The 69,898-nt window shown below is 42.9% G+C and overlaps 4 protein-coding genes across 4 annotated transcripts in view; 2 read left to right on the plus strand and 2 right to left on the minus strand.

Annotated features, from left to right (window-relative positions):
• Nucleotides 1–10,857, plus strand: part of LOC311501261 (homeobox protein Meis1-like) — a gene marked incomplete at both ends in the record, with an annotated part of 12,877 nt that extends 2,020 nt beyond the window's left edge. Inside the window, 8 exons of the mRNA XM_084562982.1 lie at nucleotides 1,009–1,059; nucleotides 1,234–1,380; nucleotides 1,844–1,955; nucleotides 3,267–3,412; nucleotides 6,010–6,086; nucleotides 8,124–8,182; nucleotides 10,487–10,576; nucleotides 10,805–10,857. Coding sequence (XP_084419108.1) covers nucleotides 1,009–1,059; nucleotides 1,234–1,380; nucleotides 1,844–1,955; nucleotides 3,267–3,412; nucleotides 6,010–6,086; nucleotides 8,124–8,182; nucleotides 10,487–10,576; nucleotides 10,805–10,857 — 735 coding nt within the window. The remainder of the gene's footprint in view (nucleotides 1–1,008; nucleotides 1,060–1,233; nucleotides 1,381–1,843; nucleotides 1,956–3,266; nucleotides 3,413–6,009; nucleotides 6,087–8,123; nucleotides 8,183–10,486; nucleotides 10,577–10,804) is intronic.
• Nucleotides 10,858–21,327: 10,470 nt separating this feature from the next.
• On the plus strand, nucleotides 21,328–25,098 carry LOC311506393 (uncharacterized protein). Its single transcript, XM_084570342.1, has 7 exons — nucleotides 21,328–21,554; nucleotides 22,138–22,272; nucleotides 22,357–22,427; nucleotides 22,508–22,620; nucleotides 23,021–23,105; nucleotides 23,163–24,291; nucleotides 24,819–25,098. Exons 1-7 carry the CDS (start codon nucleotides 21,401–21,403, stop codon nucleotides 24,989–24,991), a joined length of 1,860 nt encoding a protein of 619 aa, XP_084426468.1. The 5' UTR covers nucleotides 21,328–21,400; the 3' UTR covers nucleotides 24,992–25,098.
• A 2,731-nt stretch (nucleotides 25,099–27,829) lies between these two features.
• LOC311506403 (uncharacterized protein) lies at nucleotides 27,830–39,049 on the minus strand (the record flags this gene model as incomplete). The annotated part of the gene is made up of 2 exons (XM_084570353.1): nucleotides 27,830–29,476; nucleotides 37,418–39,049. 2 exons carry the CDS (start codon nucleotides 39,047–39,049, stop codon nucleotides 27,830–27,832), a joined length of 3,279 nt encoding a protein of 1,092 aa, XP_084426479.1.
• Nucleotides 39,050–47,007: 7,958 nt separating this feature from the next.
• LOC311506414 (uncharacterized protein) lies at nucleotides 47,008–57,578 on the minus strand (the record flags this gene model as incomplete). Its single annotated transcript, XM_084570363.1, has 3 exons — nucleotides 47,008–48,663; nucleotides 49,328–49,474; nucleotides 55,941–57,578. The coding sequence occupies 3 exons, from the start codon at nucleotides 57,576–57,578 to the stop codon at nucleotides 47,008–47,010; spliced, it is 3,441 nt and encodes a 1,146-aa protein (XP_084426489.1).
• Between the last annotated feature and the right edge of the window lie 12,320 nt (nucleotides 57,579–69,898).

A 69,898-nucleotide genomic window follows, 5' to 3' on the forward strand; every position in this document is an offset into this window, starting at 1 on the left:
TACAAAATAACAATGCTCTGAAAAATATATAGAGAAAAAAACTAGAAATATAAAGACATTCTGTATGTACAGTTTGCCAACGTTGGAATAAAACTCTACAAATAAATAATTGCTTAAACTATGAGATGGTGAGGTAGTGGTTTTGTGCAAACAGGCGGTGCAAAAGAGCGGATTTATTTGTGCAAAAAGTTCTTATTTACTCAGGCTGGTGTTGTACAGCCTGATGGCAGTTGGGATGAATGACCTGTGGTAGCATTCCTTCTTGCAGCGTGGATGCAGCAGTCTGCTGCTGAAGGAGCTGCTCAGGTCTGAAACAGTCTGATGCAGTGGGTGAGAGGGGTTGTCCATGATTGATGTCAGCTTGGCAAACATTCTCCTCTCTCCCACCTCCTGGATGGAGTCCACAGAGCAGTCCAGGACAGAGCCGGCCCGTCTGACCAGTTTGTTCAGTCTCTTCCTGTCCCTCTCTGAGCTCCCACTGCTCCAGCAGACCACTGCATAGAGGATGGCAGAAGCCACCACAGAGTCATAATAATCAACATTTTGACTAGAACTGGACCATGTGTTTATAGAAATACCACAAAGCAAACATATTCTACAAAGGTTTTAAATAAACAGAACCAGGCCGACTGTCCATTTGAACATTTGGATAAAACCAAAGTACCCAAAGTGTGCCACATTGGGTTTTTGGGTTTTCTCTTGACAGAGGATCTGGCTACAAAATACGACTGATTCCCACTACAGGAGGCAATGTATGCACAATTCAACCATTGGATATTTTATTTAGCGTGTACATCATCAAATTCTACGATTGTGCACATTATAGAATCCATAAAAATATCAATATTTCCTCCATATGGCTGTTGTTTACACACGTAACTCAAAGCTTCCTAGCCTCCCAGCTAACAGTAGTCCTTCCAGTTTGCCTCCATCATATGCTAAGTGGGATGATATTATTTAATACCAAACATTAACGTGCTAATGAATGTTAACGAATTTCCTCTACAGATGATTCAAGCGATACAGGTGCTGCGTTTCCACCTGCTGGAGCTGGAGAAGGTCAGAGAAACACCATCAGAATATCTGATTATTTTTTTATTTGTCAGACTTAAATCTACGAACATCTGCTATTTAAGATAAAAGACCAGGATCAGTTCTGTGCTAAACCACACGTGATGTGTTTATAGTTCTCTATGACTGTTAGATTCCTGTAATGATTAATTTTATCTCCAGGTTCACGAGCTCTGTGATAATTTCTGCCATCGATACATCAGCTGTCTGAAAGGGAAAATGCCGCTTGATCTGGTTATAGACGACAAAGACGAAAACAGGTTGGACAGCGAGGACTTTGTGAGGTTGTCAGAGAACAATGTGGACCAGGTGAGCTGTGATTTTAGCTGCGTCCTCTTAATGTCGATACTTGAGGAAATGTCAAAAAGACTCCGGACATCGCCAAAGAACAGCATACCTATGGTGAAGCATGGTGGTAGCAGCATCATTCTTTGGGGTTGCTGGTGTATGGATGGAGCTAGCTCTTCTTCTATTGGAAAAGAAAATAGTGGATCCCATTGGCTGAGATTAGTCAAACTTGGATTGGTACCGTCTACTTCAAGTCTCCAAAGATTTTTTTCTCCTATCCTCACAACAACTCTCTGAGTTTCATCAACATTCATGGTCTCTTGTTGATACATCACTGATCATCTCCTCCTGAGTGGCCGAACCTTGAGGATAAAAAAACCAAATAACCCAGAAACCGTTTGATTTAATTAAAACATGAAAAATAAATCCCACTTTGTTTCTGGGAGTGAACAAATCATGTGTTCTTTTTCTTCATTCTTCACAGATTTCGTGGAGCAGAGATCACGATGACTCGGCGTCGATCAGGTCGGCCGGGACGCCAGGACCGTCCAGCTTAGGACACACATCTCACAGCGGAGATAACAGCAGTGAACAAGGTACATGTAAACATTTTACATCAAAAGACACATTTGTATTGGCCCTTAGAGCAGCTCTGAATCAGAGTGCAATGCCGCAGACTGCCACTAGGCTGCTTCTAAAAACTTTCATTGTAAATGTCAGTTTTTATAAATGTTATTGTTGAAGATTAAATAATAAACACTCGTCCCACAGACGTCCTGACCGAAAGGTTAAAAAACAGGTGTCCTGAAAAGATTTTATAATTTTTTTGTTGGGTTATTTGTTTTGCAATACCACAGCTGGCCACCAGGACAGTGGGGCAGCAAGGCTGAGTGGTGGTGGCACTGTGTTTTCTTATGTCCAGATCAGGAAGTGATGCCGCACTTCTGTAGTTTTGTTTTTGCATATTCTTCTGTGCTGAAGGAAGATTGAGCAGGCTTTCTGTATACCTTTATACCTCACTACGTCCATTTTTTCTTTCTTTCATTCACTTTGTAGAAGGATGGAAACCAAATATAGAGCAGCACCCAAGTAGCAAGCATTACAACTACATTTTATTAACAAACTCTGGCTCAGGCCTCCACTAGCAAGAGAGAAATGGTCTGTAGTGGAAATGTGGTGGGAAATAAAGTTTCTTGCCTTCGATGACTCTCCTCCCGCAGACCAGGGACAATGAAATGTTTTAGAAGCAGTTCTTAGAAAACGAGGAGGCGGTGGGCGATAACAAATCCACATTCTGATTCTGTTTGGAGGTCGTTACGAGGCCAAGTTGTCACAAACCATTAGCAGGTTGTGTTGGACCTCTTTTTCTTCAGGAGGAGCGTGTTGGAGGCGGTGGAGGTGTTTTGAGGTGTGGTGTAAATCATCCTTGAGGAGCTGGCGGTTCGTCCTAATGAGGCTTAGAGCTTGTTTATGGAGTTTCGCATAATTTTTATGACTATTTCCACGTCGCCACAGACTTGCCCCGGTCATCGTCCTCAGCCTCACCTCGGCCTGGCACCAATAAAAACACTGAGGAGAAAATAAGCCTCATTAAACTGGCACAGAGAGAGCATTGAGAGCAGCTGTTTAGAGGCGGCACGTGACTTAAAGGCCACTGGTTTGAACCCTGTTAGATGTTTTATAAAAATGTTTTACTCTGGTTTTTAGTGACATTGCATTAGTTGTCATGTTTAATCTACAAACACTTTTTGATTTATCTTTGTTTGTCACAAAGACATGTTGTTATTATATATGGGGGATTAATCTGGTGTTTAAATACTGTCTATCTGCTCAAGTCTATCATATCTTAAGGCTGCTTTAGTTACATTGGCATCTTTGTGGTGTTGTAACCCTCTTGTGTCGACCAGGTGATTGTCTGGATAATGACGCAGCGTCTCTGAGCACTGGCGACGACGACGACCCTGAAAGGGACAAACTAGCCAACAAGAAGAGAGGCATCTTCCCCAAAGTGGCCACCAACATCCTGAGAGCCTGGCTGTTCCAGCACCTGACGGTAAGAATAACAGAAGAAGAAGAGCGGCGGTTCTGGTGGTAAAGTTTCCTCAGTGCTGGAATCAGTCCTTTCTCTCTGAGCATATTTGCTCCAGGTGGGGTAAACATCAGGTGAGGAAATACCAGGAGGGACAGAAACATGGAGGTAGAAAAACAAGATGAACCAAGATGGTATCCATGTGGGCAGCAAAGTTGGACATCTTGGCCGTCTTCTGCTCTAGACATTCAGGACTGGACACAAAAATGACTCTGACACAAAAGCTTCTCAACAAACAAAAGTTTTATTTTTTTTTTCCTACATTTTTTTCAGCTCTGCTCTTGTTTGATCTTCTTCCATCCGTCCATTTTAACATCACATAGACCTACTTGTCCGCCTTCCACCCTGGGGTTGTTATCAATATATCAATACGGGGCAATGACCTCTGCTGTTGTCCAGGTATTTCACATCTGGTCTATTCACAGATCAGAAGAAGACGGTAGCTAACAAATACGACTGGTGACCGCATGCCTCACTTCTGATCCAAGCAGAACTAATTTGGACCAATGGGAGCAACTGATCCAGTTGATTGACTCAAACACAGAGTTCCCCAAATGTTTACCTGAAGGAAACACTGTCCACCTCTTTGGTTCCTACCATCAGATCCACCATGATGATAGAGGCAAGAAGAATGAAGATGAAGGTTTCTATGGCAACCAGAGCCTGGGACGTCCAAATGAGAAGTCTTTAGAACTACACTACAATGCTCAAAACTACAGTGAACGCTGACCTGGAAACCAGACAATCATCTCTACCTACTGTGGAGGAACGTCAACAGGAACGTCTCTGCTGGGAACTGATTCTACTCCAGGCCAATCAGATCGTCTGGACGGGGCTTAATGTGGTGATAGACAGAAGAGTAACAGTAGTCGTACACGTCATCTGAGTTAGTTTGAATGCCTCTGATTGGTTGGAGGACTATCCAGTTTATGCAGAGATACTTTTCTCTCCATATATGTGGACTGTAAGTTTCTCTTAGGGTCATGATCTACTTGAGGTAACATATCTGTAAACTGACTGAATTTAACGTCTGATGTTGCATTCTAAATGTTACTGTTAATAGACTCAGTCAATATCTGAATATTTAAAATAGAATGAGACGACTTGATGAAGAGGAGATTGTTTCCAGGTGAATTATTATATACCTTTGCTTATTTTTAATTTTTTTGGTGTCAGAAAGATCAGAACAAAGTCAGCTCTATATTCTTATTCTTGATCTTATCATCACTCAGTTTTTAGTTTAACATGACTTTCGAGGGTGATTCACGTGTTTCGGCTGAGGCCTGTAGAACCACCTGCCCTCCCCACCGGCCTTCAATCACGGACTGGCTAAACTGGCTCCAGCTCTTTGCTCTATTTATTTATAGGTTGATGTTAGCTGGTTTAGGTTAATGCTACCTCCAGATCCATCATGCCTTGGAGCATCATGGGTGACTCCAGATGGAGTTGATGCCGTTGGCAGTATTTTCTTTTGGATTATAAGAAGAGCTACCTCCGTCCATAAATATAGACATATTTTTAAGTTCTGAGCCTGGGACGTCCACTAGAGAACAACTGTCGGAGAATCACTGTACATGAGGACTTTGCTGTTGTTCTCTCCAGGTTCACACAGATGTAGCAGAGTATTTACCTGGATTTCATCCTCAAAAGACCAGTTCAGGGTTGTGGTTCCTGACCTCTTTCAATGAAAAATTATTTCCTGATTCAGCTACAACACTTTTACCACTTTGAGGTTAAAAAAAAAAAAAAAGCCACCTGATTTAAAACATTACAGGAAGTCTGCAGTCGCTCTAATCAGCCCTGATGCTCTCCATCTCCTGCCTGGTTCTGAGTTAAAGCCTACGTGATCAGACGGTGGAGGAAGGCTGTGCTCTGGCTCCCTCATCCCGCAGAAAAAACATCATCCATTACCTCTGTGACAGGACCCCTGAGGGCCTGGGTCGCCTTTAATGAACTCTCACCCCACCCCTTCAACCCCACATCCACCCACATGTACTCAGAATGAGTCGCTCCGAAAATGAAGCAAAGAGGCAATGGACGGATAGAAAGAGATTTTCTAACTACCACACACTTTAAATTAGTTTATTGGGACGCTGAACAACATTTCCCCGACTTCACAGTTTCACATCTGAAAACTATGAGTGGTTAAAGGTGTCTCGCACCTCCGCTGCCTCCAGTTTTATTCTCTTTATAAAGTTATCATTCAAGATTTGAGAGCTTCAGGCTGTTTATGAATATGGAACATTTGTCTCTGATAAAATCTTTAGTGAACAGCTAAAGTGCCTCCCTAAAGAAGGCTGCAACTCCAAGGCTCAAAACCGCTTTATTAAAATACAGTTGATAACAGTGAGACATCAGAGCAGAGTCCAGATTAACAAATATTACAAGTCTGAACTCACTCAGAGGACGAGACTCTCACAACTTGCCTTCCTTCTCTAATTGGCTTTCCACTTTGTTAACAGTGATTAGTCGCACTTTTAACTCAGCAACAACAACAACAACAGGAGAAACAAACTGCTGGTGCTGTTTTACAGACATCTCTGTGTTTTGTCCCACTGCAGCACCCGTACCCATCGGAGGATCAGAAGAAGCAGCTGGCTCAGGACACCGGCCTCACCATCCTGCAGGTCAACAACTGGTGAGTGTCGATGGCATCGGCGTCGGCCCCCTCAGGCCCCGAGGTTAATTAACTTGAATGATTAATTCCTGTGGGTTTTCTCCAAACACAGTCACCGAGGGCAGGAGGCTCTTAATTGGGGAGTTAATTGGGAGTTAGAGACCTGAAGGATGTTTACAGAAACACAACCCTTAACGAGCGAGTTTTATCGTTGGGATCACATCGTTAACTAATGCTCTAATGGGATTAGAGACCTGGGGCGTCTGGAGGCCAAATATTAGTCATGTTGTGGTAGTTTCAGTAGGAATAGAATAACAACAAAATCAATCAAAGTGAGGTTTGGAGTTCCTCAAGGATCAATTCAGGATCCTCTTTTCTTCTAAGTTTTCATGTCTGTTCTTGTTCGACGTTTTGATAAGTACTTTAACCACCCCCAAATCTATTTCTACCCGCAATAGAAAAGTTCAAACCCATCCAATCTGGAGCTATGCTGATGATGCATGTTAAAAACATAAACACACAAAACAGAGTCTTTTAAGGCAATTAAGACAATGCGGGGAAAATAGAAGTTTAAGCGGCACTTTCTCAGCTGTCGTGATTTGTCGACACGTAAAATCACTCGAGATGACACGTTAAACTGCTGTCAGGTCTTCAGGACGTCTTTACACAGTCAAGTGTGGGTGGTTGGAGGTGTGGTTTCATGGCAGCAACAGCTGGACTGGTTTATTCAAACGCACCCAGTTTGGTGGTGGTGGAGGTGGTTGTTGAGGGGGGCAGGTTGCTGACCTCAGAATGACTCGCTTGGTGGGCGGAGCTTAGTGTCAGTTTTACTGGGTATGAGTCTATGTGTGAGTTTGGTGATTGCGTAGTTCTTTGTGTGAAACATCGTACCTGGTCAACGTAAATACTGTAAGTAGCTGGAAATGGGTTGCTGTGGAGACGAAGCTAACATATGTGAACTTCCTGTTGAAAAGCAAATTATTAAGGCATTAAATTCAAGGGCTGAGTCAACATGATGTTATTAGGCTACTGTCACAGTAACAGCTTTGCAGATGAAGATGAACTTAAGGTTGGAGATGATGATGAGGAGGAGGAGGAAGAGAAGGAGGAGGAGGAGGAGGAGGAGGGCGAATCGGAGGAATATATGTAACAACCCATGTTTATTTCTAAACTTAAATAATGGTAAAAATAAGTAAGGTAATACTTTGGTAATATAAGGTAATACGCTGTTCTGTGTCCTGCTGAATCTTCTCCCGATAACTTGCGTCAGTCCTGTATTAGCCCTCCTCCCCAAACCTTTTTCACTAACTTAAAGGTCTGCTGTGGCTTTTGTTTTTCTGAAAAGGAATCTTTTTTTTTTCCTTTACCCCCTCTCCGTTCCTCATGTTGAACTGGAACTGTCCCACTCAGGGGTGAGGAGGTGGGGTGAGGGAGCAAGAGGACATAAATCAAGTGGGAAACCACCGAGCTTTCACTCGGGGGTGGGTCAGGAGGGGTCGGCAGTGGATTCTGAGGCCTTCAAGCTGAGGAACACCAGTCCTCTGCCGAGGGGAGGCGGTGAGGCCAAGAGTGGGTACGGGAGGAGTTTTTGGGGTCATAGGTCATGCATACCAGGATGATGGCTTTGAAGACTATATTTCGAAGCAGGCATGTATGACTGCATCCCCCTGAAGATCCAACTCCTTCTACAAAGTCCTCCTCCTTCAGTTAGCATCTGCAGCTAACACTTGGTTTGTATTAACCTTCATCACCTGTGAAAAGAAAATTCAAACACAAAACGAGCTTCAGCGTTACAGAAATATGACTAAACTGCTTGTTGCCTAGCTCCTTTAATTTGTAATTAAACCCTAACCCTAACCCTTGAATCCAAGTTCCTAAACTGAGGGATTATCTTAACTCAGCTTCACTGCTTTAACAGCTAAACTAACTTTTTACGATGGTTTTAGTGATTACAGTGCTTTTGTCGCTGCTACTGTGGATTCAGTCGTTTCTCTGGCTTCTTGCTCCACAGTACCCAATCACAATCTGCCTCTTCCCATCTCCTCTCTTGTGTTTCAGGTTCATCAATGCGAGGCGGCGAATTGTTCAGCCGATGATTGACCAGTCCAACAGAGCAGGTAGGGTTTCTTTTAGATGTTTGAGTTGTATGCAGGAACAAATAGCTTTAATGTTATTGTTCTGTCGTGTACAACAACATCTTAGTGGTTTTATTCCTTCCTGCTGCAGCTGCCATGTCTTGCTGTGATTAGTATGTCGAGTTACTCTGTAACACAAGTTCATGAGGAGGTTCTGCAACAGCTTCACTAAAATGTAAACATTTGTGTCCTCTGGAATTTAAATCTAGAGAATAGCTCCTTGCACATCTGAAGGGATTATCTGGTCGCCCATGTCTTTGTAGCACAGTTACAGTTGGTCTCTAGTGGGTGTCTCCGGTTGCCTAGGTAACCATCTTGTGTATTTCCCAGTTAATAGTGTGCCCTGCTCTATCTCCACCATTTACAAAGATATGATGGATTGTAGACTGCACCTTTTTAAATTTATCTCCATTATGGATTCAGACGCTAACTATGCTAATGATTTGCTAACTACTGATTGATGACTTTTTCCCCCACAGAGCTAACACGCTAGCTAGTTAATGACATTACTTCACTGACAATCTCACTAATCTGTGGTCTAACTTCAGAAACTCCAGAGATCCCTCAGATCCTTTAGATTCAGTTAACAGCCCAACTAATCATTTAGTAGCTTCCAAACAGTAAAACGCTTATTTAGATGTTTTTATGGAACCGTGCCATGGAATGGTTGTCATTGGCAACTGTCAATGATGTCACATCCTGATTTTTATAGTGTCAGTAACATCAGCATCATATTAACTAGTTAAAGTGACTAAAACCATCTTTGAAAAAATCCATTGACAGGCAGCCACTAGGAGGAGCTCCACATGCTTTGGCTTCATTTTAGAGAGAGGCTGTCATTGGAACCAAAGTGGTGGAAAATGTTTGGAAGTCAACTGCATCAAATTAGTTCCACTTGGTACCGCCCATCAACATTACATCAACATTCAATGTCTCTGGTCGACACATAGCTGATGGTCTCTTCCCGTGTGGACGAACCTTCATACGTAATTCTCAAGTTTTTAATTTAATCAAATGCAAAATCAAAGAATTGGCAGAATTACCGACAAAATACCGACAAAAAAGGGTGTTTTTTTCTATAATTTGATGTATGTGGAAAACCTTCTTGGCAGTTTGTGATTCTTCCACCTGGCATATTAATTCCAGACAGCTTTTTGAAATTAGGAACAGACGTCAATTAAGTCAATGAAGAAGTGGACTGACTTGGCAGCAGCTAAACATGCTGCCTATTTGGTCTTCTGGTCTCCGGGCTCCTCGATGTGTTAAAGCCAATAGATAGGCTTAAACTCCAGGACTGAATGGCCTCTAAACCCCAGCAGGATTATCTCCAGCCAGACAAAGATGCTAATAGCCTTGAATGACCAGCACCATTCAGCATTTTAACCGGGGATTAAAACCAGTTGGAGCCCCGGTTGAAGTGGGGCTTAAGCGACGTTAGCCTTTTGACCCCTCAGCTTTGTCAGCATTAACCCGAGGCCTGACTTCCACACAAAGGCTCGAATATGCAGCTGAATGACAGCGATTAGAAACTGTTTAAGACTTGCGGAAAACTTCCTTCGCATCTTCTGAAGATGAAATGTCATTAAGCCACTTTCCCCGCTAGGACGTTTCATTTTATGTGTTCTCATCATTGATTAATGACGCCTCCCTAGAGATTAAATGCATCATAAACAAGTGCAGAGAAAAACATGAGGAAGTCTGAACATAAGTGACACGATTACTGCAGTATTTTCTGCAGTCGTTTCTAAATCCACTTTGCTTTGGAACAAGCTGCAAAGTCTCTCTCTTGCGGAAAGCACAGATTCACACACGGTCTACTGATATTGAATGGTTGAAATGAGGTTCTAGTTTAGATTTCCTTCTTCTTTAGTTAGTTAGCAGCTCCAAGGTTAGAATCTTTTAAAAGGCTCTCAATTTCAATTACCAGTGGACAGACGTAATTTATTCATGTGATTATTTCTACTAGTGGTTGAATGAATAGGTTAAACTCCTCTTCCACAGATCAGCCCTGTTGAGTAGGTGGTCTTTAATGCGACCCAGGACTCATTGTGTGTTCACACTACCAAAGGAAGGAGGTCACATGTGTCCCAGACCACCTCCTTTTCTTTTATAAATTATTTTTGTAGCGTTAATTCTAACTCCTGCTCTGTCAACTCAGTTTACCTTAGCTCAGAAATAGTCCCATCGTATTCACACTGAAAACCAAAAACACACTCAGTAGGACGACGTGGAGGCAGCGTCTTCCACCTCAGTGTTGATAATTAAAAAGAGTCCGTCTGTCCACAGGGAGCCAGGCGGGACCGTACGGCCCAGATGGTCAGCCAATGGGAGGCTTCGTCATGGATGGACAGACACACATGGGAATCAGACCAACGGGTAAGCACACAACACAAAGAAGCCAAACCTTTATCCTTTAAACCTGCATGCAGCATTTAAATTTGTAAATTTTGTTTTTCAGAAAAAATCCGCAGAACTTGATTTTTATTTTTTTCTTGGCAACATTATGTCCTCGTCTCGTCTCCTGCAGTTTGTGTCCACTGATGCTTCCATATCATTTCAGCCGAATAGTTGGTTTGCGACACCGATTCTGTGTGTGTTCCACAGGCCCACTGGGCGGTGTCGGGGTGGGGATGGAGGGACAGTGGCAATACTTGTAGCACCGCCCCCTCCACCCTGCAGCCAGAGGAGCTGCCCGGCGTCCCAAGAAAACACAGTGAGTAGCTCAATTCAGAAAACAGCTCAGACAGGTCGTTTATATGCCTCGTTAATCCCATATTTAAAAATATTCACAACATAATTCTATGTTAGTGAGGATGCATAGAAAGTCTTATTTCATTCATCGTCAAGGATGCGTCGAGGGTCATGGATCAGTGGAAAGTTGGACTGGAGTATCTCTGTTGGGAACTCATTATACTCTGGGCCAATCAAATAATTAGAATTACGTCTGGCTATGACAAGCTAACCGATTAATTTTGTGTTCCTTCTGTTAAATTCTAAGCGAAGAAGTGCTGGGTAGAGTCAGGTGACGGTACTTCCTATATGGCTCCAACGTGGACATAATCCACACATATAAATATAAGAACACAAAATTCACACGCCAGCAAAAATCTCCATTATCCAGAGTGATTTAATTCTCAGGCTGACGATCTAAACCTCAGACAGCATCCTCTCTGCTCCTCCTCACTAATTAAAGCCAGCTCCCTCTGACTTAAAGGTCAATTAATCCTCTGAGATCCTCTAACGAACTGATCATTAGTGAGAGACGCTCTCATCTCCTTATTTGATTACACAGAGTCCAATTACTCCCTAAGCAGTTTTTATTATTAAGCAGCAGCAGGAAGAAGAGGAGGAGGAGGGCAGCGAACGCACCATGGGGAGAGATTAGGTCGACATTTGTGAGTAGAAGCGAAGTGTGAAGGAGGATGGAGTGTTTACAACCAGAACACACAGACAAGTCTTTGTGGGTGAACATGAATCTAACGTTAACCCTAAAACACAAATCATTCGAACAGAACTTTCTACGAAACTCAAACTGGGGACTAGACAATACGTTAAAACATCACGGCAGACCATATTAGACGTACGCTGACTGGCCTGAGCTGTTGATTCAACTGCGTTTTCATTGTAGTGGCTGTGGTTCGTAGAACTATTGAATCGTGGCTTGTTCCAAAATGTGTATCAACTCCCCAAGTCAGTCCAGTTTAACAGCACCGCAAACTACATCCTCCAAAATGACCATCCAGTTGGATCACCACCTTTCTGGTGCTGTTTCTTCTCTAAGCAACTCAACTTAGATTAGAATGACTTCACTGGTGTACCTAATGAACTGGACAGAGAGTGTAAAGGTTTCTCTGTCCCGGTTACCAATGATAACAAATGTTCCTCTGGTTCATGGTGAGATTGACTGCTAGGCTCAGTGTCCATGTCCATTCATTGTCACTTCAAACTGCTCATTAGCATTAGCAGCGAGGTGGCGATTCCCTCTGTTGTTTCCTGTTTCCTGTCTGGTTGCCATGGAGAACACAAACACACTGAGGGCATGTTCATACCCTGCATTAAGATCTGGGCGTAAAAGACAGGTGTGCAAACCTCCGAGATGCGCCGAGATCACATTTGGAGGTGGTCTTGGTGTCATGTGTCAACATTTGACCTCATCCCTTTGCTAGTGTGAACTCAACGAGTCCTGAGTCACATTAAAGACTGCCTATACTCAGCGGGGGTGCTCCTGCATCAGCGGAGTTTTGATTCATTCATCAGAAAAAACTAAACAAAACACAACCTCTATTATAAATGATCACCTGAAAAGGACAAAGCACTCTAAGTGATGAGAGCCTTTTAAAATATTCTCTCCTTGTAGCTGTTAACAAACTACAAGTAAATAAGTCTAAGTAAGAATTAACAAATTAAAGTGTTCTAATGCGCCTCAGATGATTTTGGGATTTGCATACAGAGCATGAAACTGAGACTAGATCTGGAGACGCATGTTAATGCCAGGCCTGAACACATGTACCTAAAGCTGGTCACTTATGATCGGATCGCCCAGATAGGATCTTAATACAAGGTCTGAACAGGCCCTGATTAACTGACTCGTTCCTTTTGACGTCAGAAGATCTCAGACCGAAAGGAATGTTTTATCCACTTTAGCTGATAATGCTATGTTAGCTTAGCTTGTTAGTTTCTACTGGTTGTAATTTGTGAATGAGTTTATTTCTTAAAAAAAAAAAAAAGTAAAGCCTTGCGTTACATTTCTAGTTGTAGTGTTTCCCTGGTGTTTCCTCTGCAGGACTCTGATCAGCAGGTCTGCAGACCTCCCTGGTTGACGTGGAGAAGGTCCATCCCCTCAGCTCCTTACCTGTCTTGGCGTCTTCCTCGCCTGATGAGGGAACATGTGAGGACACCGTCTCACTCAGCATGAACTAAGAAACAAAGAGAAGGCGAGGACTTGGAGAACGTGGAGGACAATACAGTAGTCCTGAGTGTACGTTTTGATAGACTCTGAGTGACGTGAAGCAGCAACGAGCCTAGACAAGAGCTCTGCTGCTGCTTTTTGCTTTACAAACTGTTTCAATGGAAAAAGACTGTTTCTCTTTTCACAATGCGTTTGGCTTTTTTGTAGACTTCTATTGTCCCTCGAGCCTCACAGATCAGAGACAACACTCCTCCTCTTGATTCAGGAGTGGTTTATTGACAGCTGCTGCTTTCAGATGTTCAGAATTACTGTTGGATAAAATATGAAGTTCTGTTCTTGACGTAGTTCTACTGCCTTTCAGGTGCCTTCAGGTCAACATTTGACAATGTTTGACAAAACTGTGATGTTTTATTCTTCAAAGCAGAAGTTTTTTTTGTATGTAATTTGTTCAAATAAACCGCCACCCAGTTTGTTAAGACCCAAAGTTAAAGTAAAAAGCTCCATCTAGTGGTTGTGGTAATTATGACAGGATCAAAACAGGAGGTCAGGAGGCATAAAGTCAGTGTAGTGAGGAGGCTGGGGTGAATGGACGAGTCAACACTCAAACAAAATGACTGTTTTTCATATGAATTATAAAGAGATTCATAATTTCAGTCAGTTTTCATCCAGATGAATTAAGATTTGTTGCTTTACCAACTGAATATTTGGAGGACAGCATGGCAGATCTTTTCTATAAAGATTTTAAACAGAGCGGCCGTAAAAACACATTGATGCTGTGTTACCCCTGACCTCTCTTTGATTATTGCTGGAGAAGCTGTGCTACTGGTCTCATCAACCTGCCCAGTCTTTATGGCCTCTTATAGTCAATCATTAATTAATATTCATATTTATTCAGCTGAATTCATAGTAAATAATGAAGACATTAATATTTAAAAAATACTTAATTTGTGTTTTATTTATGCATTATCAATGGAATATCAAATGCACAAATGATAAACGGACCCTTAAAGGCCTTGCTCCACCTTATCTTAAAGACCTTTTAACATCATATCACCCAAATAAAACTCTTCACTTTCTTCTCTGTATACTGTATACCATGTTATTAACTGTGTGTCCCTCTCTCTCTTTTTCTGTCTCAAGCACTCTTTCATCCTGAAAGAGTGCTGAAAAATTGTATAAGAAACTGAGGAGTCAGCTTGAACATCCAGTAAATTGTTAATTGCATTTTTTTCTGCTTTTCAATTATACTAAAATTAAGATCTGAAAAAAATGATTTAAAGTAAAGAGATGATCTGCTGGCTGCAGAACTTGATGTTGCGGACACATCTTGCCTTTGGTTATGTTCTGTCTCATCTAAACCTAATGGCAGTGAGTGGTGTCTAGAATTCTCCAGAAAAGATCCTTAAAGCTATGTTTACATAATTAAATACATATAGACTTGTAGATTTGAATAATAACACTGAACACTGAACGGAAGGTGATCTACAAGTGTTTAAAAAGAGTACTGCAGTTACCCATAAACTAGGGTTTATAAAGAGGGTCCTAGGATGAGAGTCATTATTATTATTATTATTATTATTATTAAAACTATATTTTTCATTTCTATTTTTAAAAATGTACATGCCTGATGTCAAAGGCTGGAGGGAAGCAGCAAACACAATGAAGGCTTATCTTCAGGACGTGGGCTCATAATTTAATCTCTTTCTCCTGAAACCACATCTGGAATCCACTCTTTATGTGTTAAGGCAACTAGACGCACCTTCTGGACTGTCCTTGAGCTCCACTCAATGGAACAGAATAAAAACACAGAGTGAATGCATCAATACGTACATGGAATTCATACTGTAGGTCACAAATCAGTCATTTTTATTCATTTAATGTGATAATGTTCAAATTGTGTTTGTTTGATGCATTGAATAATATCCCTTGTTTGATAACACTGAAGAACACAGACTGAAGAATCTGTGATTTCTTTAGTCAGTTCAGAAAGCTTTTAGATTTATTCATAATGAAACATGATGGATATAACATCTTATTTTATCAGCCCCTGTGGAACCAGGTCCCAGTTTGAGTTCAGGAGGCAAACACACTCTCTACTTTGAAGGTTTCTGGCTCAGGTGACCATGAATCCACCCTTTTGTTCTACTTTTTATTTGTTGTTCTTCTTAATGTTCTATGAAAAACAGAAGTTATGAATGAGTCAAAGATGTTTGATATGCTGGAGAAATTTTATTTAAGCAGAGAATCAACAGAATAAAGTGATACAGAGTCATTCAAGAACACATTAAACTGTTTGATTCATTTGACTAATTGTAGGATCTATGATCCACGATAGTTTCACATGTTTGTAGATTAAAACCTCTCAGAAATCTCACTGATTAAAATCACCACTAAAATAATTAAACAGGAATATGTTTGATTCTTTTGCTCCTCAGTGAGCATGCTCAGCTCTGTTACCATGACAACTCTCAGCCATAATAACACAGGTATATGTCATAGTTGCTGCAGTTTCCTGAATTGAGGCTTTTTTCGATGACATCGACCCCGGCCCTCTTGAATGGCTCAATGAAACTGCTGCCAACGATCAGAGTGATATCTTTGATGGGGTTGCCACACTTGGGATCTTTCTTGTACCACAGGAACACTGGGTTTCCTCTGGTACCCTGGTTTAGATTCATGTTCACTGGTTGATAGCCCTGATGTTGAAACCTATCATACTCTTTATCATTGATGGAGATTTTCAGATCTGTGATGGCCCTCTGACTGTCAATGGTCTGACGGTACCAGATGAAGATGTTGGCTCCTCCTGCTGCACCTCTGTTGGTGTCTTCATCCACTCGGATGTACCCGTTCTTGAAGTAGTCTTCATCTCCTTCATAACCCTCAGTGGCATCAACATCACAGATGTACGTTTGTTTCTCTCTCTTCATCCACAGGTAGATCATATTTCCTCCAGCATCACGGTTCAGATCACAGGCCAGTCTCTCCCAACCGAATTTAAACTTCTGGGCTTGATCTTCTGTAGAGACATCAATGTGCACGATGGGAATATCATACTCTGTGGTACCTTTGTAGAACCACAGGTAGATGTAGTCTCCACATGCTCCAGCATTGAGATCTTTGTTGATCTTGGTGTAACCGTTGTCATTCAGACCCTTAGCCATTGCCTCATTGAATGAAAACTGAATCCTGGTGACTGGGCCACAGCTTCCTGTTTTGTACCAAAGGTAGATTTTGTTTCCTTCAACTCCTTTGTTCAGATCAACATCAATTCTCTTGAAGCCTTGTGCACGGAGCTGACTCTCGTCAGTTTCATTCAGAGACACACCAAGATCAGTGATGTACTTGGCCATTTTGGTTTCCTGCATCAAATTAAGTGAAAAGATTCATGAGTGAACACACAGTGATGTAAACGGCTTCTTCAGAGTGAAATCATGAAATAACAAACTAGACATGATTAGATTAAAACAGAAACACTGATATTTACTGGTACAGAGAAAATAAATCACTTATTCAAGATGGAACAATAATCACATAAATTCAAACAAATCCACACCACCTTTAAATACTGAGAAGAAAATATCAAAAATACATTTAGTAAAACCTGGAAGCTGTTGGTGTCGACATGAAGCTTTAGGTCAATAACCACATCTTTACTAGTTTGATTCTGGAATGTGAAAATAACTTGATTCAGATCCTGAAAATGTTGATGAAAACGTAAAAAGACGAGAGCCTTGAAATGATTCTGAATCACATTCAGACAGCTGTAGATCTGCAGTCTAACTGGATGAAGACATGTTAAACCTGAACAAGATGAAGAGACACTAAAGATGATCAGAAAGTAGTTGAACACTTACGTGTCTGCAGACAGTGATTGGCTGTTTGAATCAGTTGCTCGGCTCAACGCTGCTGTTTAGAACCACAGAATCAGATCAGGTCTTTATATAGAGAACACAATGAATGTTGGGAAAACACCTCCACATAATCATTTAGCTGCATTTTTAGTTCCTGCTCAGATAAATTGGTGTACATTGTGATTATGGAGGTAAGGTCATGAAATCAAAGTCGTAGAGGACTTATTGTTATTAGTAATCTTTAGTCAATCTGCAGTATCATCTGGTGTTGTTAGGAACACCTGCGTATTCATGCACATATCCAATAAGTCAGTCTTGTGGCACCAGTTTCATACTTTCCTCTTCTTGCCACCTTCGCCTTCGTGCTTGCTCTAGGATTGTCAGGCAGGGTTTTGAAATGCGTCTGGAGACTATTTGTATTGTTATTGATGATATATAAATAAAATTGAATTCAAAAATTGATTTGAATACATAAAACCTACAGTAGTTTGGATATTTGCATGGAAAAAGTGGCCTGGTCTTCATCGGTATTTAATAATTAAATAATAATAAAAAGTACAATAAAATAAAATAGTATAAGCAAAAAAAAAAAAAACTAAATTAGCATATGAACAAATGTACAAGCAATAGAAACAGAAGTAAATATATATTATATACATAGGAAGGATTAATAAGGTGTAATAATGTGCATTAACATGACATATACTGTTGTTGTCCATGTGCTGACAAAGAATAAAATAAGAAGAGGGGAATGTGGCAAACACAGGCTTTGTTCGAAAATGTTGCTCCATGAGGCTTTCTATTCAGGTGCTGCTAGTTGTTGAATCCTAGGGAGATCAGTACATGAGCTCCTGTTAGTGTTCATTTCTGTTGTAAAGTTAGACACTGCGGATGTAAAGTCTTCCTCTAATTCATGAATTAATCTAGCTTTTTAATGTCCAAAAGATGCCACTGAGTTTTTTGTCTTTGCAGAACATCCACATGAACCTCCATTATTGTTATTGTCAGGTTGTCCAAACAGCTCTCTAAAAAGTCTCCAATTAATCCAAAATACTACAGCGACAGAGCTCATATCACAGTTTTAGCTTCTCTTCATTGGCTCCAGAATACAATTTAAAATCCTCCTCCTCACATGCAAGGCCCTTAAAGGCCTACCTCCGTCATATCTTAAAGACCTCATTGTACCAGATCATCCAAATAGATCACTTCCATCTCAAAGGTCAGGTTTACATGTGGTTCCTAGAATTTCAAAAAGTAGTATGGGAGGTAGAGCCTTCAGCTATCAGGCTCCTCTCCTGTGGAACCAGCTCCCAGTTTTAAGGTTTCTGATAAAGCTTATAGTCAGGGCTGGCTGAGGTGACACTCAACCATCCCTTAGTTATGCTGGTATATGTCTGTGAGGGTTCTCAGTCATCCAGGTCATGGTATATCCAAGAATGTTCAAAAAAGGCAGCTGGACTTGAGTTTTTTGAGAAGACGTTTCTGAGGTTTAAACCTCAGACTTCCAATCAGTCCTCTAGAACTGAAAAAGCTACTCTTCAGGTGGTGAAACGTCTTCTCAAAAAACTCTACAAGTCCAGTTGCCTTTTTTGAACCTTTTTGGATATGCTGGTATAGGCTTATCCTGCTGGGGAACAAGTTTTATGCCCCCTGTGCTCTTGTTTATCCCCATAACGGTAACTTTATGAGCACTCTGAAAAATCAGAATACAGAGTCATTCAGGAACACGTCAAAGTGTTTTATTAATTTGATGAATAGCAGCATTAATGAACCACGATTGTTTTGTATGGGAATTTGTAATGAAGATAAACAACTTCCTTCAGGTGATATGTTGCTGATAGAGCTGTGGAATCAGTAGTGAAAAGATTATGTATTGTAACGCTGCCGCAAGATTGACTTATCGGTGCATAAATACGCATGTGTTCTTAACAACCAAGCTAAACGATACTGCAGATTAATTAAAGATCACTGATAAAAAATAAGTCCTCTACGTCTTAATAAACAACTCCATAATCTCATTGTACACCAGTTTATCTGAGCAGGAAATAAAAATGCAGATAAATGGTTCTGTGGAGTCCAGGAGGGGATTTCCCAACATTCAGTCTGTTCTCTATGTAAAGACCTGATCTGATTCTGTGGTTCTAAACAGCAGCATTGAGCCGAACGATGATGATTCAAACAGCCAATCACTGTATGCAGACACGTTCAACTACTTTCTGATCATCTCATCATTTTGGTTTAACATGTCTTCATCCAGTTAGACTGCAGATCTACAGCTGTCTGGATATGATTCAGAATCATTTCAAGGCTCGTCTTTTTACGTCTTCATCAATATTTTCAGCATCTGAATCATGTTGTTTCAAAATACAGGTGAATACTAGGAATGCTATGAGCAGTGACCTAAAGCCTTGTGTCAACAGCTGCTAGTGTTTCTAGACTGTATTTTGGGAATTTTATCTGTAGGATTTTCATTTAAATGTATTCAATGAACAAATAAGCGGGCTGAAATGAGCTGAGGAGATAATTATAGTCGAACCATGTAAAGTGAGAAGCTCAGTGTAGTACAGGGGTGTCCAAATCACGGCCTGTGATGCAATTTAATTGTCCCATAGCAAAATCTAAACCTGTAATGGTGCATTGTCCCCACATGGAACTTGTGTTTGACTGTAATGTACTATTTAGTTTTAACAGTGGGTGGCGTTAGCATCACAAAACAAGACTATTGGCACAGGTGACAGTAAAATGGTAGAAATAAGAAATCCAAGACAGCAAAGCAAAGAAATTAGTTCCTCCTCGTACTCCAGCCGGTCGCATCATTGGATCTGCTCCTCCAGGCCTCAGGGGCCTCGTTTCCAAGCCAGCGACCACAAAAGAGATCATTTATCCTCCTCTGGAAGTCACTCCTTCATTCGGAGGAGCTGCAGGAGGCTTCAGATGAGCTCAAACGGTCCCAGTGACACGAAGCAAACATTCACTGTGAACTGACTGACAGGCGGCGGCTTCAAATCCCGCGTCTCACTGCCCTCTTTAGGGGATTCAAGAAAACTGCCTTCATCTCTGCTTTTAAAGGGACGAGTCAACGGCTGCTGAGAGTCCGAGGGGATCACATGCGCTTGATTAAAAATGCAAAAAAAAGAGCAAAGAGGAGAGTCTCTGGTGACAATATTCATCACATGTAGTTGTGTATTGGTGTAAATTCCCACAGATCAACCAAGCAGTGAATGCAGCATGTTCAGTTTTATTTTTTTATTTATAACTTTGTAAGGCTCCCCTCAAGTTTCATTTCCACCAGAAATTATTATTGATTATTATTAAAGTCCTTTGGAGAAGTTGAAGGAAAGGAACTCTCTTTGTGGTTGTAAAAGAACGAATCAAGTTTGTGACCTAATTATCGAGTGAAGACACGACGTCTCTAAAAGTCTTTGTCTTGTCCAGAATATAGACTCATCTACTGACTATTAACTGAACGTCTTTGTCTTCATTTAACTGTTGTTTCCAACATATTTGCACTTTGGTTATAAATACGAGACTTCTGGAGGACAGAGTCGTCCATCAGAACCACGTTTACTCTTAATGAGGAAGATGTTTGACGATGTAAACACGGGTGACGCACTAATCCGTCTTTTAGTGGAACTGAGGAGGAGGAGGATGAAGAAGAGTGTCTGAATAAACTGAGAACGGTTCAGCTGTGGTAGAACAGTGGTGTAAATGATCATCAGCAACAGTTTATCCCAGAAACATACAAACTTTTATCCAGAAAACCTCTAAGATCATCTCAGCTCTTATTTTGAAACTAGAGGTCAAAGTTCATGTGGAGCTCTTTTTTTTCACTTTTTGTTTGTGTGTAAAATAAAAGTAAAAGTTCTGAAACATGTTTACAGATTCTACATTAACTCTAACTAACTAGCTTGAAGTTATATTATTTATTCATTGCTGCTGCTGTTGCTGTTATTTTCTTAAGGTTTTAATTTGAAGGTCCTGGGTAATAAGAAAACTCAGCTTATGTGTTTTTATTTTGTGTGTTTTATATTCGTAAATCCTGGCTGGAGCAAAATTTTAATTCATTGGCATTTTACACGTCACAGTTATAAATAAAATACCTAATATTTATTCAGTTATTTATATTTAATTTAGTATTTGTATATTTTTAATTGTTGTTTTTTTCACATTATGTTTAAAATAAAGAAAACTTTGATGGATTTTGTCGTTTCTTTTAAAAAAAAATATATATATAATCAGGAAATAAAATGGCGGCTGCGCATTGCGCCGCAGCTTTGTCGCTCTTAAACGAGCCGCCGAACGGAATCCTGGGAAGGAAACGAGTGCGGGACGTTCAAACAGCTCGGCGGATTGTTTTGGTTGTATTTACAGCCGAATACCGAGCGGATAATAAAGTCCAGTTCAGCGACACTAAGTGAGGGCTGTCCGCCGGTGGCCATGGACGGAGCCCGGTGGAAGGGCGACCCTCCGGCCGCTCTCGGGGGCTCCCCGCTGGAGCGACGGACGGACAGACCGAGGACGAACCGCTTGAGCCGGAGCTTCAGGCAGAAGCAGGCGGTGGAGAGTGAGTCTCCGAAGAGCCAGCAGTCCGGTCAGCATCTGCCTTTCTGTTCTCTTTTCTTTAATTTTAATTTTTCTTTTTTTTTTTAAGCTGTTTTCTGTTTGCTGTGACTGAGCCGAGCCTGGTTCCGTCCCCTCCGTCCTTGTGTACGAGGCCGTACGCCAGATCACATTCAAATATCCGCCGATTTTAGGTTTTCTTGTTTTTCCCTCAGATAATCGTCTTCTTATGACCCGACCTGACATGTCTTTAGAAGCAGCAGGGTTCGCACTTAAGTTCGGCATAAAACAAATTTAGCAAACTGCAGCTATGTGTCTGAATTTTAAACGGTTTTAGCTAAACTGTCCGACTGAAGTTCCGTCGCCAGATCACATTCAAATATCCGCCGATTTTAGGTTTTCTTGTTTTCCCCACAGATGATCGGCTTCTGATCACCCGACCTAACATTTCTTTAGAATCAGCAGGGTTCACAATTATATTCGGCATAAAACAAATTTATCAAACTACAACTATGTGTCTGAAATTTAAACGGTTTCAGCTAAACTGTCCTACTGAAGTGTCATTGAGCAAGAACTGAAGGCTTGGTGTTTGTTGCTGGTTTCCTCTTATCCAGATTTTAAGACTCCGACCAGAATCCTCAGGTCCAGACCCACAGGAGGCAGCTTCAGCGGAGAGTCTCCACACAACGACTCGGACGTCCAGCTGGACATCATCTGGGACGCCACGTCCCCGTCTCCCCGCAGACCAGGTGAGCTCATCCCACCTACCAACTCTGTTTTGATAGTTTTATGTCGTTGTGGTGTTCTGGTTTGACCTGTCGTGTTGTCCTCAGGTAAACGAGGTAAAAAACACGCCGCAGGAGTCATGAACATCTCGGAGATCGTCCGTCGAATCGCTCCAAAGGTCAGAGACTAACGGACCGCTGCTCAGATGTGAAAAGACTGGATGATGAAAACTGATTGTTCTGTCTGGTCTCTGTGCAGCACGGCAGGCCGGAGGTTTCAGAGCCGACCGTGCAGCAGTGGATCCGAGACATCGCCACCATCCCCTGCACACCGGACGTCCAGGTTCCCAGGCCCAAGAAGAAATCCCAGAGGTGGGTTCAGTAAACAACCATTGGCCATTTAGATCAAGGATCCATCATTAAAATGTAACTGGCTAAATGTGGATCCAGGTCTAAAGGTTTCACGCAATTAAATATTAACTCGTGACAATTTCAACCAGAGAAAACCATCATGGGTGGCTGTAAATAAGAAGCTGCTAACACTGCCTTCAGGGCATAAACCTAAAAATATCCAGGAGACATGATGACGTCTGTTAGTATTGGAGATAGAAGTATTTCAGCCGCCTCTAAAACCAGATTCATGGTTCTTCCCTTAGCAACAAAGGCTTTCCATACCAAAATACCATAGCCCTTTGCTAGCTTAATGAAACTCAGGAACCGGATCCAAACAGAACCAACTTTCGTTAAACTAATGTGTCGTGTTTCGTTGTAGACCAAGCGGATTGGACGACCTCCTAAAACTGGCCCAACAGTTTGACCTCAACATGTTTTGTCAGGATGAAGAAGAAGAAGAGGAGGAGGTGGAGGTGGTGGAGGAGGTGGTGGAGGAGGTGGTGGAGGAGGTGGTTGAGGAGGAGCAGCAGCACCAGTTGAGCCCAGAGCTCCTGTCAGAGGATATCCTTAACTCAGAAGCACACAATGATTTCACTGGGGCGTGTCCTCCAGCTGTGAGCTCTGGGACAGATGTGCAGCTCAATCTGGATCAACACATGGACGATGATTTGGATTTCCTGTTCGATGGGCCGACCCAACGTCTAAGCGGAAGCATCAGTCAGGCGCCGTCGCAAGTAAAACCTGCCGTCACTTTAACTACCAAGGACGCTTCTGCGAAACCTCCCACTTCGTGTGTGTCCGACTTCAAACGCACTTCAGCCGCTGCCGACGAGTTCGAGGACGACTGGGAGAACGATGACTTGTTAAATGACTCCTTGTTGTTGGAGATGACGCAGAATCCTCAGAACTTTGCGGCTCCGAAGCACTGCTCGACCCAGAAACCAGCGGCTGGACTCGGCCAGTCGACGTGGACGCCAAACAAGGATAATATGAGACCAATGAGCACTTTGAAACTGGAATGTGATCCAGATTCTTCTGTGAACAGACAAACCAGGACTAACTGGGAGGTTGACTACAGCCCAAGAACCATGAAACCAGAACCACAGAAATCTCATCAAGTGACGTCTCTTGGAAGCTCACTCCCTGCAGCAAAAACGACTCAAAGCTTTCAGAAGAAGCCTGAAGTCATGGTGTCCCACCGCCAGGCGGCGCCTGACTTCATGGACGAGGACTTGGACTCTTTATTCTCATCTGAGCCGGTTTGGGACGATCCGGCCGACGACTACCTGCTCTGTGAAATGTGTGAGGACCTGGAGAACCAGATCCAGGACACGACCACACAGACTACTACGACCCGCTCTGTTGGCTCGGTGTCGACCCAGAGATCCGCCTTGCAGCCGGTCAACAGGATCCAACAACCCTTTCCCCAAAACCAAACGACGGCCGCCTCTGCTTCGGGACGACCAGCTGGCAGCTCATCAGCTGCTCTCGTACAGGTGAAGGAGTCGTTCAGAGTCACTCAGACCGTTTCAGGACCGTCGGTCGGGTCGACGTGCCTGCAGGCGAGCAGCAGGGTTCGGCAACACTCCAACAAGAACCAGTTCACCTTCAAGAAGCCAAACAAGCCGGTTTCATCTGTGACCAACTACGGTAAGAAAATAAAGCAGATCGTAGACCAAGCCAATGAAAACAAAGGGCTGTGTTCAGATTAATTCAGAACTAGTAGAGATGCGATAAAGCTTTAGCCTAAACAAGCTAATGTTAACATTTAAGCAGCCTAAGCAAAGTAATGTTGGCTATTTCGTTAGTTGGATTAATTGGATCTGGGGCAGAACAACTTGACTGGGACATCTCTAATGAACATTATTGTTAAAAATATTTCTTGTAGCTATTGGGAGCGGTCGACCAGAGCTGCGAGGCTTTTATAGTCAGTCGTATTTGTCACAAGGTTCAAAACCGAATCTTTTTATTGGATTGATGCTTTGTCTGCTGATGATTTTCTTTTGGTTTTTAAACGCTGTTGAAAACATGAAGGGCAGGTTAGGGTTAGGGCACCGCTTTTCAGCTCAGAACTTGTGTTTCAAGGTAGCTTTAGTTCATTTTAATGTAACGGATCAGGCAGAATAATGGCGATTAGTTTCACAGTTGTAGTTGAAGCTTTGCTTGTCCCTCTGCAGCTGTGGCTCAATGTTCGGCAGCAGAGATCGAGCTGAAGAAGCAGCAGGCCATCGAGAGGAGACGGCACCGACTGCAGGCCGCCCAGAACCTCCGAGTCCAACCGACCCGACCAGGAAACAACAGAACGGGTCCAAATGGCGCCAGCCTGAAGATTGAATCTCAGAGATATTGACAGTAACTGATTTTTCCCACAGCGGTTTTTAAATCTCTGAATCAGCTCGATGTGAAGACGGCGAATCAACATTCCCTGCACAGACGTGTTCTTGTAAAATTAAACTGTGATTTTGTTTGTCTTTTAAAAATGGACCCAGGAATAGCTCAGCATTTTGTGTCTGTCATGTCTTACCGCTGAAATAAAGCAAAAGGGTCATTTATGTAAGGATTTGGAGTCAGGGTGTCATTAACTTAGCTTAGCATTAATATTGAAAGCATATAGAAACTGCTTTGTATAAGGTTAAATACACCGATCCCAGGCTTTATCAAAAAAAAATCAAAAAATTCAAAAAGGGCCAAATATAAAATTAAAGACTATGTCATCAAAGTGGACTTAAATGTCATCTTGTTTGATTAATCTTTACCATCATAGGACATAGAAGGAGGCAGGGCTCCATATGTTGGCTGCTTGATTGACCCATGTCACACAGTTCAGCTTTAGAGGCTAATCCTGCTAGCATGCTAGCTGATTGACTTCCTCCTAAAGGTTTTGTCTAATATCTGGGCCCCTAAAGAGTCTGAGAATCCTCTCAGTGCCTAACTTAGCCTAAAAATACTTTGCTAGGAGTCTTAGCTTAGGAGTGACTCCAGAACATTCTCAGACAAATCTGAGCATGGAATGGACAGAAACTCTGATCTTAGTGAGGAGGTGTGGTTGATCCTGTTGCTAGGTATGAGTCAAAATTTCAAAAGGTGTGATTGTTTAATCCTAAAAACTAGATAAATACACTAAAGAAGCAGCAGGCCAACACACTAAAAATCAATAGACTTAATCATAGAATCTAACCTCTATGAAGAAGGCAAGGAACATAAATGAACTCATCTTCTGTAACTGCTTGTTCCTGTGAAGGGTTGTAGGGGGGCTGGAGCCTATCCCAGCTGTCACTGGGCAAGAGGCGGGGTCCACCCTGGACAGGTCTCCAGTCTATCACAGGGCTAACACAGAGAGACACTCACACCTACGGCCAATTTAGAATCACCAATGAACCTAACCAGCATGTCTTTGGACGGTGGGAGGAAGCTGGAGAACCTGGAGAGAACCCACGCAGACACATGCAAACTCCACACAGAAAGGAACCAGTCGGCCTGGATTAGAACCCAGAACCTTCTTGCTGTGAAGCGTGAACCACCACTGTGCCAGCCAGACAAAGAAAATGACCAAGATATTTTAAGTTGGCCCAGGGACAGAGCATGGGGCCCACATAGTCCAGGGGGTTGGCTCATAGGGAGAGCAGACTGGAGAGGTCATATTTGAAGACCATCAGGAGACTGGTCAGGAGGCTGGCAGCAGTGAGGCTACAGAACAGAGAGATTCAAATGTTGAAGCTGATTAATTTAAGTAGAGAAAGCAGCTCATTCAAACACACTTCTTCCTCAGGGATAGAGAATAAATCCTGGGGGCAAAGAAAATAACTTGATTTATTGAAGGATTCCGCGGTAAGATTAAAGTAGATATCATTTAATGTTTTTGCTGATTGCTGTATATGAACATAGAAATAAAAGTCATCTTAGTCACAACAATAGTACTTAAGCAATGAACACCAGGCATCATGGGAAGACCACCAACAAAACTATGAGAAGGTTCAGTGACAATGTGACCATGGTTCAGTTCAACAAATTATAAGCTACATCAAAAAGAACATTTATAAACTTAACCATAAACATAGAGAGGGTGTCTGCCTCCTGAACCTAAACTGGGAGCTGGTTCCACAGGAGATGGAAAGACAGTATAAAGCTGCAGCATCTGAAGTATAGCCACATGAAGGAACAATACACTGACATTCATGAGGACACTTGTAGAACTACATGTGAAATCTATGTACAAGTATTTAGATGATATCACAGCATATTGTATCATGTGTCCATATTCTATATTTTATCACATATAAACATTTGATAACTTATGTTACGTCCACTTGCTGAAACCAGCAAACAGATGAAAACACGACAATCAAGAAATTAAATGAGTCTCAGTAGCAGTGCACAAAAGTGGTTTATTTGCTTGTAAACCACAGGTCTGCAAAGTATAATGAAGGTCACAAAGGTGGGGGAGGACAGGACAAAGTGGTTGTGCCAAATAAAATGAAATTAATATAACAAAACTAGGCCTGGCTAAACTACCTCTAAAAAAGTAAAGCACAAACAAAATGCCTAACTGCTTATCTAAAACAAAGAACTTCACCAAAACAATACAACAGTGGCACAACCAATCCACCTAGTGTCTTTAACAAGTTTCAACTACGTGAATGCGTCATGTACAGGATACCACAAATTTACCTAGTCCACAAACCTCCCACCACATACCTTCAAAAACACAAGTCACACCGTTCTCAAACAACAGCAAGCAGTCAAAAAGCAAGAGAGGGAAGGCCTGACATGCTCTCTACTTAAAGAATAGCCTCCCTCATGATAGGCCGGCCAAGGATGGAGGGAACCAGTGAGCAGCAAGGCCTGCCTACACAGGTGAGGAGCAATCCTGCAGTGATCACCTGAAAAAAAACACAGGGAAAGGGGAGGAGAGAAACAAAAACACACATCTTGCTGCCTGGCACGTAACACTTAAATGATTATATATATATATATATATATAGAGAGACAGAGAGATATATATATCTATATCTATCTATATATATATATATATATATATATATATATATATCCATTGATCCATTGATATGTTTTTGTGTTCACAGCTGTACCAGTATTGTAGTATTAAAGCATATATGTACAGAGTGTGAATAAAGTGTGAAGATCAATAAGTTCATTCATTGATCTCAAAGCTTCATCATTAAATGGATCAGACAGTTTGATTGACAGGACAGATGATCAGAGGTGCAGAGTTTTTACCACCATCATTCATACAGGGACTGAAGAATGGGTAAAGTTTGTCAGTGAAGGAGCAGCCAGTAAAGGAATAGATAAGAGCTGCAGTATCTACATCATGAAAGGAGACCAGACCCTCCTCATAATCCACAAACACCCCCACCTTCTCAGGACGAGAACGAAGAGAGAGACTGACTGCAAGATCAACATTGGCTTTAAACTCAATTCCATTTCTCAACCATACAGTCCAGAAACCATTCTGAGGACTCAGTTGGATGTCTCCCTTCCTGTTAATTGTCTCTCTGGCCACTCCTAGATCCCATTTAGGCTTTCCTTTGACCTGAACCTGAAAGTAAAATCTACCTGAAGAGAAACTCTTCTTTCCTAAAACACAAGAACATTTAGAAAATCTCTCTGGGTTGTCTGGAAGATTCTTCCTCACATCACTATCATGAACTTGTTTTCCATCATCAGACAGGATGAGGTCAGGATGTGCTGTATCAGGATCAAGAGTCACATCCACTGCATACTGCTGGACCCTATTCATCTCAGCCTCAAGCAACTTCTTCATGTCTTTACTGAGTGTCTCTTCCAGCTGAGTCACAGCTCTCACCACTGTCCCCTCATATGATGGTGGACGGACGCTGACCTCTGTCCAGTCCTTGGTGGGTGGAGCAGCTTTCAGGGAGGAGAAGCTTTGGAGGAGGTGGAGGTGGTCTTCAGAGCGTGAGAGCTGCTTTATCTCAGAGCTCCTCTTCATCAGCTCAAAGACTTCCTGTTCCAGATCTTTGATGAAACCTTCAGCCTGTTTCTCTGTTGTTTTCTGTTTGTCTTCGATCTCCTTTATGAGCTGGTTCAGGCCTCTCTCAACAGACCCCTTCAGAGCAGTGAAGACCTGAACACCTTCTGCTTTCTCTCTGTCTGCAGCATCTTTACTCACCTTCACTGACTCTTTCATCTCCTCAATTTTCAGTCGTCTCTTCTGGATCATCTGCTGAATTTCATCCTCTGTCTTCCCCAGCTCTGTCTTCTTTCCTTCATATCCTTCTTTCAGAGGAACAACCTCATGTGTCTTGTGGTCTAAAACAGAGCAGAGCATGCAGACACATGTCTGGTCGGTCTTACAGAACAGCTCCAGAGGTTTATCGTGCTTCCTACACATCCTGTCTTCCAGGTTGTCCACAGGGTGGATCAGCTGATGTCTTTTCAGGCGTGACACTGTCAGATGAGGCTCCAGGTGAGAGTGACAGTAGGAGAGCAGACACACCAGGCAGGACTTCAGGGCCTTCAGTTTGGTTCCAGTGCAGACGTCACAGGGAACTTCTCCTGGTTTGGCAGCTTGTTGCTCTGAGCTGCTGCTGCTGGCTTTTTGTTGAGATTCATGTCTGAACTGAGCAACCATCTCACTGATGAAAGTGTTGATGCTCAGCTGAGGTCTAGTGTGAAACATTGCTTTACACATTGGACACTGGAATGTGTCATTTTGATCCCAGTGTTGAGTGATGCAGTGTTTGCAGAAGTTGTGTCCACATGGTATAGTGACTGGATCAGTGAACACATCCAGACAGATGGAGCACAGAAACTGATCTTCAGATCTCAGACATCTGGCAGCAGACATGTCTACACACTGACAACAAGAGAGAAAGAGAGAAAAAACACAGTTTAAGTAGAGATTTATTGATGATTGATGAGTTATTGAACTTCTAAAGAAACATGCTGATCTACAGTTTAATTTAATTTCACTTGATTTAATCTGACAGAGTCAGTATGAAGTGGAAAGAGTGGAAATTCCTGTTAGACTGAAGCTCTAAGTTTTGATGCTGGTTGTTGAAACACAGTAGATATTATCACCTGTACTCACCAGTATTTGAGTTAGATGTTGAGAAAGAACAGATGAACTCAGTTTAATTTTCTTCAGACAGAAACACAGAGATTCGTCTGGACTGCAGCTCTGCCCTCGCTCTGACAAGGTTTCACTTTAATTTCAGGAAAGTGACGTTGAATCTGGTCTTTCCAGTTTAGCTCCTCCTCTGACTCCAGCTCTGTTTGTTTCCTACTTCAACTTCAGATGTGATCAGTTTAAAATGTATTGAGATTATTACTTATTTTACTTCCTGGTGTGACTTTATTGCAGCTCATAAAAAGTCTGTAAATGTGTTTGTTTTTCAGTCCTTATCAGCTCCACCAGAGTTCAAACTCTTCTGATAGTTGTTGTTTTTTCTGACCTCTGCTGGACACAGAGAAGAACTACACCAGACTTCACTTCACTTTGATTAACAACAATTTTGTTAAGTTCTTGGTTTCCTGTTGGTGTTACTCCCGGTGTTTTTCTCTTTGTTTGATTCATTGATTTCTCCTTGTGTGCTCCACCCTGATTCGTTTCACCTGTATCTCGTCACCCCTCTGTCCCCTGTGGGTATATATAGCCCTGCCTTCCCCTTTGTTCTCTGGTCATGTTGTTCTTGTCTGATTACTTGTCACTTGTGTTTATACTTGTCTCCTTGCCATGTTCATGTCTCCTAGAAATTTGTGTCTCATCATGTTAAGCTTGCCTGCCGTGTTCATGTTAGTGATGGAGAAACTGAAGCTTTCTGAACCACTGAATCAACCTGAAGCAATTGTGTTTAAATGGTTCAGGTGTTTCAAAGCATTTGATTAAATTAAATGTGGCGACATCTGCTGATAAAAATATACATAGCATTCGCATGAAACAAAGGGTCCTGAAACAGAAAGTTGTGTTTGCTTCACAATAAATGATCTACAGTATGTGCATCTTGAAATGCTTGATTTTTTTCTTTAATAAAAAATAATAATATACTTGTATGAGTTTGCCATCATCTAATACTGTATGTTTTAGATATATATACTTTTATAAGATTCATACAAATACAAAAATATATTTACCAAATAAGTGAAATGCTTGTGCATCTATGGACGGTGGTGAAAGTAGTTGTACGAAATGCTTGTGAAACTGGGAATGGGATTTTTATTTAATAACAAGATAATTTCAGCTGAGTTAGGCTTTAGTATGTTCCTCTTCTATGTATATAAATATGTATGTAAATCAATGTATAGTGTGTGAATGCCTATGTGCTAATGTAAGTATGCAAGTTCATTCATTCATTCATCTTCTATACCCGTTTTGTCCTGTTAAGGGGTTCTGCTGGAACCTATCCCAGCTGTCATCTGGCAGGGGTACACCCTGGACAGGCCGCCAGTCCATCGCAGGGCTAACATAGAGACAGACAACCATTCACACTCACACGCACACCTACGGCCAATTTAGAATCACCAATGAACCTAACCAGCATGTCTTTGGACGGTGGGAGGAAGCCGGAGTACCCGGAGAGAACCCACGCAGACACAGGGAGAACATGCTAACTCCACACAGAAAGGCCAGCCGGCCCATGGATTCGAACCGTTGACCTTCTTGCTGTGAGGTTCTGACTGAGGTTCAGGAACAGGACCACGCCTCAAACACCCAATTACCCGCAGCTGCCTATATAGACGCACCTAACCTCTCCTCGTCTCCTTTGACTCAGTTCTCAAACGAGTGGTCGAGAGCACAGACACGATTTAAGAAAACTAGATTACCTTCACCATGTACCGCGAGTTGGTCCTCGACGCATCCGACAGCGAATGTTTCACATCCCGTCGATCATCCCCGATTCTCCTTCTTCCGTCTACTTCAATCCATTCGCCTCCAGCTAGCCACCTCTCCCGACTAGGCTCCGTTGTCCAAGTTCCTCAAAACCTCGTACATGATCCTCCATCCAGCGACTACGACCTTCATTTTACACCTCCTCCACCTCGTCCAGACAGAGGCCGCGGTACTCGGCGCCACTCACCTGAGCCACGTCACGGTTCACCTCCGGCCGGCACTCCTCCACGCCCGACTACCATTGCAGACTGGACACTGTCCAGTGGATAGTCCCTCGCCTCCAGCACGCCTCGAGAAAGAAGGGCATTCCATTCCACCGCAGCGATAACAAGGCAAACTTCGAACTGCTCCAAAACTCCATCCCCTCCACCAGATGAACAACGCGCTTCAACTCAGGTCTTCCGGCTCGACCCCGACATGTCATCACGTCCGTGCACGCTGACGTCATCACGCAGCCTGCAGCACCAGGTTGGGTCCTAGTTCCACCAGCCATATCCTGCCAGAGCCAGGTCGTATCAGTTCCACCTTCACTCCACTTGCTGAACGTGTTCTCTTCCTTTATCTCATCCCTTATCCATACATCCCACCATCCCAGCATTCTTTCCTCTTCCCATCCTTCAGCCATTTTGAACATGGTGCCTACAGTTTCAATAGCTCCCTCATTCTCAATCGAATCAGTTTCCTACCTATTCCTCTTATCCTCCCTCCCCATCCCTAACCCAACCTCCTTCCCCCAACGACCCTCCACATTTCTTTTGCCTCCCATTCCTTCTGCAGCAGCACGTTCCCCTCTTCCAACAATCAGTCTGCCGGTCACCAACTTCACCTTGGCCACCACCATTCCAGCCACTCGCCCAATTCTACCACAACGTCCGTCTCCCATCTCCACTGCTTTTCTGAAAATTCTGAAACTAGAATCTCCAAAACGATCAAGAGAACTTACACCTACAAAATTCGCTCTAGTGTTTCGCCATTTTAGAGACGTTATATGCTCGTCATTCCCAGACCACAGAGCAGAACTCGACGATTATATATCCTTATTCTAGACCTCGCATTAAGATTTGCAGGCACTGGTTTTTGTCATTACCATGTCCTTTTGCTTCCCAGGCCGCAAGCAGACTACATCAATTCAATCTGGGCACAGGCTGGAGCTATACTGTAGAGTGTTGCTTCTGGCCCTGCCATCTCTCGCCCCCTTTGCGAGCTCCATCACACCCAGCCACAGAATGCATTGTCGTCGCACCTCTCCCTCCTCCTTCAAAGCCAAACATCCAACCCCAATCGACATTTTCTCACCCTTCTCCAGCCGCTCCACCTCCTCCCATCAACCCATCCTTTTCTTACCCTTCCAGAGCAAAAACTCCACCGTTCAACCACGGCTCTATTCCCCAGGGTGTAAACAAAAGAGGAAGACCCTTACTCGATCAGGGCGGCTCGATCATTCTCGTCCCAGTTGTCCCCATAACCCCGACAAACCTGACTTATGACTATACCAGTTCTTTAAAACAACTTGTAAGGAATCGTCACCCTCAGCTCAGCCCTTAGAACCCATCCAAACCGCTCCTTCATTAATTCGCCTAGCTAACCACAGGGCCTAGTTGGCCAAACCTGATATTGCCAGCGCCTTTAAAGTCTTACCTTTACATCCTGACTTCTGGTGGAGTAGCACAGATGCCATCTAAGGCATATCACGATTCGATCGTTTACGACTCAGGGTGCTCCGATTCGATTATTCAACGATTTGCACGATCATCACGACTACCACGATTTTCGATACATCTTTTTCCCCATTCAGGATTTCTGTAGAGTTCTTTGGCATCACTCTGAACTCTGTTTCATTCCAAGCATCTCGGCCACCAGAAAGATATAAAAATAAATAAATAACTTTGCTAATTTCCATTTCCTTTTGGATCCCAGCTGTTCTAATCGGTAGCTCCTATCGCTTCCCAGCCATCTCGATCACGCCGTCAACCTTTCTTTTCGCACCTTCCGTCACTGGCCTCTGCAGCTTCTTCCCTCCTCGATTCCTTCACCCTTGATCCAACCTGCAATCACCCCATCCCTCGGTCTCACCACACCCACGTTAGGGGTGCGCCATCCAAGGCACCTCACGATTCGATTCGATTACGACTCACGGTGCTACGATTCGATCGTTCAATGACCACTGCAATTATTATGATTATCGCGAATTTCGATGCATCTTTTCCCCATCCAAGATTTCCATAGAGTTCTTTATCATCACTCTGAACTCTATTTAATTCCAAGCATCTTGCCACCAAAAAAAAAAAAACTTTTCCCGACATTCCAATTGGCAGCTTCTCTCCCTCCCCAGCCATCTTGATCTCGCTGTCCGCATCGTTCCCCTTTCTTTTAGCGCCCCAGGTCACCGGCCTCTGCTGCTCCTTCTCTCCACGATTCCTTCACCCTCGAAGCAGCCTGCAAAGTGGAACTTAAAATGTGGCATCATTTCCTGTTTTCCGGAACAGTATTTCTTTCTTTTATGACAACTTCATCTCCCAGCCCGATGACATCCAGCTTTGCACAGATGCAGTGCCCTCTGTCAGATTTGGAGGATACTACAGGAGTCTATGGTTCACTTCTCAGTGGCCACCAGAAATGTCCTCACTGTCTCTGCCCTGTACGAGTTATACCCCATCGTCATTGCGTCCCTTCTTTGGAGGCATGAGTGGCTAAAGGTTATTCCCATCCACTCTAACAACATAGCCACCACCAACATCATAAATAAAGGCCGTTCCAAATCCCTCGAAACAATACAATTCATGCGCAGACGCGCTCTAATCTCAGCCCAACACAAATTCATGATATGTGCAAGCCATGTTCCAGGTCATGTGAACACAATAGCCAATTCTGTCTCTTTTTTCTTTCCAGAAATTCAGATCCTTAGCTCCAGACTTGGATCCTCATCCAAATTCGGTCCCTCCGTTTACAGCCACCACCTTCAATTAAGACCTCAGCTCAGACCCGTCACCTCATGTCAGCGTCGCAAGAATCCATCTTAAACAACCTTTCACCTGCCACGCTTTCTTCATACTACACCGGTTAGAACTGCTTTAAAGCTTTTATGCATACCTTCATCTGCCTTTCCCCGCATTAGAAGTTGCCTTATTTACTAGTTTATGACGCACACCTATTCTATTCAAGATATCAAAATTACCATCTAAGTCTACATCAGCGGCATCAGTTTCCTCATTGAGTTCCTTGCCCTACCATTTCCATTCTCACGCCAGCATGTTAATCAAAGGCTTATGCAAGGCAGAACAGGTTACTTGTCCCCTCCTATAATTCTACTCTTGAAGTCATGTTTCGCCTAGCTTCCTTGGGTTCCTGCGATGTTCCGAATTTACAGCCTCCTCATCCTCGTATGATCGTTCGAACCCATGCAAAATATGTGAATGCCCGACTAGCCCTCTATGCTCGCCCTCTTCATCCATTATTCACCACTGAATTAGGCGAAGTAGCTACACGATTCTGGTTTCACCATCATTTTCACCAGGTTTTGGCCAGATCAGGGATTCCACATGATCGCTACTCCGACCACTCATTCTGCATCGAAGCCACATCCACCGCTTCTCCTCAAGGTATGCCCGATTGAGCTAAGTCCGTAACTGCCACAATGACATCAGAAAAGCCCATCTCCGACTCGCCTCAGCAAACTCTTTTGGGGTCCAAGGAGCCGACACCTCCAAAGATATGTCCCCACCCTGAATCTCTCTCCCTGGGTTCCTACGTCCAGTCGTCCAAGGATCATCATCAGCCGCAACTCAATTCTCTTTTCCTTCCCCTCTACCCCTCGACCCTCCCCTTTCGCTCTCCTATCTTTCCCTTCTCTTTAACCTGGTCAAACAAACTTCTTTGAATATCAAGAGGCGTGGTCTCGTTAGTGAATCTAATGTTATACTAATCTCACCTTAAACTTCACTCCCCCCTGTTCTAAATCAATGAAACTACGTAACATATGCAAAACTCTCCTTCTCTCAAAAAATCACAACCGTCTATGGGACTGCGCCTATTTATAACCATTGTGAATTTGACAATCTCGCCCTGTATTCAAAACTGGAGTGACACGTCGCTGATGGCGGCCGATATGCGTGTGACGTAATGAAGCTTCATTTGGGGAGTCTCGTCTTTTTTTTGACTGATGAAGCGAGGTAACGAAACATCTTGTCACGATACTTCTGCTTTGAAAGCTCGGCACTGTTTCGAGTGTCTGCTTCGTGCATGACATCTCTTGTTCATGTCATGTTCCTGGATTCAGGTCTCCCAGTATTTTTTGTTCTCGTTAAGTTAGGAATACCTGCCGTCTCTCCAGCGCTTTTTGTTTTGTGTCAATTCCTGTCTCAGCAAACTCTGTCCTGCATTTAGGACCTAACCCCATTATCCCAAAAACAACCACTTGACATCTATACTTCTATGTACAAGTACGAACGGACGGGCGGACGGACGGACAGACGGATTTCCTGTAAGGTTCTTTGAGGCAAAAAAGTTGTCTGAGTCTAGTTTGTGGTGGAGAGGGTGGTCAGGGTTGTCCATAATTGATAAGTTTGTTCAGAGTCCTCTTCTCCACCACTGATTCAAATGTTTCCTTTCTGAAGCCAATGATAGAGCCAGCCTTCCTGAACAGTCTGTTGGTGACACTGGCTGTAATGCTGTTCCCCCAGTAGATCACCGCAGAGAAAGGCTGCTGGCCACCACAGACTGGTAGAACATTTTGAGGGACCTCAGCCTCTTCAGGAAATAGTCTGCTGCCTTCTTGTACACAGCTGTACTGTTGGTCCTCAATGGTCACTCCCAGGTATTTGTAATCCTCCACCACCTCCACATCCCTACCAAGTATGCTGAGGGGCAGAGGAGCTGTTCCCTTCCTCCTGAAGTCAGTCACCATCTCTTTGGTCTTGTCCACGTTAAGCAGCAGGTGACTCCTTCCAGCCCACCCCACAAATCTGTCCACCAGCCCTTTACACTACTCCTCATCCCGTCCACCGCTTATACACCCTACAACTGGAGAGTCATCAGAACATTTCTGTATGTGACACGACTCTGAGTTGTGCTGGAAGTCAGTGGTGTATAAGGTGAACAGGAATGGAGAAAGCACAGTGCCCTGTGGGGCTCCCACACCACTCACCACCACATCAGACAGGACATGACCCAAACACATGAACTGTGGCCTGTCTGTCAGGTAGTCAGTGATCCAGGAGACAGTGGACGCACCAACACCCATCGACTGCAGCTTCTCAATCAGCAACAAAGGCTGGATGGTGTTGAAGGCACTGGAGAAATCAAAGAATGTGATTCTCACTGAGCCTACACTACCAATATTTAGAAAGGAATTTGTAGAGAGACTGAGACTTACTTTACATCTGTTTTTAAAATGAATTCTGATCAAAAAATGAATGAAACCATGTTAAAGGTGGTGACACCAGAAAGAAACATAGTTGACACAACCCAGTACACAGCTCTTGGCCTTTAATTGTAGTTCATTTTACAATCATCACAAATTACACACGTGTTTTTCATGATGGATCCATCACTGGGTGTTACAGGGTGAAGAGTTTCATGAATCAACAGTGAAAAAAACACTAAAACAAGTAAAAGGTAAAAGTCCAACAAACATTAAATCTATACTGATGAAATGAAGAATGAAGGAATTAACACATTAATTAAGAAAACAAGTTGATATTAACATTTTTATCATAATTCACAATAAAATCTTTTTATTCCAGAATAATCAGTTTGTACCGTATCTCTCTAATCCATTCATATCTTTGTGTTCACAGCTGTAACAGTATTGTAGTATTAAAGCAGAATGTGAATAAAGTGTGAAGATCAATAAGTTCATTCATTCATCTCAAAGCTTCATCATTAAATGGATCAGACAGTTTGATTGACAGGACAGATGATCAGAGGTGCAAAGTTTCTACCGCCATGATTCAGACCAGGATTGAAGAATGGGTAAAGTTTGTCAGTGAAGGAGCAGCCAGTAAAGGAGTAGATAAGAGCTGCAGTATCTACATCATGAAAGGAGACCACACCCTCCTCATAATCCACAAACACCCCCACCTTCTCAGGACGAGAACGAAGAGAGAGATGGACTGGAGTACCAGCGCAAGCTTTGTATTCATTTCCATTTCTCAAAATTACAGTCCAGAAACCATCTTGAGGACTCAGAGTGATGGTTCCCTTCCTGTTGATTGACTCTCTGACCACTCCTAGATCCCAGTCAGTCTTTCCTTTAACCTGAACCTGAAAGTAAAATCTACCTGAAGAGAAACTCTTCTTTCCTACAACACTAACACATGTAGAAAATCTCTCTGGGTTGTCTGAAAGATTCTTCCTCACATCACTATGATTCACTTGTTTTCCATCATCAGACAGGATAAGTTTAGGATGTGCTGTATCAGGATCAAGAGTCACATCCACTGCATACTGCTGGAGACTCTTCAGCTCAGCCTCAAGCAGCTTTTTCATGTCTTTACTGAGTGTCTCCTCCAGCTGAGTCACAGCTCTCACCACAATCCACTCATATGATGGTGGACGGACACTGACCTCTGTCCAGTCCTTGGTGGGTGGAGCAGCTTTCAGGGAGGAGAAGCTTTGGAGGAGGTGGAGGTGGTCTTCAGAGCGTGAGAGCTGCTTTATCTCAGAGCTCCTCTTCATCAGCTCAGAGACTTCCTGTTCCAGATCTTTGATGAAACCTTCAGCCTGTTTCTCTGTTGTTTTCTGTTTGTCTTCAATCTCCTTTATGAGCTGGTTCAGGCCTCTCTCAACATACTCCTTCAGAGCAGTGAAGACCTGAACACCTTCTGCTTTCTCTCTGTCTGCAGCATATTTACTCATCTTCACTGACTCTTTCATCTCCTCAATCTTCAGTCGTCTCTTCTGGATCATCTGCTGAATTTCATCCTCTGTCTTCCCCAGCTCTGCCTTCTTTCCTTCATATCCTTCTTTCAGAGGAACAGCATCATGTGTCTTGTGGTCTGAAACAGAGCAGAGCATGCAGACACATGTCTGGTCGGTCTTACAGAACAGCTCCAGAGGTTTATCATGCTTCCTACACATCCTGTCTTCCAGGTTGTCCACAGGGTGGACCAGCTGATGTCTTTTCAGGCGTGACACTGTCAGATGAGGCTCCAGGTGAGAGTCACAGTAGGAGAGCAGACACACCAGGCAGGACTTCAGGGCCTTCAGTTTGGTTCCAGTGCAGACGTCACAGGGAACTTCTCCTGGTTTGGCAGCTTGTTGCTCTGAGCTGCTGCTGCTGGTGTTCTGTTGAGCTTCATGTCTGAACTGAGCAACCATCTCATTGATGAAAGTGTTGATGCTCATCTGAGGTCTTGACTCAAACACCTTATTACACATTGGACACTTGCACAGGTCAGTAGTATCCCAGTGTTGAGTGATGCAGTGTTTGCAGAAGTTGTGTCCACATGGTGTAGAGACTGGATCAGTGAACACATCCAGACAGATGGAGCACAGAAACTGATCTTCAGATCTCAGACATCTGGAAGCAGACATGTCTACACACTGACAACAAGAGAGAAGGAGAGAAAAAACACACTTTAAGTTGAGATTTATTGATTATTGATGAGTTATTGAATTTCTAAAGAAACATTATGTTTCTTCCACAGTCACTGCTTCAGACAAGTGGCTTGTAACCACCCCTCACTCCACCACCACCATTTCTTCAGCTCAGGTGAGCAGACAACTAAGGAGGCTCCATCCAAGAAAACCAGCCGGCACGGACGTAGTGTCTCCATGATTACTCAGGGCCTGGGCTTCTGAGCTGGTGGAGCCCCTTCAGCATGCATTTAACCTAAGCCTACACCTTAGGAGGGTCCCCTGCAGTGAAAGACATCCTGCATCATCCCTGTCCCTAAGAAGTCGCACCTGAGGGAGTTGAATGACGACAGATCAGTCACCCTGACATCCAGCATCATAAAGACCATGGAGAGGCTGCTGCTCCATCACATCCGGCCCCAGGTCCGTCATGCTCTAGACCCACTGCAGTTTGTATACCAGGAGAAGGTGGAGGTGGAGGACGGCATCGTCTATCTGCTCCATCACACTCTGTCACACTCAACACCATCAGGTCATTCAACACCATCCAGCCCCTGTTACTAAGGAACAAGCTAACAGAGAGGGTGGGAGTGGACTCACAACTGACTTCCTGGATAGTGGACTTTCTCACTGGGAGACAGCAGTATGTCAGATTGGGGAACTGCACGTCCAGGACTATCGTTAGCAGCACTGGAGCACCACAGGGGTCTCTGCTCTCCCCTGTCCTATTCACCTTGTACACCTCGGAGTTCAACTACAACACAGAGTCATGTCACCTGCAGAAGTTCTCAAATGACACTGCAATTGTGGGGTGTATCAGGGATGGACAAGAGCAGGAGTACAAGAATCTGGTGAACAACTTCATCACATGGTTCGGAGAGAACCATCTTCTGATCAATACAGCTAAAACCAAAGAGATGGTAGTGGATTTCTGGAGGTCCATTCCCCACCTGCAGCCTGTAACCATCAACTGGGTCTCCATCTGGGCCAGAAACTGGGCTGGTCGGCTAACATAGACTCAGTATGGAAAAAAGGTCAGTGCTGTCTCTATTTCCTCAGGAGGCTAAAGTCGTTTAATATCTGCCAGAAGCTGCTGGACATGTTCTACCAGACTATCGTTGCCAGTGTCCTCTTCTATGCTGTGGTGTGCTGGGGAGGCAGCACAAAGAAGAAGGACACCTCATGGCTGGACAAGCTGATACTGAAGGAGGACTCTGTGGTAGGGACAGAGCTGGAGTCCCTGACATCAGTGGTAGATGAAAGGACCTTGAACAAACTCTGGTCCATCATGAACAATGTCCACCACCCTCTACAGGACACCATCGTCAGACAGAGAAGCTCATTCAGTGACAGGCTGCTGTCTCTCTCCTGCTCCATGGACAGGTTGAGGAGGTTGTTTGTCCCTCAGGACATAAGACTCTACAACGTCTCCCTGTGAGGAACCAACTGGACTGTGGTTATATATATAGTTATATTATTATTCCATATCTGTTTCTATGTGATGAAGCTACTGGACAAGCTACTTTCCACTTCATACTGACAGAGTCAGTATGAAGTGGAAAGAGTGGAACTTCCTGTTGGACTGAAGCTCTAAGTTTTGATGCTGGTTGTTGAAACACAGTAAATATTATCAGCTGTACTCACCAGGATTTGAGTCAGATGAAAGAACAGATGAACTCGGTTGAATTTTCTTCAGACAGAAACACTGAGATTCGTCTGGACTGCAGCTCTGCCGTCGCTCTGACAAACTTTGACTTTCATTTCAGGAAAGTGACGTTGAATCTGGTCTTTTCAGTTTTACTTCTCCTCTGACTGCAGCTCTGTTTGTCACAGTTTGTTTCCTGCTTCATGTTCAAATATGATCAGTTCAAATGTATTGAGATTATTACTTAGATTATTTCCTCATATGACTTTATTGCTGCTCATAAAAAGTCTGTAAATATGTTTGTTTTTCAATCCTTATCAGCTCCACCAGAGTTCAAACTCTTCTGATGGTTGTTGTTTTTACTGACCTCTGCTGGACACAGAGAAGAACTACACCAGACTTCACTTTGATTAACAACAACAAACTCTAAAAGTGTTTCTGAACATATTGACTCTGTTGTAAACTCACATTCAGTTTGGATCATTGCTTCCATCTAGTGACTGAACTGTTGGAAGATCAAATCTGTACTTCAGACCAGGTCATGTTTTGTCTGTTATGTGATAGATAGAGAGCCAGGGAGACATTTATTTTATTTGATAACTTACTAGCAAACTTTAAAATCCAGAGTTCATCTTCAACCTTTACGGAGATCTTGACAATGTCCACATGAAATTTAGAGAGACGTGTCTACAGTCATGTTCAATATATCCATGCAAAGACTTCATTCATTCATTCATTTTCAGGTCGCTGGACAGGTCGCCAGTCCATCGCAGGGCTAACACAGAGACAGACAACCATTCACACTCACGAGAGGTCATATTTGAAGACCATCAGGAGGCTGGTCAGGAGGCTGGCAGCAGTGAGGATACAGAACAGAGAGAGTCAAAATGTTGAAGCTGATTCATTTAAGTAAAGAAAGCAGCTCATTCAAACACACCTCTTCTTAATTCAGGGATAGAGAATAAGTCCTGGGAGCAAAGAAAACAACTTGATTTATTGAAGGATTCAGAAGTAACATTAAAGTAGATATCATTTAATGTTTTGGCTGATTGCTGTATATGAACATAGAAATAAAAGTCATCTTAGTCATAACAATACTACTTAAGCAATGAACACCAGGCATCATGGGAAGACCACCAGCAAAACTACGAGAAGGTTCAGTGACGATGTGACCATGGTTCAGTTCAACAAATTATAAGCTACATCAAAAAGAACATTTATAAACTTAACCATAAACATGGAGAGGGTGTCTGCCTCCTGAACCCAAACTGGGAGCTGGTTCCACAGGAGATGGAAAGACTGTATAAAGCTGCAGCATCTGAAGTATAGCCACATTCAATTCAATTCAATTTTATTTATATAGTGTCAATAACAATACAAATCGTCTCAAGACGCTTTACAAAAACCCGGCCTGAAACCCCCAGAGCAAGCCTGAAGGCAACGGTGGCAAGGAAAAACTCCCTTTTAACAGGAAGAAACTTCGAGCAGAACCCAGCTCATATGGAGGGACCCATCTGCCTAAGGCCAGCCGGGTACAGACAGAAGAAAGAGAGAAGAGAACAGCAAAGAGAGAAGAGAAGAGAACAGCAAGATAAACATACATCTGTCATAGATACACATATCTGACTAAAGTGTACATGTGGAATCTTGTGATACAAACTGATGATGTTACATGACAGTTTGAAAATGTAAGAGGAATCATAGGCAGGTTGGAGAATTGTTCATTCAGGTAGGAGTGGATAACTGCAGGATTCCATGAAGACTGGGGAGGCTGATGAGACCACGACAACAGATGTAGTATAGAGCTCCACAGGAAACACACCACTCCAGGCCAGAGATACTCACAAGAAGAGGGGGGAAGGGGGGGGGAAGGGGGGTGGGACTCACACAAGAGTAAATATTCTACATAGTAATAGCACAGAATTGTATGACTAGTAGTATATAGGAAATTAGAGGGCAAGAGCTCTGTGCAAGAGAAAAGAAAGTGAAGGATGCGAGAGAGGAGAGAGAAGAAAGAAGGAGGACATGTGTTTGATGCATCGTCCCCCAGCAGCCTAGGCCTATAGCAGCATAACTAAGGGATGGTTTAGTCCAGCCCTAACTATAAGCCTGATCAAAAAGGAAACTCTTAAGCCTGACCTTAAAAATAGAGAGAGTGTCTGCCTCCCGAACCCAAACTGGGAGCTGGTTCCACAGGAGAGGAGCCTGATAGCTGAAAGCTCTACCTCCCATTCTACTTTTTGAAATTCTAGGAACCACAAGTAGGCCTGCACTTTCAGACCGAAGTGATCTGCTGGGATGATATGGTACAATAAGGTCTTTAAGATACGATGGAGCTAGGCCTTTAAGGGCCTTGTACGTAAGGAGGAGGATTTTAAATTCTATTCTAGACTTTAAAGGGAGCCAGTGAAGAGAAGCTAAAACTGGAGTAATATGATCTCTCTTGCTAATTCCTGTCAATGCTCTTGCTGCGGCATTTTGAATCAACTGGAGGCTTTTTAAAGAGCTATTTGGACAGCCAGACAGTAATGAATTACAATAATCCAGTCTGGACGACACAAATGCATGAACTAGTTTTTCAGCATCACTCTGAGACAGGATGTTCCTAATTTTGACGATATTACGCAGGTGAAAGAAGGCAGTCCTGGTCACTTGCTTTATGTGACATTTAAAGTCATATCCTCATCAAATATAACACCAAGGTTTTTTACAGTAGTACTGGAGGCCAAGGTAATGCCATCCAAAGACACCATGTGATTAGATAATGAATCTCTGAGATGCTTAGGACCGAATACAATAACTTCTGTTTTGTCTGAGTTTAAGAGTAGGAAATTACAGGTCATCCAAGCCTTTATGTCTTTAAGGCATGCTTGGAGTTTAACCAACTGATTAGTTTCATCTGGTTTCATAGATAAATATAGCTGGGTGTCGTCTGCATAGCAATGAAAGTTTATGCCATGTTTTCTAATAATCTTGCCTAATGGCAACATGTATAACGTGAATAGTATTGGTCCTAGCACAGAACCCTGAGGAACTCCATAACTTACTTTTGTATAAGTAGAGGAATCATTATTGACATGAACAAACTGGAATCTGTCAGATAGATAGGATTCAAACCAGTCTAATGCAGTTCCTTTAATCTTGACCTCACTTTCAAGTCTCTGTAGTAAAATATTATGATCAATAGTGTCAAATGCAGCACTAAGATCTAGCAGAACAAGTATAGAGACAAGTCCACTGTCTGAAGCCATGAGGAGATCATTGGTAACTTTAACCAAAGCTGTTTCTGTACTATGATGAACTCTAAAACCTGACTGAAACTCTTCAAACAGACCATTCTTGTTTAAGTGGTCACACAACTGATTAGCAACAACTTTTTCTAGAATTTTGGAAATAAAAGGAAGGTTGGAGATTGGTCTATAGTTGGCTAAAACATCTGGATCTAGAGTGGCTTTCTTGAGTAAGGGCTTAATTACAGCAATCTTAAAAGACTGAGGCACATATCCTGTTAATAAAGATAAATTTATCTGGTTCAATATGGAGGTGTTAATTAATGGAAAAACTTCTTTGAGCAATTTAGTTGGGATTGGATCTAGAAGACAGGTTGATGGTTTAGATGCTGTAATTGTTGAAGAGAGCTCAAGAAGATCTACTGGGGAGAAGGATTCCAGATATTGATAAGGTCTTACAAAAGTTTCTAATGTCGCTGTACTTGCATCTTTAACAGCTGTTGGAAGGATGCCTTGAATATTTTCTCTAATGCCGACAATTTTATTAGTAAAGAAGCTCATGAAGTCATTACTACTGAGGGCTAAAGGAATAGATGGCTCAACAGAGCTGTGGCTCTTTGTCAGCCTGGCTACAGTGCTGAAAAGAAATCTGGGGTTGTTCTTGTTTTCTTCTATTAATGATGAATAATGAATAATATGCTGTTCTAATACTACTGAGAGCTTTTTTATAAGTTGTTAAACTATCTTTCCAGGCTATGCGAGCTTCTTCAGAATTAGTGGAATGCCAAATTCTTTCTAGCTTTCGGACTGCCTGTTTTAAACAGCGCAACTGTGAATTATACCAGGGAGCTAGCCTCTTCCTATTTATGACCTTCTTTTTCAGAGGAGCAACTAAGTTTAAAGTTGAACTAAGTGATGCTGCAGTGCCATCAACAAAATAGTCTATTAGTGCAGGGGTTAAATTGTGGTTGCTGTCGTCCACAACATTGGTACATGGCACTGAGGTAAATAAAGAAGGAATTAATTCTTTATATCTAGTTACAGCATTGTCAGACAAACATCTACTGTAATGAAATGTCTTTTCAGTTCCTGTGTAATCCATTATTGCAAATTCAAAGGTTATGAGGAAATGATCAGACAAAAGAGGGTTATGAGTAAATACTGTTAAACCTTCAGTTTCTATGCCATATGTTAGGACAAGATCTAAGGTGTGATTAAAACTGTGAGTTGATCCGTTTACATTCTGAGAAAAGCCAATTGAATCTAATAATGATGTAAATGAGGAGCTAAGGCTGTCACTGACAACATCAACATGGATGTTAAAGTCACCTACTATAATGACTTTATCTGTTCTAAGAACTAAATCACATAAAAACTCAGAGAATTCAGCTAAAAACTCAGAATAAGGAGCAGGTGGGCGATACACCACAACAAAGGAACAATACACTCTGACATGCATGAGGACACTTGTAGAACTATATGTGAACTCTATTGTTGTGGTTTTGTGTCTGGGGTTCTTTTTCCTGTTTTATTTTGTTAAGTTCCTGGTTTCCTGTTGGTGTTACTCCGTGTTTTCCTCTTTGTTTGATTCATTGATTTCTCCTTGTGTGCTCCACCCTGATTTGTTTCACCTGTGTCTCGTCACACCTCTGTGCCCTGCCTTACCGTTTGTTCTCTGGTCATGTTGTTCTTGTCTGATTACTTGTCACTTGTGTGTATACTTGTCTCCTTGCCATTTTCATGTGTCCTTGAAATTTTTGTCTCATCACGTTAAGCTTGTCTGCTCTGTTCATGTCACGTTCCTGGATTCAGGTCTCCCAGTAGTTTTTGTTCTCATTAAGTTAGGAATACCTGCCGTCTCTGCAGCGCTCTTTGTTTGGTCTTTTTTTTTTTTATTTATTTGACATTATTTGTGGAACATTGTCCCACAAACAACCTCTTGACATCTATACTTCTATGTACAAGTACAGATAGATAGATAGATAGATCTAGCAATTGATACCATACATAATATGTAACACAAAAAACTAAAAATAAACATTAAAAAAAATACCAAAAAAAAAAACGTGTAAATGTGCAAAAACAAAAGTCCAGAGTGTCATCTGTCACACACAGATGAGGAGTTGCACAGACTGATGACGTGAGGCAGGAACGATTTCCTGTAGCGTTCTTTGAGACAACAAAGTTGTCTGAGTCTTCTGAAGAAGGTTCTCCGTTGTCTGTCTATTGTGTGGTGGAGAGGGTGGTCAGAGTTATCCATGATTGATAACAGTTTCTTCTCTTCTCCACCACTGATTCAAATGTTTCCTGTCTGCAACCAATGACAGAGCCAGCCTTCCTGATCAGATTGTTTAGTCTGTTGGTGTCACTGGCCGTAATGCTGTTCCCCCAGCAGACCACAGCAGAGAAAAGGCTGCTGGCCACCACAGACTGGTAGACCATTTTGAAGGACCTCAGCTTCTTCAGGAAATAGAGTCTACTGCAGCCCTTCTTGTACACATCTGTACTGTTGGTTCTCCAGTTCTCAGTCTGTTGTCGATGGCCACTCCCACGTATTTGTAATCCTCCACCACCTCCACATCCCTACCAAGTATGCTGAGGGGCAGAGGAGCTGTTCCCTTCCTCCTGAAGTCAGTCACCATCTCTTTCGTCTTGTCCTCGTTAAGCAGCAGGTGATTCCTTCCAATCCACCCCACAAATCTGTCCACCAGCCTTTTATACTCCTCCTCGTCCCATCCACCACTTGTACACCCTACAACTGGAGAGTCATCAGAACATTTCTGTATGTGACATGACTCTGAGTTGTGCTGAATGTCAGTGGTGTATAAGGTGAACATGAACGGAGAAAGCACAGTGCCCTGTGGGGCTCCCACACCACTCAAAACTAATCAGTTTGTACCGTATCTCTCTAATCCATTCATATCTTTGTGTTCACAGCTGTACCAGTATTGTAGTATTAAAGCATATGTCTACAGAGTGTGAATAAAGTGTGAAGATCAGTAAGTTCATTCATTGATCACAAAGCTTCATCAATAAATGGATCAGACAGTTTGATCAACAGGACAGATGATCAGAGGTGCAGAGTTTTTACCACCATGATTCAGACCAGGATTGAAGAATGGGTAAAGTTTGTCAGTGAAGGAGCAGCCAGTAAAGGAGTAGATAAGAGCTGCAGTATCTACATCATGAAAGGAGACCAGACCCTCCTCATAATCCACAAACACCCCCACCTTCTCAGGACGAGAACCAAGAGAGAGACGCACTGGAGTACCAGCACAGGCTTTGTATTCATTTCCATTTCTAAAAATTACAGTCCAGAAACCATCTTGAGGTCTGAGAGTGATGTTTCCCTTCCTGTTGATTGACTTTCTGGCCACTCCTAGATCCCATTTAAACTTTCCTTTGACTTGAACCTGAAAGTAAAATCTACCTGAAGAGAAACTCTTCTTTCCTAAAACATTAACACATGTAGAAAATCTCTCTGGGTTGTCTGGAAGATTCTTCTTCTCGTCGCTATGATTCACTTGTTTTCCATCATCAGACAGGATGAGTTTAGGATGTGCTGTATCAGGATCAAGAGTCACATCCACTGCATACTGCTGGAGCCTCTTCAGCTCAGCCTCAAGCAGCAGCTTCTTCATGTCTTTACTGAGTGTCTCCTCCAGCTGAGTCACAGCTCTCACCACAGTCCACTCATATGATGGTGGACGGATGCTGACCCCTGTCCAGTCCTTGGTGGGTGGAGCAGCTTTCAGGGAGGAGAAGCTTTGGAGGAGTTGGAGGTGGTCTTCAGCGCATGAGAGCTGCTTTATCTCAGAGCTCCTCTTCATCAGCTCAGAGACTTCCTGTTCCAGATCTTTGATGAAACCTTCAGCCTGTTTCTCTGTTGTTTTCTGTTTGTCTTCAATCTCCTTTATGAGCTGGTTCAGGCCTCTCTCAACAGACTCCTTCAGAGCAGTGAAGACCTGAACACCTTCTGCTTTCTCTCTGTCTGCAGCATCTTTACTCATCTTCACTGACTCTTTCATCTCCTCAATCTTCAGTCGTCTCTTCTGGATCATCTGCTGAATTTCATCCTCTGTCTTCCCCAGCTCTGCCTTCTTTCCTTCATATTCTTCTTTCAGAGGAACAACCTCATGTGTCTTGTGGTCTAAAACAGAGCAGAACATGCAAACACATGTCTGGTCGGTCTTACAGAACAGCTCCAGAGGTTTATCGTGCTTCCTACACATCCTGTCTTCCAGGTTGTCCAAAGGGTGGATCAGCTGATGTCTTTTCAGGCGTGACACTGTCAGATGAGGCTCCAGGTGAGAGTCACAATAGGAGAGCAGACACACCAGGCAGGACTTCAGGGCCTTCAGTTTGGTTCCAGTGCAGACGTCACAGGGAACTTCTCCTGGTTTGGCAGCTTGTTGCTCTGAGCTGCTGCTGCTGGCTTTCTGTTGAGATTCATGTCTGAACTGAGCAACAATCTCAGAGAACAAAGTGTTGATGCTGAGCTGTATTCTTGTCTCAAACATCTTATTACACATTGGACACTGGAACGTGTCATTATGATCCCAGTGCTGAGTGATGCAGTGTTTGCAGAAGTTGTGTCCACATGGTATAGTGACTGGATCAGTGAACACATCCAGACAGATGGAGCACAGAAACTGATCTGCAGATCTCAGACATCTGGCAGCAGACATGTCTACACACTGACAACAAGAGAGAAAGAGAGAAAAAACACAATTTATGTAGAGATTTATTGATTATTGATGAGTTAACTTCTAAAGAAACATGATATTTCTCTACAGTCAGTGCTGCAGACAAGTGGCTTGTAACCACCGCTCAGTCCACCACCACCATCACTTCAGTTCAGGTGAGCAGACAACTAAGGAGGCTCCATCCAAGAAAACAAGCCGGCACGGACGTAGTGTCTCTACGATTACTCAGGGCCTGGGCTTCTGAGCTGGTGGAGCCCCTTCAGCCCACACCTTAGGAGGGTCCCCTGCAGTGGAAGACATCCTCCATCATCCCTGTCCCTAAGAAGTCACACCTGAGGGAGTTGAATGACTCCAGACTAGTCGACCTGACATCCAGCATCATGAAGACCATGGAGCGACTGCTGCTCCATCACATCAGGCCCCAGGTCCGTCACGCTCTAGACCCACTGCAGTTTGCGTACCAGGAGAAGGTGGAGGTGGAGGACGCCATCCTCTATCTGCTCCATCACACTCTGTCAAACTTGAATATGGTGAATGTTGCTGTGAGGATCATGATTTTTTTTTTTTTTTACTTTTCCAGCGCATTCAACACCATCCAGCCCCTGTTACTAAGGAACAAGCTAACAGACAGGGTGGGAGTGGACTCACAACTGACTTCCTGGATAGTGGACTTTCTCACTGGGAGACAGCAGTATGTCAGACTGGGGAACTGCACGTCCAGGACTATCGTCAGCAGCACTGGAGCACCACAGGGTTCTGTGGTCTCCCCTGTGCTATTCACCCTGCTCACCTCGGACTTCAACTACAACACAGAGTCATGTCACCTGCAGAAGTTCTCAGACGACACTACAATTGTGGGGTGTGTCAGGGATGGACAAGAGCAGGAGTACAAGAATCTGGTGAACAACTTTGTCACATGGTTTGGAGAGAACCATCTTCTGATCAATACAGTGGATAGTGGATTTCTGGATGGCCAGGCCCCACCTGCAGCCTTTAACCATCAACTGGGTTTCCTTCTGGATCACAAACTGGACTGGTCAGCTAACATAGACTCAGTATACAAAGAAGGTCAGAACTGTCAGAACTGAACCTCAGGAGGCTAAAGTCGTTTAATATCTGGTCGAAGATACTGGACATGTTCTACCAGACTATCGTTGCCAGTGTCCTCTTCTATGCTGTGGTGTGCTGGGGAGGCAGCACTAAGAAGAAGGACACCTCATGGCTGGACAAGCTGATACAGAAGGAGGACTCTGTGGTAGGGACAGAGCTGGAGTCCCTGACATCGGTGGTAGATGAAAGGACCTTGAACAAACTCTGGTCTATCATGAACAATGTCCACCACCCTCTACAGGACACCTTAGTCAGACAGACAAGCTCATTCAGTGACAGGCTGCTGTCTCTGTCCTGCTCCATGAACAGGCTGAGGAAGTCGTTTGTCCCTCAGGACATAAGTCTCTACAACGCTTCCCTGTGAGGAAACAACTGGACTGTGGTTATATATATAGTTATATTATTATTTCATATCTGTTTCTAAGTGATGAAGCTACTAGACACTGAATTTCCCTCTGGATAAATAAACGATCTATCTATCTATCTATCTATCTACAGTGTAATTTAATTTCACTTGATTTAATCTGACAGAGTCAGTGTGAAGTGGAAAGAGTGGAACTTCCTTGGACTGAAGCTCTAAGTTTTGATGCTGGTTGTTGAAACACAGTAAATATTATCAGCTGTACTCACCAGGATTTGAGTCAGATGTTGAGAAAGAACAGATGAACTCAGTTTAATTTTCTTCAGACAGAAACACAGAGATCCGTCTGGACTGCAGCTCTGCTGTCACTCTGACAAGCTTTGACTTACATTTCAGCAAAGTGACGTTGAATCTGGTCTTTCCAGTTTTACTTCTTCTGTGACTGCAGCTCTGTTTGTCACAGTTTGTTTCCTGTTTCATGTTCAAATGTGATCAGTTCAAATGTATTGAGATTATTACTTATTTTATTTCCTCATATGACTTTACTGCTGCTCATAAAAAGAGTGTAAATGTGTTTTCAGTCCTTATCAGCTCCACCAGAGTTCAAACTCTTCTGATAGTTGTTTTTACTGATCTCTGCTGGACACAGAGAAGAACTACACCAGACTTCACTTCACTTTGATGAACAACAACAAACTCTAAAAGTATTTCTGAACATATTGACTCTGTTGTAAACTCACATTCAGTTTGGATCATTGCTTCCATCTAGTGACTGAACTGTAGGAAGATCAAATCTATACTTCAGACCTGGTCATGTTTTGTATGTTATGTGATAGATAGATAGATAGATAGATAGATAGGTTTTATTTGTCTATCTATACAGCTACTGTGAGACTGCAGCCAGGGAGACATTTATTTTATTTGATAACTTACTAGCAAACTTTAAAATCCAGAGTTCATCTTCAACCTTTACGGAGATCTTGAGAATGTCCACATGAAATTTAGAGAGACGTGTCTACAGTCATGTTCAATATATCCATGCAAAGACTTCATTCATTCTTTCATTTTCAGGTCGCTGGACAGGTCGCCAGTCCATCACAGGGCTAACACAGAGACAGACAACCATTCACACTCACGAGAGGTCATATTTGAAGACCATCAGGAGGTTGGTCAGGAGGCTGGCAGCAGTGAGAATACAGAACAGAGAGATTCAAAATTTTGAAGCTGATTCATTTAAGTAGAGAAAGCAGCTCATTCAAACACACCTCTTCCTAATTCAGGGATAGAGAATAAGTCCTGGGAGCAAAGAAAATAACTTGATTTATTGAAGGATTCAGAGGTAAGATTAAAGTAGATATCATTTAATGTTTTGGCTGATTGCTGTATATAAACATAGAAAAAAAAGCTATCTTAGTCACAACAATAGTACTTAAGCAATGAACACCAGGCATCATGGGAAGACCACCAACAAAACTACGAGAAGGTTCAGTGACGATGTGACCATGGTTCAGTTCAACAAATTATAAGCTACATCAAAAAGAACATTTATAAACTTAACCATAAACATAGAGAGGGTGTCTGCCTCCTGAACCCAAACTGGGAGCTGGTTCCACAGGAGATGGAAAGACTGTATAAAGCTGCAGCATCTGAAGTATAGCCACATGAAGGAACAATACACTCTGACATGCATGAGGACACTTGTAGAACTACATGTGAACTCTATTGTTGTGGTTTTGTGTCTGGGGTTCTGTTTCCTCTTTTATTTTGTTAAGTTCCTGGTTTCCTGTTGGTGTTACTCCCTATGTTTTCGTCTTTGTTTGATTCATTGATTTCTCCTTGTGTGCTCCACCCTGATTTGTTTCACCTGTGTCTCCTCACACTTCTGTCCCCTGTGGGTATACACTCCTGATCAAAATTTTAAGACCAGTTGAAAAACTGCAAGAATTTACATTTTGCACTGTTGGGTCTTAAGAAGGTTCTAAGTAGTGCTTCAAAATGCAAAAAGAAGAAATGGGAGTGAGAGAAGAAAAAAATTTGAGTAAGCAATTTATTGCAAACAACATTAGACTGAAATATGCTGTTCATCAGCTGATCGAAAGTTTAAGATCACATCTCAAAAAAAAAAAAAACCCCAAAACAGAAATAAAATTTTCAAAAAAGGACTCAGTAATGAGTAGTTGTGTCATTCGTGTTAATCACCTCAGAAATTCGTTTCGGCATGCTTGATGCTAGTGCTTCCAGGAGGCTAGTGGGAATGTTGTTCCAAGTGGTGAAGATGGCTTCACGGAGGGCATCCACTGTCTGGAACTGGTGTCCATTTTTGTAAATTTCCCTTGCCATCCAACCCCAAATGATTTAGATCAGGGGAACACGCAGGATGGTTCACAAGAGTGATGTTATTTCTCTCGAAGAAGTCCTTTGTTAGGGAAACATTGTAAACTGCAGCGTTGTCCTGTTGAAAAACCCAGTCATTACCACACAGACGATGGCCTTCAGTCATGAGGGATGCCCCCCGCAACATCTCCACATAGCCAGCTGGCGTTTGATACCTCTGCACAACCTGAAGCTCCATTGTTCCATTGAAGGAAAAAGCCCCCCAGATCATAATGGCGCCCCTCCACTGTGCCGTGTAGAAAACATCTCAGGTGGGATCTCCTTGTCATGCCAGTAACGTTGGAAGCCATCAGGGCCGTCAAGGTAAATTTTTTTCTCATCGGAGAATAAAACTTTTTTTCACCTTTCAATGTCCCATGTTTGGTGCTCTTGTGCAAACTCCAAACGGGCAATTTTGTGCCGTTGAAGGAGACGAGGTCTTTGAAGACGTTTTTTGTTCTTAAAACCCTTCTCTCGCAGATGCCGTCTAATGGTTATGGGACTGCAGTTGGCACCAGTGACAAGCTTAATTTGGGCCGAGGATCCCGTGTCTTGACGGACAGCCAATTGGATCCTCCGGCTCACTTGACTTTTTTTTCCCATAACCCTCAGGATCTTTTAAGAATTTTAAAATGACTGTCTTACTGCGTCCAACCTCAGCAGCAATGGCACGCTGTGAGAGGCCTTGCTTATGCAGCTCACCAATCCAACTGCATTCAAAGAGAGAAAGCTTTTTTGCCTTTGCCATCAGGAGGTCATGACAGTGTGGGTACCTGACAGAAAATTACACTGAATCCACATTTTTGCGAACATTTGGGCTTTTAAAGGCTGTGGTCTTAAACTTTTGATCAGCTGATGAACAGCCTATTTCAGTTTAATGGTTGTTTGCAATAAATTGCCTACTCAATTTTTTTTCTTGTTTCACTCCCATTTCTTCTTTTTGCATTTTGAAGCACTACTTGGAACCTTCTTAAGATCCAACAGTGCAAAATGTAAATTCTTGCAATTTTTCAACTGGTCTTAAAATTTTGGTCAGGAGTGTATATAGCCCTGCCTTCCCCTTTGTTCTCTGGTCATGTTGTTCTTGTCTGATTACTTGTCACTTGTGTGTATACTTGTCTCCTTGCCATGTTCATGTGTCCTTGAAAATTTTGTGTCATCACATTAAGCTTGCCTGCTTTGTTCGTTTCACGTTCCTGGATTCAGGTCTCCCAGTATTTTTTGTTCTCGTTAAGTTAGGAATACCTACCGTGTCTGGTTTGTTTTGTTTTTACTGTCAGTTCCTGCCTCAGTCCACTCTGTCCTGCATTAGGGTCCTACCCCCATTATCCCACAAACAACGTCTTGACATCTATATTTCTATGTACAAGTACAGATAGTACAGACTAATGGCTTGAGACAACAAAGTTGTCTGAGTCTTCTGGAGAAGCTGCTCCGTTGTCTGTCTATTGTGTGGTGGAGAGGGTGGTCAGGGTTATCCATGATTGATAAGAGTTTGTTCATAGTCATCTTCTCCACCACTGAGTCAAATGTCCTTCTAAAACGTGGCGCACGCTCAGATTTAGAAGCATTTTTCCTTTATACATTCCAAGCAAGCGTACCTGACCCCTCCCTGGCCACGCCCCTTTCAATATGCAAATTATATTTAAATTGACCCTGCACCTGTGATTACCCTCTCTGCGTGATCAGAAAACGAAAACATAAGAATGAATAAGACGGAAAAAAAGAAGAACTTCACAGAAAGCGAATTGGAGATACTCACTGGAGTGGAGGTGCGCAAAAATGTTGTCTTTGGCACGCTGCCAAAATGTTGGTTACTTGCATTTGCGCATCACGTATGATCTGTACATTGATCGAATGAAAATGTTTCCTGTTGACATTTACAAATCCATACAATGGCGCTTTTATAGCAATGTGTGTGCAGTCGATAGCTCCGATTACATTCAGAAAACCGTCTCTCATTGCAAATTGCTCTTCAGTGCTGACCTGTTCAGATGAATTGTATGGGAATTTGATATACCTGACTGACATGTGGTTAATTCCGTCCCAAACGGCTTGCATGGGTCTGCTCAGGGTCGACCAGTACAGTCCCGATCGGTCGGAGTAATAGTTTTTTACATTTATGACAGTTTTCCGGCATCACCCCAAGTGTCTCCAAAGGATCAACATCTGTAGAAGTCAGTGTACACCAGCCATGACGTTGGCGTAGGCACGTACAAAGTTCGCTGACATTTCACTCTTGATACATCTGAACTTTCCGTGAACAAGTACGTACGGAACGTTTTTGTACGCACGCAACCTTCATATATGAGGAGCCTGGTGATTCCTTCTAGACGACCCCACAAATCTGTCCACCAGCCTTTAATACTCCTCCTCGTCCCGTCTACCACTTATACACCCTACAACTGCAGTCATCAGAACATTTCTGTATGTGACATGACTCTGAGTTGTGCTGGAAGTCAGTGGTGTATAAGGTGAACAGGAATGGAGAAAGCACAGTGTCCTGTGGGGCTCCCACACCATTCACCACCACATCAGACAGGGCATGACCCAAACACATGAACTGTGGCCTGTCTGTCAGGTAGTCAGTGATCCAGGAGACAGTGGACGCACCAACACCCATCGACCGCAGCTTCTCAATCAGCAACAAAGGCTGGACGGTGTTGAAGGCACTGGAGAAATCAAAGAATGTGATTCTCACTGAACCTCCACCACCATCCAGGTGTGAGTGAGCTAAAGAGTGAGTTAAATTTGTGCTTACTTTTAAAGCTTAGAATGATTTTAATTTCTGTTTTAAGTTAAGACTGTTCTCTCACTGATGCAGAGACGTCTGAAAACCTGTAAAATGACCATTTAGAAAGGAATTTGTAGAGAGACTGAGACTTACTTTACATCTGTTTTTAAAAATAGTTCTGATCAAAAAATGAATGAAACCATGTTAAAGGTGTTGACACCAGAAAGAAACATAATTGACACAACCCAGTACACAGCTCTTGGCCTTTAATTGTAGTTCATTTTACAATCATCACAAATTACACACATGTGTTTTTCCTGATGGATCCATCACTGGGTGTTACAGGGTGAAGAGTTTCATGAATCAACAGTGAAAAAACATTAAAACAAGTAATTGGTAAAAGCCCAACAACCATTAAATCTATACTGATAAATTAAAGAATGAAGGAATGTACACATTAATGAAAGAAAACAAGGTGATATGAACATTTTTTACCATAATTCACAATAAAATCTTTTTATTCCTCAACAATCAGTTTGTACCGTGTCTCTCTAATCCATTGATATCTTTGTGTTCACAGCTGTACCAGTATTATAGTGTTAAAGCATATATGTACAGAGTGTGAATAAAGTGTGAAGATCAATAAGTTCATTCATTCATCTCAAAGCTTCATCAATAAATGGATCAGACAGTTTGATTGACAGGACAGATGATCAGACGTGCAGAGTTTTTACCACCATGATTCAGACTAGGACTGAAGAATGGGTAAAGTTTGTCAGTGAAGGAGCAGCCAGTAAAGGAGTAGATAAGAGCTGCAGTATCTACATCATGAAAGGAGACCAGACCCTCCTCATAATCCACAAACACCCCCACCTTCTCAGGAGGAGAACGAAGAGAGAGACTGACTGAAGGATCAGCACAGGCCTTGTATTTATTTCTATTTCTCAAACATACAGTCCAGAAACCATTCTGAGGACTCAGTGGGATTATTGCCTTCCGGTCGATTGACTCTCTGACCACTCCGAGATCCCATTCAGTCTTTCCTTTAACCTGAACCTGAAAGTAAAATCTACCTGAAGAGAAACTCTTCTTTCCTAAAACATTTACACAATTCGAAAATCTCTCTGGGTTGTTTGGAAGATTCTTCCTCACATCACTATGATTCACTTGTTTTCCATCATCAGACAGGATGAGTTTAGGATGTGCTGTATCAGGATCAAGAGTCACATCCACTGCATACTGCTGGAGCCTCTTCAGCTCAGCCTCAAGCAGCTTCTTCATGTCTTTACTGAGTGTCTCCTCCAGCTGAGTCACAGCTCTCACCACAGTCCACCCATATGATGGTGGACGGACGCTGACCTCTGTCCAGTCCTTGGTGGGTGGAGCAGCTTTCGGGGAGGAGAAGCTTTGGAGGAGGTGGAGGTGGTCTTCAGAGCGTGAGAGCTGCTTTATCTCATAGCTCCTCTTCATCAGCTCAGAGACTTCCTGTTCCAGATCTTTGATGAAACCTTCAGCCTGTTTCTCTGTTGTTTTCTGTTTGTCTTCGATCTCCTTTATGAGCTGGTTCAGGCCTCTCTCAACAGACTCCTTCAGAGCAGTGAAGGCCTGAACACCTTCTGCTTTCTCTCTGTCTGCAGCATATTTACTCATCTTCACTGACTCTTTCATCTCCTCAATCTTCAGTCGTCTCTTCTGGATCATCTGCTGAATTTCATCCTCTGTCTTCTTCAGCTCTGCCTTCTTTCCTTCATATTCTTCTTTCAGAGGAAGAACCTCATGTGTCTTGTGGTCTAAAACAGAGCACAGCACGCAGACACATGTCTGGTCGGTCTTACAGAACAGCTCCAGAGGTTTATCGTGCTTCCTACACATCCTGTCTTCCAGGTTGTCCACAGGGTGGATCAGCTGATGTCTTTTCAAGCCTGACATTGTCAGATGAGGCTCCAGGTGAGAGTCACAGTAGGAGAGCAGACACACCAGGCAGGACTTCAGGGCCTTCACTCTGGTTCCAGTGCAGACGTCACAGGGAACTTCTCCTGGTTTGGCAGCTTGTTGCTCTGAGCTGCTGCTGCTGGCTTTCTGTTGAGCTTCATGTCTGAACTGAGCAACCATCCCAGACAACAAAGTGTTGATGCTCAGCTGAGGTCTAGTGTGAAACATCGCTTTACACTTTGGACACTGGAACGTGTCAATATGATCCCAGTGTTGAGTGATGCAGTGTTTGCAGAAGTTGTGTCCACATGGTGTAGTGACTGGATCAGTGAACACATCCACACAGATGGAGCACAGAAACTGATCTTCAGATCTCAGACATCTGGCAGCAGACATGTCTACACAATGACAACAAGAGAGAAAGAGAGAAAAAAACCCAGTTTAAGTAGAGATTTATTGATGAATGATGAGTTGTTGAATTTCTAAAGAAACATGCTGTTTCCTCTACAGTCATTGCTGCAGACAAGTGGCTTGTAACCACCCCTCACTCCACCACCATCATCACTCCGGCTCAGGTGCGCAGACAACTAAGAAGTCTCCATCCAAGAAAAGCAGCAGTGCCAGACGTAGTGTCCCCATGATTACTCAGGGCCTGTGCTTCTGAACAAGGGCAGCCCCTTTAGCATGCATTTAACTTGAGCCTACACCTTAGGATGATCCCCTGCAGTGGAAGACGTCCTGCATCATCCCTGTCCCTAAGAAGTCACACCTGAGGAAGATGAATAACTACAGAGAAGTCGCCCTGACATCCAGCATCATGAAGACCATGGAGAGGCTGCTGCTCCATCACATCAGGCCCCAGGTCCATCACGCTCTAGACCCACTGCAGTTTGCGTACCAGGAGAAGGTGGAGGTGGAGGACGGCATCCTCTACCTTCTCCATCACACTCTGTCACATTTGGACAGGGCACTTCCAGAGCATTCAACACCATCCAGCCCCTGTTACTGAGGAACAAGCTCACAGAGATGGGAGTGGACTCACAACTCACTTCCTGGATAGTGGACTATCTCACTGGGAGACCTCAGTATGTCAGGTTGGGGAACTGGACGTCCAGGACTATCGTCAGCAGCGCTGGAGCACCACAGGGGTCTGTGCTCTCCCCTGTCCTATTCACCCTGTACACCTCGGACTTCAACTACAACACAGAGTCATGTCACCTGTAGAAGTTCTCAGACGACACTTCAATTGTGGGGTGTATCAGGGATGGACAAGAGCAGGAGTACAAGAATCTGGTGAACGACTTCATCTTATGGTGCAGAAAGAACCATCTTCTGATCAATACAGCTAAAACCAAAGAGATGGTAGTGAATTTCTGGAGGTCTAGGCTTTACCTGCAGCCAGTAACCATCAACGGGGAGTGGGCAGAGGTGGTTCAGACCTATAAGTACCTGGGTGTACATCTGGATCACAAACTGGACTGGTCGGCTAACATAGACTCAGTATACAAAGAATAGCTCTCTCTATTTCCTCAGGAGACTAAGGTGGTTTAATATCTGCCGGAAACTGCTGGACATGTTCTACCAGACTATCGTTGCCAGTGTCCTCTTCTGCTCTGTGGTGTCCTGGGGAGGCAGCAGCTGGGACAGAGCTGGAGTCCCTGACATCAGTGGTAGATGAAAGGACCTTGAACAAACTCTGGTCTATCATGAACAATGTTCACCACCCTCTACAGGACACCATAGACAGACAGAGAAGCTTGTTAAATATTATCAGCTGTACTCACCAGTATTTGAGTCAGATGTTGAGAAAGAACCGATGAACTCAGTTTAATTTTCTTCAGACAGAAACACAGAGATTCGTCTGGACTGCAGCTCTGCCGTCGCTCTGACTAACTTTGACTTTCATTTCAGGAAAGTGACGTTGAATCTGGTCAAAGTTCAGACATGATCAGTTCAAATGCATTGAGTTTATTACTTATTTAATTTCCTGGTGTGACTTTATTGCTGCTCATAAAAAGACTGTAAATGTGTTTGTTTTTCAGTCATCAGCTCCACCAGATTTCAAGTTCTTGTGATAGTCGTTGATTTTTCTGACCTCTGCTGGACACAGAGAAGAACTACACCAGACTTCACTTCACTTTGATTAACAACAACAAACTCAAAGTATTTCTGAACATATTAACTCTGTTGTAAACTCACATTCAGTTTGGATCATTGCTTCCATCTAGTGACTGAACTGTAGGAAGATCAAATCTGTACTTCAGACCAGGTCACGTTACCCTGTGATACAACTACTGTGAGACTGCAGCCAGTGAGGCATTTATATTGTTTGATAACTTATCAGCAAACTTCAAAATCCAGAGTTCATCTCCAACCTTTACTGAGATCTTGAGAATGTCCGCATATGAAACTTAGAGAGACGTGTCTACAGTCATGTTCAATATATCCATGCAAAGACTTTTTAAATATAACATTTAAAGAAATTATTATTGTTTACAATGTAAGATCATTTTATCAAATATCTGCTTCAGGATGTCCAGGAGGTGGAGACAGAGACCGGGGTAAACAGATAGATCAGGTGTTCAGCCAGAAGGCAAAGAAAATGACCAAGATATTTTAAGTTGGCCCAGGGACAGAGCATGGGGTCCAGATAGTTCAGGGGGTTGGCTTGGAGGGAAAGCAGACTGGAGAGGTCATATTTGAAGACCATCAGGAGGCTGGTCAGGTGGTTGGCAGCAGTGAGGATACAGAACAGAGAGATTCAAAATGTTGAAGCTGATTCATTTAAGTAGAGAAAGCAGCTCATTCAAACACACCTCTTCCTAATTCAGGGATAGAGAATAAGTCCTGGGAGCAAAGAAAATAATTTGATTTATTGAAGGATTCAGAAGTAAGATTAAAGTAGATATCATTTAATGTTTTTGCTGATTGCTGTATATGAACATAGAAATAAAAGTCATCTTAGTCAAAACAATAGTACTTAAGCAATGAACAGCAGGCACCATGGGAAGACCACCAACAAAACTACGAGAAGGTTCAGTGACGATGTGACCATGATTCAGTTCAGCAAATTATAAGCTACATCAAAAAGAACATTTATAAACTGAACCATGAACATAGAGAGGGTGTCTGCCTCCTGAACCCAAACTGGGAGCTGGTTCCACAGGAGATGGAAAGACAGTATAAAGCTGCAGCATCTGAAGTATAGCCACATGAAGGAACAATACACTCTGACATGCATGAGGACACTTGTAGAACTACATGTGAACTCTATTGTTGTGGTTTTGTGTCTGGGGTTCTGTTTCATGCTGTGTTCATGACACGTTCCTGGTTTCAGGTCTCCCAGTATTTTTTGTTCTCTTTAAGTTAGGAATACCTACCATCTCTGGTTTGTTTTGTTTTTACTGTCAGTTCCTGCCTCAGTCCACTCTGTCCTGCATTAGGGTCCTACCCCCATTATCCCACAAACAACCTCTTGGCATCTATACTTCTATGTACAAGGATAGATAGATGGATAGATAGATAGATAGATCTAGCACTCGACACCATAAATAGTATATAACAAAACAAACTAGACAATTCCCCTGCGGGAAATCGCGAGAGTGATGCAGTGGCCGCAGCAGTCTGCGATACCATGCTATATTGCTGTGATAGTACGATGCTACGATGCTACGATGATGCTACTATGCCAAGATGCTACAATGCTATGATGCTAAGATACTAAGATGCTATGATACTAAGATGCTACAAAGCTAAGATACTATGTTGCTACGATGCTAAGATGTTACAATGCAGTTATACTAAGATGCTATGATGCTTTAATGATCACCTGTTCATATAGTCATAATATAATCCTGGTGAAAATATTTGCGACTTACGTTGCAAATAATTTCATGTTTGACAACAAAAAGTAATGGTCAGGTCAAGACAGGTATGAAAGTATTCGCAACTTACGTCGCGAATGTCTTTACTAAGTAGCATGTCTTTACTACCATGAGCAGCAGCTATAACAAAAAGCACAACTCAAATAGTCATTTAAGGCCTGGTTCCTTCTGACTGGATGGGTGTGAGTTTGATGTCATGCAGGGTACAACAAACCAAACAGGATGAGGAGGATGCAGTTGGCCTGGCTGAGAGAGAGAGACACTGAGAAGGGTCGTCCTTTACGCCCTTCTACAAACTGAAGGGCAGGTACAGGCAGCAGAGCCCTCCCAGCTCCACCTGAAAGCCAGCATCAAATAAGGAAGAGAGTGGGAGGGATCGTCACACCCCCACCAGGATTATATTATGACTATATGAACAGGTGAATTATTATGATTAACGATCAATTATTACAATTTGCTCGTTAATCATAATAATTTTAACAATAAAACTCATTACTCCTACCTGAGCAATAGTTTAACAGTTTACGGCACAGTCTTACAGTTAGAAAAACAATAATATTAAACTTAACACATCCAGGCTGTAACAAGGAATCAGCGATGAAGTGAAGACCTTCAAATTGTCCTGCGAGTCCAGCTCTTCGTCTCATGTTGGACGTCACTGCAGTCTGTCTGGATCAGCTGGAGGAAAACTATAGGCAGACAAATAGACATGTCAAATAATGTTATGTAACATACTTAATATAACTCTTATGAGTGTTCAACAGCTCATTATTTATTTAATTAAAAACATCATATTATATTAAATTACTCCAATTATATATATATATATATACTGTCATTAATGTTGTTGCAAGCCATAAATGTTTCCTACTTTATGTGGTGGAATAATATATTTTTCAGTTTGACACAGTTTCATTTAAAAATATTGTAATATTCCATGATGTTCCATGCTATGCTTTTATTCTGAAACTCCAGTACCGGAGTAGAATGTTACAAATGTATGTCCATGGTTACTGTTGCCGGAGTGAGGAAAATAAAGAGTAGCGGAGCTACAGACAGCTACAAAGTTACGGTGCTGGTATCCGGTTTGTCGTACAGGATAGATTATTAACAGTGTGAGTAGTCTATCGCAACATGGTGTCAGAAGCTAGTCGCTAGACTACGGACCCGCCGCGTAAAAAAAAAAAAAAAAAAAGAGAAAGGAAGACGTGAAAAAGTGTCGGTGAAAGTGTGTCGCTGAAAAGAAAAAAACAACGGTAAGAAGAAATGGAAGCCTTCGGTGTTCCTACCCCCAAAATGGATTGGGACTCGACCAATTTACCGGATGGATGGCGGAGATTTCGACAACACGTCGAGCTCATGTTTACCGGACCACTTAAGGCAAAGTCAGAAGAGGAGAAATGCAGCTTTCTTCTGCTGTGGATCGGTGATAAAGGACGCGACATCAGCAACACTTGGACACTAACGGCTGACGAGGCGAAGACGTTAAAGACGTACTACGACAGATTCACGGAGTACCTCACCCCTAAAGCAAACCCCATCTTTGCCAGGTACAAGTTCCATGAGAAGACACAAGGAAGCAGTGAGTCTTTTGAACATTTTGTGACTGAACTGAAGTTGCTTGTGAAGGACTGTGGCTACGCAAACAGTGATGAAATGGTCAGGGACCGTATAGTGTTCGCCACCAACTCACCTAGAGTGCGAGAGAAGTTGCTTAGCAACGGACCGGAGCTGACGCTGGAGAAAGCAATAGACATAGCGCGCTCCCATGAACTATCACAAGCACAGTTAAAGGCTATGGCAAATGAATGTCAAGTGCATGCAGTCCACCACAAGATGGTAAAGCCAGGGGCCAGGAGAGGTGCTAGTAACAAGGCAAATGACTACCAGAAAACTCAGGAGAAAGCCTGTAGTATGTGCGGAGGAAACCACAACTACACAGCAGAGTGCCCTGCAAAAGGCAAGCAGTGTATGAAGTGCAAGAAGTTCAACCACTATGCAAGAGTGTGTAAAACAAAGCCTCAGACTCAGAATAGAGGAAGATACAAGAACGTTCACACTGTTGAAGAGGTCGATGAGGACTACGATTCTGAGCTGTATGTGGACACTGTTACTGCAGAGGAAGAGGATGAGGAAAGTGCATATACAGACATCGGACTGGGACCACAGAACCGACAGCTGAAGTTCAAGCTGGACACTGGAGCTCAAGCCAGCATAATCCCAGCCGCTGTCTTTGCCACGCTCATGCCCAAAACACAGTTAAAAGCCCCAGATCATAGGTTAACAGGCTATGGGGGACACTCACTTGAAGTGAAAGGCTACTGCAACATAGAAGGGAGGTATAAAGAGAGGTCAACCATCCAGAAGTTCTATGTAGTGAACTGTAATGGCCCCCCTATCCTAGGCTTCAGAGCATGTAAAGCGCTAGGGCTAATTAAAGTAATATATGCAGTGAGCAGTGACAAAGAGAGAACCACTCAGTCAGACAACATTTTTAGTGAGTATGCAGATGTTTTTAAAGGCATCGGCACATTCCCAGGTGAATGTAGTTTCACTATTGACCCAGAGGTAGCACCAGTGGTTTGTCCACCACGCAGAGTACCATTTGCACTAAAAGATCGTCTAAAAACAGAGTTAGACAACATGGAGAGAGAAGGCATAATCTGTAAAGTAACTGAGCCTACACAGTGGGTTAATGCCTTAGTAGTGTGTGAGAAACCAAAGACAGGCAAGCTTAGAATATGCCTGGACCCAAGACCCTTAAATAAGGCAATAATGAGGCCACACTACCCCCTACCCACACTTGAGGATGTAACATCCAAGTTAGCAGGGGCAAAGTTTTTCAGCATCTTAGATGCGAGATCAGGCTATTGGGCTATTAAGTTAAGCGAGGAGTCATCGCTACTCACCACATTTAACACTACATGCGGTAGATATCGCTTTCTCAGGCTACCCTTTGGCATTGTATCAGCCCAAGATGAGTTTCAGAGGCGAGTAGATGAGACATATGAAGGCCTTAGGGGCGTGGCTGGGATAGTTGATGACATCGTTGTTTTTGGAAAAACAAAGGAGGAACACGACCGCAACCTCAGAGCAATGCTCAGCAGGACCAGAGAGCGAGGAATGAGACTGAATCCCGAGAAGTGTCGCATCTGCGTTCCTGAAGTGAGCTACTTTGGACATAGGCTGACAGCAGACGGCCTAAGACCAGACCCACTTAAAGTGAAAGCAATCAGAGAGATGTCACCGCCCAAAAGTGAGGCAGAGTTGGACACTGTTCTTGGTATGGTGACTTACTTAGCTAGGTTTGCTCCCAATCTATCTGAGGTAACAGCACCACTAAGACAGCTACTGAAGGAGGACACAGAGTTCAAGTGGAACAATACACACGAGAGTGCATTCCAGCGGATGAAGGAGATCATCACAGCGGAGCCAGGGCCGGTGTTGGCCTACTTCGATCCTGAAAAAGAAGTGACACTGCAAGTAGATGCATCAAAAAATGGCCTGGGTGCAACCATCATGCAGGAAGGCAGGCCAGTTACATATGCATCAAAGCTGCTTAATAAGACAGAGCAGAATTACGCCCAAATAGAGAAGGAACTGTATGCAGTTTTATTTGGGTGTAGGAGGTTTCACGAGTACCTCTATGGGCGAAATGTAACTGTGGAGTCAGACCACAAACCACTGGAGTCCATACTCCGAAAACCACTAGCCCTTGCACCACCACGTTTACAGCGCATGATGCTGGCACTGCAGAAATACAGCATCACTCTCATCCACAAGCCGGGCAAGGAAATCCCGGTGGCCGACACATTGTCCAGGAAGTCCATGGATGATGAGGACAGCTCACTATCTGAAGCTATGGAGACTCAGATACACACAGTCATCAGTGCAGCACCTGTAAGCGCAGACAGGATGAACGACATCAGAACAGCAACTGCTCAAGACGAGCAACTGTCCACTCTCAAGCAGGTCATCTGGTCAGGCTGGCCGGAGACAAGAAAAAAGTGCCACCCACATGTCAGTGAGTATTGGAACCACCGTGATGAAATCACTGAGGCTGAGGGCATCCTTCTAAAAGGTGAGAAGATCATCATTCCACACAGCCTCAGACCTCACATGTTACGCTGCATACACACTGGACACTTTGGAGTGGAGAAAAGCAAGCACAGAGCACGGGACGTTATGTTTTGGCCAGGCATGAGTCAGCAGATAGAAGAAATGGTTAAACAATGTGACATCTGCCAAACACACCGCAGCGCCAACACAAAGGAGCCCATGCTCTCACATGAGATTCCAGAGAACCCGTGGGAGACTGTAGGAACAGACCTATTCTCATGGAACTCAGAGAACTATATAGTGATCTGTGACTACCTCAGCAGGTACTTTGAGGTAGAACGCCTAACACACATCACCACCAATGCTGTCATTCACAGAATGAAAGCAGTATTTGCAAGGCATGGCATCCCAAAAAAAGTGATTAGTGACAACGGGCCATGCTACCGCTCACATGAGTTTAAACAATTTGCAGACTCATGGGGATTCCAGCATGTCACCTCAAGCCCACATCATCCGCAGAGCAACGGCCTTGCAGAAAAGACTGTTCAGACTGCAAAGCGGATCTTCACCAAGGCCAAGGAGGACAAGAGAGACCCGTACCTCAGCCTGCTGGAGTATAGAAACACTCCAGTTGATGGACTCAAATCACCAGCTCAAATCCTGATGAGTCGCAGGCTACGCTCCATCCTGCCCAACACAACTCAACAACTACGACCTCAGGTAACCCCCCAGGACACTGTACGAGCAAGGAGAGAGAGCTGCCAACAGCGCCAAAAAGAGCACTACAGCAGATCTACAAAACCCTTATCACCACTACATGCCGGGGCACCCATCCGTTTCCAGCAAGGAGATGGCACATGGAAACCAGCAACAGTCATCCAACCAGCTGAAACACCACGTAGCTACCACATCAGAACTGGCGATGGACAGACTTTCAGGCGCAACCGACGTCATCTGATCAACAACAACACACCTGTCATACAGCAGCCAGAGATCAGTGAGGACGACGCTGGACGAGACACAGAAAATGAACAGCAACAACCTGTGTCTGTGAGTGAGCCAGATCACTCGGGGCCTTATCGTACCAGATACGGCCGTGTGATTAAGCCAAGGAAAGCCTTTGACTTATAAACTAACTTATTTGAAAAAAAAAAAAAAAAAAAAAAATGTATGTCATGTTGCTGTGAAATTGAATATTGCATTTTGAATGAAAATTGAATTTGAATATGCATCTAAACGAAAATGAATGAATTTTTAACTTGTGTTTTGAAAAAAAAAAAAAAAATGTCCTTGAAAGAATAAGACACATTTGGTATGTGGATGTTCCTAAACATCACAATAGAACATTTGTATGGAACACTTGAGATAGCAGCATAGGCTACTGTGTTATTTGATGTAGTCAAAGTATTTATTATATTTGTTATTTGTGACTTGCATATGCACAGCTTATTTTTTTTGTTGAAGGGAGATGTAATATTCCATGATGTTCCATGCTATGCTTTTATTCTGAAACTCCAGTACCGGAGTAGAATGTTACAAATGTATGTCCATGGTTACTGTTGCCGGAGTGAGGAAAATAAAGAGTAGCGGAGCTACAGACAGCTACAAAGTTACGGTGCTGGTATCCGGTTTGTCGTACAGGATAGATTATTAACAGTGTGAGTAGTCTATCGCAACAAATATCTTCCCTTTAAATTGTAAAACTTCAACATTATTACTGTGATAAGCACCCACTGCAACGCGGCGAATTAGCCGGCGGCTAACCCCACTAGCCTCCGCGTTAGCTCACGGCTAACTGCCGCGGCTAATTCGTGTTTAACTCCCGCGGGTCCGCGGTTAAATCCCGGTTAGCTAGCGGTTAGCTCGAGGCTAACTCCGCGGTTGAGTCCGCGGCGTTAAGGTAGCGGCTAGCTAGCTCCGTTAGCTCCGCTAGCTTGCTAACATACATGAGCTATGCTGGAAGGCTAGTCGTCGGCTAAATCACTGGGCGGCTAGTCGTTAGCGTCTGTTAGCAGTTTAGCTATTCACTGACCTAATAAGATGAAGGAAACGGGCCAGGGATGTTGTGTCAGGAGTTTCAGCAAAGCAGCCAGATATAATTTGTGTTTAAAATAAAGGAAAAGGTCAAACATGACTGAGAAGTTGTCATTCAGTCAATGAGAAGAGCTATAGCTAAGAGGCCCAGCAGCTGTGTGAAAGCACCAAGCGAGACAGGGATGGTTTGGGGGGTTTTAATGTTTTGGCAGATCATGTTTTCCACTGAGAGCTCTTTTCCCGCCTCTCGTCCCCTGCAGCTGCGTGTGTGAACGTGTGTAAGCTGGTTGGGGTCTGGTTGTCATGGCTACTAGGGTCAACTGCTCCTGTTCGAATGTCAGTTGGAAGACGGGGAGAGAGAGAGAAAATGCTGAAAAATCGCCTCGAACAGGAAGGACTTGTGGCCAAACCGTATTTCCAATCATTGAACCGACTTAACTTTGGGCATCTTGAGGCTTTCCTGAACGTCTACATATGCAGTTTGTGGGTAAAATGAAGAAATGTGACCTATTTAAAGCGATTCAAAGAAAGGTTACGTCTGCTTTCCTCCAGAAATTTCCCTGCCTTTTTAACATGGCAGTCTATGGAGATGTGGGTGGGTGTTGCTGGAGCATCTTTGTGTCTGACGCCAAAACTATAAGACTTACAGCTTTAGCAGACGAATTTGAGTGAGAAGACACATTTTCCTACGTTTCTATGTATAAATTATGTCTGTCGTGTGAAATTTGTGGCCACGGGAGCAGTTTCTGTGCAGTTTTTTGACTAACTTTCTTCTCCCCTCCTCACTCTACACTGTAAACAATTTGCCTGTAAAATAACAGTAAAGAGCTGGCAGCACAGACGCCAGCAGTATACCGTTATTTTAACGGTATTTAAACGTAAAATACTTTACGGTATTAGTCTGTAAACCATAAAAACAGTATATTCCTGTATTTCTATAATTTACAGTAAAGAGCTGGCAGCAAAGACGCCAGCAATATACTGTAATTTTACAGTAGTAGTGTGTAAACCAGACATACAGTATATTTCTGTATTCATACTGTTATTATACAGTCTATTACAGTAAAAAATAAATGCCGCATATTTCTGTGATTATTTGGAAATTAAAATAACATTTTGTTTAGGTTGTTACTTTGTAGACAGTGCCTGTCTACAGTAAACAAACAATTTCAACCTGACCCTAAGCCTGGATTCAAGTGTCTCTCCACTGAAAAAATAAAAAACTTGGATCAACTTAAAAAAATGAACTCAAAGCAAATAATTTTATTTCGTTTAACCTGAAAAGTTTAACTCCATGCAACCACTAATTAAAGGTTGGAGCAATCTAATTGTTTTTAGGTTGGAGCAAACTAATTATTTTAGGTTGGAGCAAACTAATTATTTTAGGTTGGAGCTTTAGGTTGGAGCAAACTAATTATTTTAGGTTGGAGCATAACTATTTTAGGTTGTCTCAAATAAAAAAAAGTAACAGTTGTCATTATTTGAAATGTATAGTAAATCAAATTTTAAAAAATTGCTTTTAATACATTTTGATCAGTGACTACTCAGAACACTTTCCTTAAGAACACATTCATATTTATTGTTCCATAAATTGACAACACTGAACATGTGTTTAAAATCTATTTAGATAAACAGTCTTCTTCAGCTGAACACCAGAAACGAGACTATTGATGTCATCAGAAGACAAATCATGAAGCTGCAATAGTAGCTCAACTCCTAAGACATCATGCCAGGACATACATTTTCTTATTCAGATGTAAGCCTTATTATCAACTAAACACAAAAGCTGTTGCAACTGAGGGCAACTCGTTCAGGACCTCTGTTCCTTCGATGACAGTCTTAATGTCTTTGTGTGGATGGAGAGGATCCTCTTTCTCAGTGACAAAGATCGCCATGGTTTGCTGCAGCTCTTCAACCTCATTTTCCTGCATTAAAAAGAAAGAAGAAGAAAAAAAGACATGTTATTGTTTCAGAAATCTCCAGATTTCATGTTAGATCATAATATCCTTATGACATTGTAAATATAACTTACCACAAGCAATGATCACTGGCAGGAGCTTCCAAATGCACATGGTTGCACAGCAGAAACACGACTGATTGGTGGCTGCTTCCCTTAAGTTGAAAGAGAATACATTATTTAGTTTTTAAGTTAGCCATCAAGTGTGTTAGCTTCTAACATGATGCACAAATTACCCAACTTTTAACATAAACAGATATACTTTATTTTATGATTTTAGGGAAGCTGGCTAACATTTAGGTACTTTTCTACCACATGTAAATTCTGTTAACAGTGTAGCATATTAACATTACCAGCAAGAACTAGCTGGGCCTTGTAATATTATGGCTGATAAACACTGAACACAAGATAATTAGGAGGGTGAATAAAAGATCACAGATGTCCTTATGCTATTGACAGCAGAATAACCATCAGTCAAGTTTGCAGCTTGAACCTGGGGATTAACAAAAACTAGAAGCAAATACCAATAATCTCTGGATCCAGTAACGACATGATAAGTCAGCTTGTTTTGACTTGAATCAAATCATGAAAACGGCTCTGACTCTTCTTCCTTTTCCAAGTGTCAAAAACACAACAACAACAACAAACTTTGGAGCGTTAACCCCCTTCCTGACAAGCTAGCATGTCATGGTTGGTACTATCTTCAATAGCTTTAACACATAGCACTTTAAGACAGTAATGTCAGCAAATAAACATTTGCTAGGCTCTTCGCGCCACTGTTA

Source organism: Chelon labrosus, assembly GCF_963514085.1.
Source record: "Chelon labrosus genome assembly, chromosome: 2".
Taxonomy (NCBI): Eukaryota; Metazoa; Chordata; class Actinopteri; order Mugiliformes; family Mugilidae; genus Chelon; species Chelon labrosus.

Coding starts and splice junctions, on each gene's coding strand:
- LOC311506393 (XM_084570342.1), top strand. CDS start 21,401: ATGGACGGAGCCCGGTGGAAGGGCGACCCTCCGGCCGCTCTCGGGGGC. Junction 22,273..22,356: donor CCCGTCTCCCCGCAGACCAG/GTGAGCTCATCC, acceptor TGTTGTCCTCAG/GTAAACGAGGTAAAAAACAC. Junction 24,292..24,818: donor TTCATCTGTGACCAACTACG/GTAAGAAAATAA, acceptor GTCCCTCTGCAG/CTGTGGCTCAATGTTCGGCA.